General features: G+C 37.1%; 2 protein-coding genes across 4 annotated transcripts; both read right to left on the reverse strand.

Annotated features, from left to right (window-relative positions):
• Positions 1-10,506: 10,506 nt before the first annotated feature.
• Positions 10,507-16,042, reverse strand: LOC129281255 (uncharacterized). 3 transcript variants are annotated; one of them, XM_054917196.2, is made up of 4 exons: positions 15,638-16,029; positions 15,039-15,140; positions 13,354-13,544; positions 10,507-12,772 (listed from the first exon to the last, which is right to left on the reverse strand). In XM_054917196.2, exons 2-4 carry the CDS (start codon positions 15,135-15,137, stop codon positions 12,088-12,090), a joined length of 975 nt encoding a protein of 324 aa, XP_054773171.2. In that variant the 5' UTR covers positions 15,138-15,140; positions 15,638-16,029; the 3' UTR covers positions 10,507-12,087. The 3 variants fall into 3 exon arrangements, with proteins under 3 accessions (XP_054773171.2, XP_063969230.1, XP_063969229.1); XM_064113160.1 differs by having other exon boundaries at positions 10,664-12,772; positions 15,761-16,042; XM_064113159.1 differs by lacking the exon at positions 15,638-16,029 and having other exon boundaries at positions 10,664-12,772; positions 15,039-15,338.
• Positions 16,043-19,950: 3,908 nt separating this feature from the next.
• LOC129281623 (A disintegrin and metalloproteinase with thrombospondin motifs 3-like) lies at positions 19,951-55,575 on the reverse strand. Its single transcript, XM_064113418.1, has 24 exons — positions 55,498-55,575; positions 55,242-55,281; positions 52,182-52,481; positions 51,517-51,644; positions 47,509-47,877; positions 46,156-46,239; positions 43,513-43,666; positions 40,195-40,300; positions 36,471-36,623; positions 35,728-35,857; positions 35,005-35,115; positions 34,172-34,305; positions 33,610-33,670; positions 32,908-33,004; positions 31,654-31,787; positions 30,770-30,896; positions 29,968-30,048; positions 29,114-29,277; positions 27,980-28,202; positions 26,948-27,095; positions 24,645-24,732; positions 23,699-23,824; positions 22,404-22,542; positions 19,951-21,635 (listed from the first exon to the last, which is right to left on the reverse strand). Exons 1-24 carry the CDS (start codon positions 55,573-55,575, stop codon positions 21,508-21,510), a joined length of 3,303 nt encoding a protein of 1,100 aa, XP_063969488.1. The 3' UTR covers positions 19,951-21,507.
• Positions 55,576-72,089: the final 16,514 nt, after the last annotated feature.

Here is a 72,089-nt window from a genome sequence, read left to right on the forward strand (position 1 = left end):
ACCCTCTGATTACAAGGCGAGAGTCAGAACCGCTACACCATGACGCTTCCACATGTAGCTCTAAAGAAAATCTACAATCTGCTCTGCTATACTTCCCAGGTGGTAGGATTCTTGCCAATTTGAGGACTGTCGAGCATATTCGCTAATAGAGCTCTTATTTTCTTCACTTTTCTCATGCCTTTTCCTTTTTTTCTCTCTCTCTTCCAGTTCGTCCTTTTCTCATTTTTTTTTAAAATCACTAATACTAGGTAGGGCATGGCAATTTCTTGAGTCTCAACCCCCCCCCCCCCTCCCGCCTCTTCCTGCTCCTGATATGCCTCAAGTTGTGGCAGTTCTACTGTCATGAGAGGCTAGTGCCAGAGAATGGTATTCTGAGATCCATTTTATCTCAGATGAAATAAAATATTCTATATCCACTAAAATCAACAAGATGAACTATAATTTCTCCGAAATGGTATTCTGAGAACCATTTTGTCCGCATTTAATCTGTGTAATGCACATCTATTTATGAAGCAATGTCTTTTTTTACAGTCAATATCACTTCACGCATCATTCAAACAATATCAGTTGTCAAAATAATACTAATAGCATTATTACCATCGATGATTACATCGGTTTCCTTTATTCCTAATATTTGAAGCAAATTCAATCTAAAATATCACTGAAATTGGCAATGGAGAGACATAATAGCCCCCACCCTATTTTAAAGGTTTAAGGTTTATCTTTAAAAAATTTGTGGTAACGACCTCAAAATGAGTTCGAACGGAATCCAATCAAATGACCATCGAAGCGAAATTGCTGAGAAATTAGCAAAATAAGCATGGAATTCCATCAAATGTCAGGTAATTTCCCATGCAATATTAATACACTGTCCCACATGTTAGTGATCATCAGATTCATCGGTTTTGAGCTAAGATCTCATGATTTCACAAAGAAACTTACATTAATGAACCAGATCTAGATATATAATGATAACCCAGGGAGCTCACCGTGCAATTACTCATACTCACGGGACTAGGGTAGATTGTGGTCACAAAAACTTGGAAAGAAAATTGTGAAAACAGAAATTATGCACTTACCACGATTATATGGATGAAGGTCTATCGTGTGGCAGTATCCTGACATCGAGGCACAGACTGGAACCTCAAAAAAAATGAAAAGTTCTGTCGCGATACCTCTCCTAATTCTTTCAAAATTCATAACAAAATGGCCGATCGAGACTGGGGTAGAAGGAGAGAACTTTTCGTTTTTTTGAGGTTCCAGTCTGTGCCTCGATGTCAGGATACTGCCACACGATAGACCTTCATCCATATAATCGTGGTAAGTGCATAATTTCTGTTTTCACAATTTTATTTCCAAGTTATTGTGACCACAATCTACCCTAGTCCCGTGAGTATGAGTAAATGCACGGTGAGCTCCTGGGCTCTCACCCGCAAAGCGGGCGGGAGCTCCCTGGGTTAGGTGACAACTAACTTTGATTTTAACATGTTTAAAGACTTTCTCATAACTTACAGTAATTGTTTACTGCAACTACATTCTTTTACCTCTAAGTAGTTTATCTTCAAACATTGACGCAGACATCTACATTGCAATGGTAAGATAAGCGATAGATACACTTCTCCATGGCATGGGCACTGCTCTACAACCTCTGCGTATTATACATTGGATAAACACTGGCTTACCTTAAGAATCCCATATCATGTGATATAATGTAGCCTATCGTGTGTGTGATGCCTCGATCTAACAACACTACAATTAGTTTCCATGCACTCAATATCGATTATGAGTATGACATTGGATTGTAAAGTTACTCCTAAAAGTAAACTTAACCTGTGTCTGTGAATGTGAGCCCCAAATTCAACCATTCAAAGAACAAGGACAGATTATCAATATCATTTTAAAAATAAATTATCAATTTCATTTCAAAAAATAAAAAATAAGAATAAAATGGATCTCTGAATAACACCCCTGGTGTACAGTGCCCCCACTGGAGCTGGCACTGCTATTTTAGAGTGCGAACCTTTTAATAGTGTGAGTGGAACTGCAACATCAACAGGTAATGCATTACATCCGGCGATTTAGCTCCTGTGTAATTCGAGTTACTGTACCACAGATTCCTGATAACCCTATTCGACATGTGTGCGTACGGATCGCATGCACCGCTACCGGTGCCTCTTGACTTGTGTTGCAGGTCCATTCATTCATTCATTGATGTACATGCAATATATTCTTGGAATGTGAGTCATACTTACTCCTTCGCATTCTGAAGCAGGCGAGTCGCTTAAAATGTCACATATCACCGGGGGGAATCCAGTGCCCCTACCTCCCATCAATGAAAACCCAAAGCCGCCTGACAGGGCCCGCTGGAGGTGCAGAATTTTCGGGGTAACCCCTCCGCTGCCTCCTCCTCCTCCGTCCATCGCGAAATAGCCTCAGGATGATAATTCGCTGGTGCACTCAGAGATCGCCCTTATCGTCTGTGTCATCCGTAAAGGAAATGCGGTGCAGCGAAATCATAGCTAGTGTTTACATTTTGAGCTCGATTGTTGTTTGTTTTGTTCTTTTCTAGGTTTCTTTTTTTCAGATCAGATTTGATATTGATAGAATATAAGATGATTAATGAGAAACGACCCAGGCCTACAATAGAAGACGGATAAACGTAATAGCTATAATAAACATGACAAAAAGCATGCCAAAAGGGCATATTTTGATATCATGAAAGATATTTTTTAAGGGCACAAAAATGCCCAAGGTCAGAGAAGGAACACTGAGGCCAATCCATACTTCAAAAAGGCCATGGCCTCGGACGGCTTTCGTTAAAAAATCGATCATTGCATATAAGCCCTCAAGTTCAATTAAGGGCCACATACATTTATTTTAAATTGGGGTAGGGGAGGGGCTAACTCAATTGACCTGCAAACAAATCCCAATCGAGGATCAACTCCCAGAAGTAGCCAAGTTTAAAAACATAAGTACCCACTACCAAAATTTTCAATGGTTCAACTGGAGTTGCAGATGAAAGTAGCTATAGTTTAAGTGGGACGGTGGGGGAGGGGTCTTTGCATGCATCCGACCCCCCCCCCCCCCCCCATTTTTGCTATGTTTTTGTAAAATGTATTTTTATACTTTCATCCTCAGTCCAACACTATCTGAGGCCAGGGTCCCGTAACAGAAAGCTTAGCAATGATCGTAAAACATTTTTCTACGATTGATTCCATTGGCTACAATGTACAATCAATGGTAGGAATCAAGAGTACGATTAATCGCTAACCTTTGTGTTACGGGACCCTGGTCTTTTCTGATAAAGTGACAATCCCGCAAACAGACAGCGAGACAGACAGACAGACAAAGAGACTTAATGAAAATGTGTTTTTATCGTTTCATATTGTGCCCAACGTCTTTTATTTGGTAATTGTGTTATAAGTTATTATTAACGTGGGCATGGGTGGCGGGAGCAAAGGATTACCCTTCACTCTAAAATAATAAAACGTCAAAGCAACATTTGTTAGGTTGGATGAGAGAAAACCTTTTCCAGATGTTATATATCCAACCTTGTGTAAAGCTGAATCCAATATTTTAAGTGTTGGGTCAAACCATAAAATGCAACATTGAGAAAAAGGTTGTCACTCCCTCCAACCTTTCAAATGTTGATTCAACAATTACTTTTTGAGTGTTTGTTCAAGGGAGGGGGCATCTATTGCTGTCCCCCCCCCAAAAAAAAAAAAAAAAACCAGAAGATAATCATCTGCTCCACCGTAGTAGTTCTTTGATGAAAAACGTTACACTGAAATTGTAACATTTTGTCCACATATTTGATAGATTACTACATATATGTATTAATCTATCAAATATGTGGACAAAATGTTATAGTTTCAGTTTTATGTTTTTCAACAAAGAACTACGAGAAATGTTAAAGTTGAACCAGGGAATATAGGCCTTCGTTCCCGGGGGCCTTCCCTGGTTGAGCGAAGACAAGATAGGCATGCACCTTCTCATTAAAGTCACACAACCGTTTCTGTGAGAGGATTGGGCAATATCTTAAGAACAATCCCTGTTGATGTGTTCATTATTTTGCCGAAAAAAAATAAAAATGGGCGTGGCATTTTCATCGCAGTATTTCTTGTCGTTCACTCGAGCTCGGATTTCGTTCAGCATGATTGCTCAACGGGTCAACTACGACTTACGGGTATATTCTGGAGTAGCGCCATCTTTCGGTCGAAATTGTGAATACTATATAAAAATTAGCTCATAATGAATCTGATGTACTATTCAGAGCATGGAGTCCATGTTCAAATCGACGTAAATAATGACGGTTATGACCGGGTCCGCAAAAGAAGAACCAAATCACTTTATATAGGTTATACAATGAGTACTGGTGTGTAGATTGGGGGGGGGGGCGGGGGCTTGGGTACCCAAGATAAACAAATCATATATAATTACGAATCGAATGTATACAAAGAAGACCAACAAAATACGGCTGATATAGCCCATATTATGTAGCAGCAACTTGTTGCGGCTGGTCTTCCAACATTGTAGGACATAAATGCTGACGTTATTTGATTTTGATTTATTTATTTGTCTTCTACATAACAATATAATTTAACATAAAGATAACAAATAAATTTTGACAATAAATCAGACATTATCACTGAACATAAAATCAGTTGCAGAAGATGGATTGCCATTGTAAGCAGAAATGTTTGAAAATATGACAAATAAGGCCAGGGTCCTGTTGCATAATGTTACTATTACACTCTAAAAGCTGAAATGTTAGATCAACATTTTGAAAGGCTGAATGAATGACAACCTTTTCTAAATGTTGCACTTACTACGTTTACTTGTAATGCGACCCAACACTTAAAAATGTTGGATTTGGCTTTATGCAACGTTGGATATAACGATTTTGGAAAAGGTTATGGTCACTCATAATGTTGATTTAACATTTTGATTTTTAGACTATAGGGTATGGTATCTTTAACATCCAATGGTAACTACCATGGTAACAATGCTTAACAATCAAGTATTTCAAGGAAACTGTACTGTTTCCAGAAGAGGACTACGATTGGATTGCCGAGTTACCAATTACATTTTTATCATGTTTATTGCAATTTTCAAGCAAATGCAGGTAAAGGCTATGTGCACCAAATTGTTTGCGTTAGGTTACTTCGATCCAAAGAATCAAAAGTATTTTATAATGACTTTATGTGGTCATCATTGTAAAGGGGAAGTATTACTAATCAGATATATAACTTCACTTTTCAAAATAGTGATCAGAGATTGCAGAAATCAGCTCTCAAAAATGATTTATTTTCATGCCATATTTCTGCCTTCCACCGGTCCTCTTGCGAGCTCCAGCTGAGTGACGTCACACAATGAGCAGTGAGCAGCTGAGCTGACAGCAGCCCATTGGAGACGATATTTCCAATCAGCGTTTTTTGCTCTTAGAATTGTTTATTCCTCTTAAGATTGGTGTTGTTATATAGATAAAAGTTTGAATTTACTGAACAGTGAAAAAAAGTGCACATTTAACGTATTTTGGTAACCGATATTTAGCTTAGAATTTTTTTTTTTCAAGAAATATATGTGAATAAACAAAGCATATTTTCACGTAGAAATCACACTTGCGTCACATTAATATTATAATCAATATAAAGCATAGACATTCTTCTTTATGACTGAACAAAAATTATGAAATTTCATTAAGTAGCAAAGTCAGGAACCACAAAAAAAACACGGCAATATCCATCGCGAAATGACTGAAATTGCAGTTGAATTGCCGAAGCATTATTAGGAAACAGCGGCGAGCGGACTTTCTTTCATATATCTTAAAAATGCCTTCCCATTCGGGCGATGGTCTGTGGCCAAATGCGTTGGCCATTGTTTTGTCATGTGCGAGGACCCTGGCTCGAAACTCGGATTTTTTTTTTCTGGGTATTTTTTTTTTATTCCTTCCCCGTCCCTACCCATCTTTTTTTTCTCTTTTTATTTTCTTGTGAAATTCTATTCAGACCTGTATTTATCAAATCTTGCTTCTTAATTGCTGCTTTTGATTTTCAAGTTCTTGATTAGATTATTTCTACTCTTATTTGGGATGGGAGGGGTAGAGTTAAAAGTCAAGTCCACATCAACTAAAAATTATTTGAATAGAGTAATTTCCCTTGTTGTTTTTACTCAAAACAGTCATATACACAAAACAATGATATGCAAATTAGAGTTGTCACTCACATCACATTCGTTTCTATTTTTTGTGGCATTTTGTTTTTTATTCTTTGCAGATTTGACGATAGTAAACTCTTCATCTGATCACAATAGGTTATATTTACGGAACTGTTAAAATAGTAATTATATAAATTTGAATCAAAGTTTTTATGAAATTTCCTGCAATATCTTGTTATTTTTCTTTAAATTCAAATGAATTTTTGATTGCGTGGACTTCTCCTTTACTCTTAATGTAGGGAATGCATAGCAAAATTTATCCAGAAACAAAATTGTCTTAGAATATGCAAATCAGTAATTGGACACATGTTCACTTTTCTTTCATCCAGGCCACTTCCTCACATCCACCAGGCTTTCAGTCTTATAACAAAAATGATGAACCATCACACAACATTCACAGTGCTTCACAATAAATATTTCACTTCTGTTCATACATGCAATAAATATTGTGGAAAACAAATAAAAGGCGTACCCATATTCAAATACCGTTTGAAAGGACAAATATATTATACCTTTCGAGAAAAATCAGCACGTTAAATATCTGATAACAAAACATAATTATGGGGCACTGCAAGAAACTTATGTTCAATTGCAAATCAAGCGTAAGTCTTAAATTCAAATTCAAGCGTAATAAGGTCGAGTTGCAATCGCAATTCAACTACATGTTTAATCAAAGGACTTACCCTTGATTTGGGACGTGTGATTGAGTATAACATTTCTCGCAAAATGCCCTAGTAACATTAAAATTGTTGTTTCGTTTAAATTGTGTGTTATTATTTTTGACAAGCTGTATTCCTGTCCAAGTCAAATTTCTTAGTTCTCTCCAAAACTGTGCTCAAAGTTGTTTCCAAGATTGATAAAGAAAAATTTTCTTTTGTATCATTATCAGTCCACAACTTGCAAACCGTAGGTCCTGGAAAGAGTGAAGAAAAAAATGGCTATACCCAAATCATAGTAAAAGGACATGATGGAATCTCCCAGATTGAGGTAGCAAGCAGAGACCAGAAGTCACCAGAGTCAGCAAGTGTGCAGATCTGTGTGTAGAAGAGAGAAAAAAAGAAATAGTTTAAATAATCAAATCAAAGTATGAATTTAATTATCGTGATGATTGATGACGTGCGGTGGCATGTAATTCCCGGTCAACAACAAATGATAGTAGCCCAGAAGGAAAAACCAGTAAGACCAGTAATTTTTTTTACTGGTTTCCAGTAGATTTTTACTGGTTTCCAGTATATTTTTACTGGGCCAGTTGATTTTTAACTGGACCAGTAAAAATCAACTGGAAACCAGTTCCAACAACTGCATTTCAGTTGAAGCAATTAGTAATACCAGTTAAATTGTTTTTCATCAAACTGATGCTACTGGTCCAATTAATGGTTTCCAGTAGATTTTTACTGGTTTCCAGCATATGTTTACTGGACCAGTTGATTTTTAACTGGACCAGTAAAAATCAACTGGAGACCAGTTCAAACAAAGTATTAATACCAGTTAAATTGTTTTTCATCAAACTGGTGTTGTACTGGTCCAATAAATAATGACTTTATTTCAAGTCAGATCATATGACGAATTATGGAAAATGAATCTTGTAATTCAGAGAAAGTTATTACCGTTATTATTTATCATTCTTATCATCTTTCTTTTTATAATTATCATAATTATTATGATTATTATGATCATTGTTGTTATCATTCTTATTACTGTTATCATTGTTATTGATATTGTAATTATTATTATTAATATCATCATAATTATCAAGTATTAACATTATCATTAAAATAATTATTTCCTTTTTTAAAAGATTAAGATCAAAGCAAGATATATTCCTCTGATAGAGTCAACTGTTCTAAAGTAATTCATTGTTTGAAATTGAACTGGTCAAGACCAGTAATACCAGTAATTCTGATGATGCTGATCACGTGGTTTACCTCATTTGCATATTTCCTGTTTTTAAACGAAACATCAGGATTTAAAATGGTATATCCTTGCATTGGCACTCATTGTTGTTTAAAAACTTTCTAAATAAGTGTGTGAACTAATTCACAATGAAAATGTGTAATTTCATACATCACATTTAAAATAACAGCAGAAAGATTAATTTACTAACCATCTTTTCCATCACATTTCACTGACCATGGTATATAACAAACCAAATGCATGCAATAAATTGATCCAGTAAGACCAGTACGAGGAACAGTTCGACCAGCTCGAGGACCAGTCAGACCAGTAGAGAATACCAGTAAAGACCAGCTGAAATTGGATACCAGTATGACGACCAGTGAGACCAGTATGAAATTCCAGTAATTCAAGACCAATTTAATTTTTAACTGGACCAGTAAAATTTTAACTGGACCAGTATGACCAGTTAGACCAGTACACCGATGTTCCAATTTCCAGAGTTACCAGTTAAAATTATACTGGTCTAACTGGTCCAGTGGAACTGGTTTTTCCTTCTGGGAGGTTTAGACACCTGAAAAGTTCCACTCAGAACACTGGTGTTCTACCTCAAGTGATGTTTGTGTAGGCCCCACTCCACTTCACTACCGCTACACTACCGTACATGTACGCCACACCTACCCGGGTAGGTGTGTAGCGTAGTGTAGGCTGTAGCAGTACTCCAGTAGTGAAGTGGAGACTACACGAACATCACTTGAGGTACGGTGCTCTCTGAGTCTCTGTGTCATTACAAAGATTGCATTTATCTTCATTGTTGAAGGCATTACGCATACATATATGCAGCAACACTCTAATCAGAAAGAAACACCAGACTCTAATTTTGGCCCACCCAAGGGTTCATTACATGCCGCCGCGCACAGAAAATTCAAGCCATAGAAGTCGTGGACCCAAGAAGTGAGATCCCAGCACGCGCGACCCACTAGTTAGAAATCCACTGCCAAACGCGGTTCGTGGTTAGTATACTAATACTAACCTCGCAATACGTACTAGTAGTATACTAATACTAACCTCGCAATACGTGTGAGTGAATTTGGCCAGGAATCAGGGTAATATCACTGCTGAAAATTTGTCTGGCTTCATGACATCGGCATCATGGTGATATAATTCTGTGTATAATAAAAACTTAAACATTCCTCTGAAACAGCAGATTTTCAGCCATGGTCCATACCACTCAGTGCTCCTAAATAATTTAATCGCCTGCCTGAGTCCTGACCAGTTTTAGAAATCTGAAGAAAAAATCTGCTGGAATTGTGCCACTCACACGTATTAAGTATACTAACCTCGCACCACGAACCGCGTTTGGCAGTGGATTTCTAACTAGTGGGTCGCGCGTGCTTAGCCTGGAGGCGTCTGGGATCTCACTTCTTGGGTCCACAACACACGACTTCTATGGCTTGATTTTTCTGTGCGTGGCGGCATGTAATGAACCCTTGGGTGGAATTGTGCAAAAACATTATTTCTAAAATAAAAACTTTTTAATTTTAATAGTAGTTATGCCAAAATGCATGATTCTAAACTTATATCAGATCTGTATCAGTCATCTGACCTGAATGCATCGTCAGAACAAGTACAGTTTCCAAACATGCTTACCTTGACTTTTGACTGGATCAAACAGCGTAGCCTGCAACATGCATCGGGAGCAAGTGAATGGGACCGTGCAGCTTGGAGTTTTTCAATAGTTAGTAGAGCAACACAACGAAGACTGTCGAGTGGACAAAATCGATCTTTCCAGTTCACAATTCAATAAAAAACGGGCAAAATAACACAGTTCTGGTTCCCTTATAGTCTGAAGTTGTCGAATACAGAATTCGGATGTCACATTACATGAAGAAAACGGTAAATTCGGAAGATATTGAAGAGGTCAGTAAGGTGATTCAGTGTATTATGCACAGAGGGATGATGAGCTCGATGATTGTGTGACGTCATTATTCTCGACTGTTTTCACTGCGTGAACTGTCGGTCTGGGGGCGGCTGGGGGGCTTAGAATGGTCTCTAATAATTTCATTTCTTGCATTTCCACGACATCAATAAGACTTTTTAGTGACACATTTCTGTATAAAAAGACAAGACCTTTCCATTCATATATAATTTGTCTATAATCATCACTTTCGTGAATTTTCTTTGGATGTATACTTTAATCAAGTTTCCAAACATTTTATGTATTTTGCCCGATCTAATAGGCCTAAGATCTTTTTTCTCTCCCTCTCTCTCTCTTTCCCTCTCGCTCATCCCCTCAGTCCTTCACTATATTTAACACACGCGTTTACACACACACCCACGTATTCTCACGCACACACACCCGATAAAAATAATTGGGCAACACCACTATTATCTATTCAATAATAATCTGTTGGCGTTGTGTGCTACTCGCTGTTTAATAATTCTTTGTCATCACTGGAAAAATCTTAGCTAAACGTTTATATGAGGATAAAATCCAACTCATCCTCTTATTTTCTTTCACTTCCTGGAAAAAAAAACATAGGGACGGTTTTTTCCTGCCCTGCGTCAGTGGCACTGCCCCTTCCTTTTTAATACATTTCTGCATTTTTTTTCATAACGAATAAATAAAATAATAGACGTTACATTAATTATTCAACACGATACATTAACAACTCGATGAGCTTTACAAGTTCCTAGTATAGGCCTGCTATACTATGAAAGGTCTCAGTGAATGGAGGAATTAAGATCATACACATCAATTATACATTGTATTACGTAATCCAATGTCAGGTTGTTCCTTAACCAGTTCTAAACGGTTTATTTCCAATTCGTCTAATGCCAATTCGTCCAATTGCCAACTCATCTCCTACCACTTGGTCTACCATCAGTTCGTTTACTCACCACATGGTCTACTTTCATTTAGTCTAATGCCATTCCATGTAATAACAAGTTGGTCCAATAGCCATTTAGTCCATATACCATTTGGTGGTCTAATTAGACTTAATGTAAGTGTTAATTGTGCAAAATGAATGAAAACAAAATGGGAATTAGACCAACTGGTTATTAGACAAAATGGTAATAGACGAAATGGTGATTAGACGAAGTGATGATTGGACCAAATGGTTATTGGACCAAATGGTTGTTAGACGAAATGTTGATGGACGGAATGGCATTAGACTAAATGAAGGTAGACCATGTGGTGAGTGGACGAGTTGGCAGTAGACGAATTGGCAATTTACCGTCCTAAACTACGACTACCTCACAACTTTAAGGTGTAGTCTTGTAAATTACTATACTTCAATGGTGCTTAATTTCCTGTTAATCTTTACAGTATTCATACCACAATATTTGCGAAGAAATGAAATGATTCAGTGTGCTATCATGGCATACATGATTTCCAATAGAGATCAACATATTATTTCCGATTGAATGGCTCAATGCAATGTGGTCATTTCGAATAAAGCAAGGAAAAATGAAATGATTTAGTTTTTTTCCGGTGATGATTTTGGTCAGTTTTACATTTATTTTGTTCACTTAAAGGTGGAATTTCAGGAAATAAATGGGACATATTGGGCTCGTGTATAAGCAAAACCATCCCATGTTTAACTCAATTTAGCCAAGAGATGGACTTTGGTCGTTCTCATATCACGGGCCTACCATATTATAGTACGCCCGTATTTTGAAGTTGGGTCTGATCTATAATAGTTGTGGATTAATTATACATGTAGATAGCCAGTTGTGACATAAATCTCGAACAGTACATGTTTGCATCTGCCCAATCTATTATAAATCCCGGCAATAAGTGAGATATAATTGACATTGTAGGCTTTACATTATTTTTCAGCACAACGTTAGACCATGGTCTACCTTAAATCCGACTTCAGAATACTGGCCCACATTATATCAATTATGTCTTGATATAGTATAGGGAAGAATTCACTGTCTGACTTCAATTCCCCTAAAATCAAACAAAGTCAATCAACTGATTTTATATCTCGCCATTTCCTTGTAATATGGCATCGTCTCGTCAACACACTTCATCACATCCGAAGAAGCTTCGAGATAAGTCTCAGACTGCTTCTGGTTTTCCCTTCTTTCAAAACATGAGCTAAAGATGGCTTTTGAGTGCGTTCGATAAATAAAATCACCCGGTCTGGCATTTGCTAAAGGAATAAAGCATCTCCACTTCGAGATCGCATCAGCGCTCGCATCCCAGCTCAGTGATTTCGCGCCTCTGAATGGCATATTCGTTGCGTCAGTAAACTTCGATAGTAACGATAACGGATCGGATAAAATGTCGTCTGCGTCCACGACGATGGGATTTGGGTCGTAATTTTCCTTGATGTGTCTCCATAAATCGTACTGGCACTTGTAGGAATACCCTTGCATCATGTACGGGACGTCGGACGTCATGTCGAACGCGGTTTCGTCGAAGATTTGTCCCGAATTTGTCGATTTATCGTCGCTGGTGAGCTGGGCGATGATGAGTCGGCGCCAAGCCGGGAGTACCTTCTTCGGATTCCGGATGAGGAAGGTGTGTCGATACCCGGATGTCTTTGAAGGTAGAAGGTCAAGGAAGTTTGTGATACCGTACGCCATGTCTTTGACGAAGACTGATTTATCATCGGGTATGGTGTCCAGTTGTCTCTTCACGCTGTCACGCCTGAATGAGTATTCAAAATTCAAATACAAATGAAATCATTAGGTGATCATTCATGACGATAATTATAACACGAAAGATAATTTCAAATAAATAAATAATGATAATAAAAATAACAAAATTGGAATGGATGGTCATGGGCATAATGGGTTCTGACACATCGATCGCTCTCCAGTCTTAAAGACCCCACCCGAAGCGAAACGTGAAATTTACATATTCTTTCACTTTGGGGGAACTAATTTGATTTGTTTTCATGAATAAATGTAAGTAGACTCATGCCTTGTAAATACTTCGTCACACTTTTCAACTTGTTTGATATTAAGTTATGCAGTGGCCTAATGAGCCAAAAGTGTTGAGGGGCTAGATATGGCGTATCGGGTAAAATACATTAAAAAAAAGCTGCCATGCAGCAAGCGAACTTGAGCGAGCAAAAATGTCAACATTTTTATTTAAAAAAAAATCAAATTTCGTGATTGATTTTGAAATGATATTCAGAAAATAATATAATATTTCGCCCTTCTCTACTTTCTTTTCACCCTCCCCCCCATCTGTACGCCAGTAAAGTTATGATTGTTTATACTTACACAATGAGAGTTTCGTCTACAGTTGGCAAATCAAATATGTGTTGAAGAGAAGTCCCTTGAGCGTGATACCGTTTCTGCCTCATGAATTCTCCAGAGTCGAAGTCATCGGCAGAACGAGGGAGATTACTCCCAGTTCTCTGTATATATTGAAAGTCTTGAAAGAAGGCAATAGTATATGGCTCAAACCATATCTACAAAAGAGAAAGGAGAAAAAAGAGAAGGGGCTAGTCTGCAGGCACAGGCCCTGATTGAAACTTTGATCAACAAGTGTGTCTCCACGCAAAGACTAGCACAAACAAAACTTGAGCGAGAGGGCCTTCAGTATACACAAGGCATGAGTAGGCTGCAATTCAGACCCTTTACTCGAGTGAAGGGTTTGCACAGCAGACTAAGAAGGGGCCGAGAAAGAGGTAAAGACGGTAAAATGTTTGTTTCTTTTTCTTGAAATGTAATAGGCTTAAATGTTTACAAAGTTGCCATTTTGACGATGTATTTCGATACCTAGCCTATATTTGGTTCAATCACTGTCAAAAATCAACTGTTTTTTATAGGTGGACTTGACCTTTTATCGTTAAAGGAGAATGAAACCCTTGAAACCAGCTGAATCAATATCAAAGAGAAAAATCAAAGAAACATATTGTTGAAAGTTTGAGGAAGATTGAATGAATGATAAGAAAGTTATGAGCATTTGAATATTGAGATCACTAGTGCCATGTAGATCCTCCCATCGGCAATGCGACCAAGATCTGTGATGTCACACACGTACAACTCCCTCATTACTTTAGTACTTATTTCACTTATATTCTCACTTTTATAGAGTCTATCACAAGGTGAGGTGTTCTTAATTATGAGATGACAATTAAGTACAGAGGTTTCACAACATTATATCATTGATGAATTATTTGTCATATGATTAGAATGAGCAAAAAGAGATGTTTTGGGGTATATTTTCAGTGTCCAAATGGGAGAGTTGTACGTGTGTGACATCACAGATCTTGGTCGCATTGCCAATAGGAGGATCTCCATAGCATTAGTGATCTCGACATTCAAATGCTCATAACTCTTTTATTGCTAGTCCTATTTTACTCAAACTTTTGTTGATCTTATTCTTTGATTTTTCTGCTTTCACAAAAGCTAACTTGCTCCAAGAGTTTCATTCTCCTTTAAGAGGCCTACTTAATCTCATCTTATTTAAAATATGAAAATTTACCCGATGGCTAAATACGAATAAAATAATATGATAAAATTAAATTACATTGGGGAGTTTGACAGAAAGAACCAACAATGTTGAATTTCCGTTTCGTCTATACACACTTAAAATGTTGGGCAACATACTGTCCACTGTGTTGGGTATAATGTAAAAATATATACATGTATATTTATATTTTCTGGCCAATTATTATCCATTTGAGCATTATTAGTTTTTATTACCCAATATGGGCAGATTTTAATCAATCGTTGTGTGGACAGTACGTTGCCCATGCAGAGTTGGATAAAAGTTTGACATTTTCCCCCAACTATTTTAAGAGTGTACGCCCGATCACTATACAGTAAATACAGGAACTTGAATTTACATTATAATCAATTAATTCAAATTAAATATATATATAATTCAAATAATGCATATAATCAACATTTTTTATCTTTTGAAAAGGTCTATTTGATTGCATGAATGTATGCCAAACCTGGGTATTTTCGATGAAACTAAAGCATTTGGTGAGAACAGTTGAGGCAGATCGAGGCACACACCACAAGATAACACGGAAGGGTTTTGTATCAGCCATATTCTGAAAATTAATGAACAAATGAATGAATAAATGAAAGAATGGATACACGAGTGAGTGAATTAACAAACAGCGCAACGTATTTGGTATCAACCCGGATTCTATCACCATATTTATTTGTTATTTTCGCAAAAATTTTGAAATATGATTAGGCATAGTTATTTTAAATTGTTTGTAGTAGTAGCATTGGATTTATTCAGTTAAAAAAACATTATAACGAAATGATACAACGAAGAATATAAAAAAGATGAATAAACTCATAATTATACACATAATTCATAGAATATCCAACTTTATAGTCTCAAGTATCACTAAAAAAGTGGGAAATTTTCAACCGATAATCGGTTACTAAGTAGCTGAATTTATCAAAATCTTTGGTATGGTAATCACCAAAATAATGTCTGGCCAATTTATGAGAAACACTCGTTTTTATCACAAATTACCCTTTTTTCGGGAAGGGATGTATCATTTCATTTATTATAAACAATTCAAATACTTACCTGCCTGCCTGCCTGCTGATCCAGTGTGCTTGCCTTGTCGATGGCTATATTCCTATATAAAACAGTTGAATGTTCACTCTGAAAGTATATATTGCAGGAGTAGTGTGTATTGAAATAAATGGCCCATTCGATAAATGTGTCCAGGATGTTTATTGCGGGTCGTGTGATCTAGAGGTTAGAGCATTGGACTCATGATCGTGAGGTTGTGAGTTCGAATCTGCCATTGCCTCCACTTTGATAAAAGGACCAGAGAGTAAATTCTGACGGTCGTCAGTCACTATGCCTGATTATCTTAAAATATTTCCTATATGAAATTGGTTATACCAGCTTGGCGTTGCACCAGCAGAAAGTTGTCCTTCCGTGTTCTTATACGGGAGTTACCATAACAGAAACAGGATCCAACTAGATGAACAGGTCGCCTAACATCATGGTTCTGCTCGTAAGACCTTGAACATCTTGACCTTTTTTATGTTAAACAAATGTTCCAAATGTAAACACTGCTTAGTTAAAGGTCAAGTCCACCCCAGAAAAATGTTGATTTGAATCAATAGAGAAGAATCAGACAAGCTTAAAGCTTAAATTTCATCAAAATCAGATGTAAAATAAGAAAGTTATGACATTTCAAAGTTTCGCTTATTTTTCACAAAATAGTTACATGCATAATTTAGTCCCGTGAAAATGAAAGAATCGATGATGTCACTCACTCACTATTTCTTTTGTTTTTTATTGTTTTAATTATACAATATTTCACTTTTTACAGATTTGACAATAAGGACCAACTTGACTGAACCATAAAATGTTAAACAATGGTAATTCCACATGATGCAGGTAGAAATAAAACTTTGTTTCACAGGATAAGAAGGAGAAAATTAGAATATTTCCTATTTCATATAATAAAATACAAAAGAAATAGTGAGTGAGCGATGTCATCAGTTCCCTCATTTGCATACCAACCGGGATGTGAATATAACTGTTATGTAAAATTAAGCGAAATTTTAAAATGTCATAACTTCCTTATTCTACATCCGATTTTGATGAAATTTTCAGGGTTATGCTTGTTGTATTTTTCTCTTTTTATTAAAAACAACATTTTGTTGGAGTGGACTTGTCCTTTAATGACAATAATCGTCTATGTGTTACATAATAAAATGAATAATTACGTAATGAGATATAACGGAAGAAGCAATCTTCTTCACTCTGATGAGTGTGGTTTGATTTGGCGTGGTTATATTTATACCTCAGTCACATTTGCTCTACGGTGGCCGTATACGGCGAGTCGGAAACAGCCGTTTTGACATTTTATTGTATCAGCTAGTTGGTTTGAATAAAAATGAATAAAACGACTGTTTTCGACTCGCCGTACGGCCGCCGTAGAGCAAATGTGACTGAGGTATTACCGTATAAAAATAAAAATACAGAAAATGAACCATAAAACATAATACTTAAAACGAGTATGGATCACTCGATTCTGAACCACTGGTGCAAGGGCTCTGTTCTTCCTGTATGTCCAATAAGAACCCCTTGCCCCTTTTCACCAGAAATTGAGGGCGACAAACATGATGGGAGAACATTTCGAAAAAGTCGCAATCGAGCTAAAATTTGAATACGAAAAGCTAATTTTGTTTTAAATTTTGACAATATATTAATGAAACGATACGATATTGCACCATTTTCATTTACCCCTTTTGGGGGATTTGGAACCTTCTATTTTATTATTTTCTGGGGCGATGGCCCCAAAGACCCCCCTTCTAAACGCCAGAGCCATCACGCTTTGATAAATGCCGTTTTTATCTTAAATCCTGCCTGTTTCCCCTATGACATCTGCTTTCCTTTTCACCAAGGCTAATCCTATCCTTTTTCCTTTTCTGAATGGAAATAACATATTAAAATTAAATATTGTCCAACGTTGCAGGGAAATACACAAATCGATCATTCCGTTGACTATTTAATGTCAGCGGTGTATTCAATTAATTGAATATATCAAATAATGAATCAATTAACAATAGAAATATGTAATTAGAAGGGGGATCAATCAATCTAGTACCAGTGAATAGATGAATAAATTAATGAATTATCAAAGTTACCAACTATACTGTACATGTATAAAAATTACTCTTTCAACTTGATTACCCATCGTTTATTTTTCACTAAAACAAAATTCATTCAATGTTACTTGTTGTCGGCGGTGAAGTGGACCAATAAATCAACCATTCATTCAATCAATCAGTCATCACGTAATGTAACAATCAATAATTCATTCATCTTCCACCAATCACCATATTGATAAACCAATCAATCAATCAATCAATCAATCAATCAATCAATCAATCAATCAATCAATCATTCATTCATTCATTATTTTATTCAATTAATCAATCAACCAAACAATCAATCATTCATTCATTAATTTATTCAATCAATCAATCAATTGATCAATGAGTAAATGGGTGAAAGTACCAAGTAATCAGTTCATCGATCAATCAGTCAATCACCAACTAGCAAATTGATCAAACAATCGAAACATGAATAAAACAATCAATAAACAACACAACCAATCAAAAGAATATGCAATCAAAGAATCGATAAAAAATATCGAACACACAATCAATCAAACGATCAATAAATCAACAAACCTATTAATAAACCAATCAATCAAACAAAGCTACTAATAAAAGAAACATTATGAAATCGACCTTATGCAACCCCTCTTCAATTATGGCTCAACTACTCTCTACTACACGTGCATTGCACCCACTTGATGAATAAAGAAATACATTTATGTACCGTTTTTAGGAGGCCGCCATTATTATTAAGCTTAATCGCTCACGATGGCGGTCTCCTGCATTCCTTGAAATTATCATTTTGTTAAATGAATAATACATTTTGTTGATATTTATTTTTATTGCTTAAATAACAACGATTGTATCTTGTTTTGTTAGAAATCATATTAACATGTTATGTTGTATACTCATCTCTGATGTAAGTACAGAAAAAAAAAATCAAACCACGACCAGCCAATAAATCAATTAATGAGTTAATTACCAAAAAAATTCAATCAATTAACCAATCAACACATCAACCAGTTGACCAGCCAATCACTGAAAAAAAAACCCTAAATGAATGAATAAATCAATGATTCAATCAATTAATCATTCAACCAACAACCAAACATTTACACAATCAATCAATCAATGTTAATAAATTAATCAAACAAGCAATAAAAAGATATATTCATCAATAACCCAGTCAACTACTTAAACAAGCAATTATCAACTCAAGCAATAAATCAATAAACCAAAGAATCAATCAACCAATCATCCAAATCAGGCAATCAACTCTTTTAATGCAAATGAGCGCTCATCACGACCCTAATTACACTCCTCTCAGAGTGAGACCAATCCTGATGGAATGAGGTTTCAATCTTTCAAGAGTGATTTTTTAAATACCTTTTTTGGAGTGAAAGTATGCATCTTTTACACTTTCACTCCAAAAAAGGGTAAAAGTTCACTCTTGAAAGATTGAAATCTAATTCCACTAGGACTGGTCCCACATCTCACTCTGAGAGGAGTGCGATTAGGGACCAGATTTGCCCCTTTGCATTCAGAGATAATCAATTACTAGTAACCAAGGAATGTGAACTATCTAAATTAATCCATCAATCAATCAATCAATCAATCAATGGACAAACGAATGAATGAACATAATGATTCAACCAATACAACGAACTTGCCATTTGCCCATTCAACCAATAAACAATAAAGTCAAACAGTCGATAAATCAATAAACCAATCTATCACCCAATAAATTATAAAATAAGTCAATCAATCGATCTGTTAAGTTATCAATCAAGCAACCATCTAACAAATTGGTGACACGAAATTTGCTCCTGCACATTTGCTTCAGTCTTCATATCACAGAGGGCTAGAGGCAGGAGTGTAAAATACTTTTTTTGGTTCAGAATAATGTAAAGATCAGGATTAGGGTTTATTAAGTTTTGGAGGTTAGGTTTTATGTTTGGTTAACGTGCAGATTTTACATCGGAGCAACCGTCGCCGGAGCAAATGTCATGGAACCAACAAATTTACCAATTAATAAAAAAATCGATGAACTAATCAATCTGTCAAGTTTTCCACATTTTCAGCACGTCATTTTGACTGACATTCTGCATGAATATGTCTGCATTCGTTAATCAAGAATTGCCTACTTGTCAATTACTAATATTCACTTCTCTAGATTTTGATACTCTATTTGACAATAAACACTCACTCTCCTTATCGACAAGGTATTAAGAAATCACAAGACAAGCTAAAGACTTAAACGTTTATGATTTTAATTTATAAAATAAGTACAAAATGTTGAAATTTAATTCATTTATTTACTGAAGGCAGCGAAAATGATCCAACGTTTCAAAGATTTACACTAACGATATTTTAGTTGGTATATATATTATTGTCAACATTATCAACATTCCATAGGAATAAGTATATCAAACTGATCGGTCAGTATTAAGAGGAATTCTCGCGATATCAGCATCACTGTTATTTCGTCTTGAGAAAAAAGGATTTTCTACAATACATCCAAAGTACAAAACAACAAGTGCTAACTAAACAGAGTTCCAAATTCTTTCCTTCTGCAGTTTATAAAGCAAGATGTATTTGTTATTAGAAGAAATAAAAAAAGAAGAGTATTCTTGTACTGTCAGAAGAACGTGGTATCAGAATTTAATTCAGTTGTGCTCTAGTTTTGCACTATTACTTACATTATCTTTCACCTCAATCCATCTTTAAGAATTCGTTACCATGTTAGAATGGTATACCTCAGCATTGTTTTTGTCTGAGACAAAATCTGTAAAAAAGTATTGTGTATTATTAGGTTGTTCAGTGTTTTGTATGCATATACAAATTTTGGCATATGATTATTAATTGCTTCGTAACATTAATTATACCTTGATGTAAAATAATCATATTTCATAAAGAAAAGGAAGATTAATCATTCTATATAGTCAAGGCTTCTTTAATTGAATCCATACTAATCAACAACTAAAAACACGAAAGCTTGTTTTACAAAAAGAAAATTAGAGAAACATTCATAATAATACTTTGTTGTAGTTAACAAATGTTGATGTTATCTAATGTCATCACAATTGGAGCTGATAATAATTATAAATTGATTTGGTATTACATCGACGTTGATCCTTGTTTAACTCTAAAACAAACATTTTCAACTTAGATTAAAAAAAATTCACTTAGTATCAGTCTATCGTGCAAAAGGTAGATAGGATTTTGCATCAAATAAAATCAGAGTTAACACAAAGTTAAACCATTAGACATATCTTAGAAAAAAAAACATACGCGATGATTTCTACTAATGCATTATGGTGCATTGCTGACTTTTGGGTTTAAAGGGGAAGCGGACCGACTAATACTTTGTGTGGACTCTTTGTGTTTTAAATAACTAGTCTTGAAAATCATCTTTAATACAGAAAATGAATTAGCCTATAATTTTATTTATAAAGAGAAACTAAAATGTTTTATGACAGGAAAGTACTTATTTTGCTACTTGGTAACATGATTAGTGTGGTATGAATGTATTGAGTGGTGAATTAGTGCGTTATCTTTCAAGTGGGCCTAAATTACAAGACTACTTAGTTCAGAATGTTGCATTATGTTGGCCTGAGTAGTTGCAGACTTGAGATGGCGCTATTAAGACTGCTGACCATGGTGATTTTCTTCTTTAACCAAAGATGTTTAAAATATTGAAAAGGAGCATCCTGTCAAACAAGTACTTCGAGTGAATTCTTCTTTCATCTACACAGCCTTTACGCTTGTAAAACACTGTTCCATATTCTTGTTTATGGATGACGGACGAATCTATGGATTTTCGGCTCTTAACTGTTCGCACGTTTTACAACAAATCTGCACGTATCCCGGCATTCCGCAGAACATTTCGAACTTGGATAGATCACACAATACGCTGTCAGCAAGTTCACAGGCAGTTACTGTAAGGGGGGAATTCAATACAATATTCTTGAGCAATTTGACAGTAATAACCGGCAAGAAAATTGAACGTTATATTTGAACAAAAAGTCAATTTAATATCATTAAAAATGTGTAAAAGCGATTTATAAACATTTTGAACCTAGTATAATGCAGTGGTAGGGGCACATAGCATCCGGTGCACACCCCCCCCCCCCCTTTGAGAGGCAAAAAGAAAAACATTTTAAAGGGGAATATGTCCTGCATTCGCAATTGAGAACCCTTTTTTTTTTTGCTTTTGCTCTTGTTAACAATGTGCAGTTGAGTATATACATATCAAAATTGTGCAATATAAATTAATGTAAAATTATGATTGTTATTATTATCATCATTGTCAATTTTTTCGGAACAAAATGTGGTAGTAAAAACATTTTTTCATCTCTTTTTTCCATTTTTTTTCTGGAACAAAATGATCTATATTTGGTAGTGAGAACCTACTTCTTCACGTCCCAGATCGGACGTGAAACTGTTCTCTCCGTTTCAAACAGTAAGTCCAGATGATCAGAATTATTTCTAATCGTTATTCTTCTTTTTGCTTGTCAAAGTTCTCCTGTACAAAAATACCCCCCCCCCGGGAAAATCATGGATCCGTCCCTGCACAGTTACACTGGCAAAACCAACTTCAGATCGATCAAAGCTATCTCCAATGATAGACCATTGTTCAGTTTGGAATCCATTTTGTTGGTGAGACTGTCCATGGCAAAAGTGTGTACGTAATATCTTTTTCTTACCGTCACAAGCGTCAAGTTCACATTTCTTGGCGCTGGGCGGTTCCATTCCGGCACATAAATAGTCATCCTCGAGCGCCCCCGTCGGTACCTCGCAGACAACATCTCGTCGCTTGACACCGGGTCCACAACTTGCAGAACACTAAATAAAAGATACGTTGAAGGAGAACCTTCTGATCAAGCGATTTTCAAAAAATGAAAACAAAACTACCGAATATAAAGGCAAAGTATAGCTCCATCACTAGGAACTTTTTCTTTGCGCATCCAATTTTCAATGAAAAGGGGTATATGGATATCATGTTAAAGTAACTGATTTTTGCGTGTGTGCTGATTGGTTGTCCATGATTTGAAAATCCCTTTATTACTATGTTGATTTGATTTATTAATTTCCGTTTCACAGTTGTACATAGGAAAAATGATAAAGATAACATAAAGCAAAAATATTACTAGACATAATACCATGTAGAGTTCCTTGGTTTATCACTAATTGTGTAATATTCTGTTCAGTTACATTATGTATAACAACCTTTATATTCATACCATTTTTAAACATCAAAAGGATACATTTCTTAAAATCTCACACAGTAAATATTTACCTTGCATTGACTAAAATTCATAGAAATGTTCAAATAGGTAAATAGAGTATTTACGCAATTACTACACAGATGCTTTCTACAACGCACCAATTCCTTTCAAAAGGCAAGTCAAATCACAATTGACAGATTAAAGGTCATTGTCGAAAGTTGGTGGACCGGGGCAGCAGATCGTCCGAAGATTCGAACCAGACAAAAAATAGCAAATATGTCGTTTGTCCAGAGTCCAGGGCCCCGTCTTACAAAGAGTTACGATTGATCTAAGCAATCGTAACTCTATGGAAATCCATCAATGTCATAATTTTTAAACGAAAAATTTGCACAATGTCCTTTGTATGCAAAGAAAAGCACAGTGAATTTTCAAGAAAACAATGAATGCATGTATATACATTATAGCTAGAAAATATTTTGAACAAACATGCATAAAGATGTTGACATTGCTGGCCGTCCATTTAGTTACGATTGATCAGATCAATCGTAACTCTTTGTAAGACGGGGCCCTGATCGTCCAAAGATTCGAACTGGACGAACAATATTGCAAATTTGTCGTTTGCCAAGAGTCCAGGACGAAACTGCTGTTTTGATTCACCGATTTTTGACAAAGGCTGTATTGTCATCGAAAGTCATTTGACAAAAGATTATCTGTGTTATAGAAAGCGTCTGCTTAGTGACTGCAAGAATGTCCTCATAAAATGAATAATCTACCTCCGACCATGTTCCTTTTACCCATCTACTCGGACATGGCTCCAAACCACATGGTTGTGCGTCAAGCGGACGACTTGCTATCCCACATGCTTCCTCGTCGTGAAGTGTCTGCTCATCATTTCTAATCTATAAAAAAAGAGAAATATTTTCACAAAAAATGTTTGGTTGATCTAACGGAATAATGATGCATTCGAACTTAATTTGATAAACTGCATAAAAACTATCTGAAGTATCTAAGTTTGCTTTAACAGTGGTGGATCCAAAATTCATGATTTCTTATTTGCATCTTTTTTTATTTGTGCATTAATTCCTTATTTTGTCTTTTGTTTATTTCCATAGCCATATAGGTGCTTTATTTGTTTTCACAATCGTATTTTGTGTCATTATCTTTATTTCTACATTATAATTATGTTTATTCATGAATTTAATTATTTTCAAGATTAATGATTTTGGCTCTTACGGCCACCAACATAGAAAAGGGATTGCATGAATACGACGCATAATAATATTGTAAAGTGAAACTGCCAATAAAATGAAACATTTAGATTTATTTATTTTCCACAATCTGACAATCAGGTACAATAGCATAAAAATACATTCAAACACAAATACAAAAGGGTACATTATAAATAGAGTAAATAACAGAAAGTGGTGGGATTAATAATAGGCCTCAAGACCTTTCAAATGTCAATCCCTATAACAAGAAAGATCTACCAAAACGAAGACCAAGGGGTGGGGCGGATAAGGTTAAATAGATAGTGACTAAGCCTAAATAGATTTTTAAAACAAATACTAAATAAGCCTAAATAGATATGAAAAGAATATTTTGTATTTGATGGATTTTTATGGAGGGGGGTGGGGAGAATAGTATTCTTTGATACAGTTAATGGAAGGAATGAACTATTTGTTAATGATTTGTTTTATTTATAATATGTGTACTGCTTACCTGAAAACATTGTACTTCTCTCGTTTTGTATGCACTTCCCCCACACGTGGCGCTGCATTCACTCCATTCTGTAACATGCCAATCATATCTATAGCACAAAATGAAAATTGAACTGTCAGACTCATCTTAGTTTGAAACTATATCAGGGCCCCATTGCATAAAAGTTACTATTGTGGTAACTTTGCCATCCAATGGTAACTACCATGGTAACGTTGATCAACAGCCAATCAGAATAATTGATTTCATGCAAGTTACCAATGGACGGCAAAGCTACCATAATGGTGACTTTTTTTGCAACGGGGACCAGTTTTTTTTCCAAAAATATTTAATTTCAAAAGCATTTGATTCAAAAATAGAATTCAGGATTCATTTTAAATATTTTTCAAAATAACTAGTTGTCCTTTTCTTCAGTTAAAGTTGAATTAAGAAGACGATTCCAAATATTGAGATATTTACATTAATAGCAACCTTACAACCCCCCAAACACTAATAGGTGATTCGACCCCCCATTTTCTTTTTTCAAAATAGTGAATTTGAACGATTTATCCCTACCCATTTTCCCTGAGTTCGCTCCTGCAATGCCTACCGAGACGGGTGTTCTTTGAGTGTGACGTCACCGGGGGGTATTCGGTCCCGGTTTAGTAAACAAGACAGTGCCGTTTTGTGTACTACTATGGAATAACTGCAGTTGAAGTTGTATCTGCGAGCGATAGAACTTGCAAAGAGGAAATGATTAAAATATTTGTGGCCGTACTATTATTCCAAATATGTGAATTCCCTCAGAATGATACCATAGACCCTAAAGGAATAATTTCAAGGTGAATAATATGAAATTTGATCGAGATCTTCTCACCAGTCGATAACGTAGCAGACGTGTTATTATGACATATTTATCCGCGTGTGACGCGGCTCTTGGAAAAAAACACAGTTGGTTGCGGAATTGCTTTGTGCCGACCGGCCGCCCGCTCCGGCGCAGCTAGCTGTCGAGCTACCGTACCGTTCTTGTTGTCTTCAACCATAGAGATGTATACTAATTACTATATATCTTTCTGTCTTCAACTCACTTCCGAATTGCGTTTGTATGTGTGACGGTGACCCCTAGCGTAATTAAATATAGAAAACAACTCAGAAGGCCGAGAAAGAATACTTTACGTTTGGTTCAAGATTGTTCTGTGGAATGAGCTATGAGTGGAAATGATCCAGAGGATATAAAAGTGGGGTCAAAGACAAAAGAAAAGAAGAAAAAACGCCAGGGGATCGCTGCACGGCCATGAACTAAGTCGACATACCAGACCATAACAGTACACTCAATGCCTGGGTGTTGTGTGTACTAGTATTAAGCGTTCAGCGCGCGCTGAGCTAGCCGCCGGAATTACTTTCCAGCTACTCACTTGATTGAACATCGTGATAAAATAAATGAGAAATAGTGAAAATATCATTCAATAACTCACTGTTTGCTATCTTACATCATGATTGAAGAGTTCATGGTGGTTATTCATACTGTTTTTTATACAGGGAAAGTAAAGATTTGTACATATCAGTCCTATTTGTTTGATTTGAGTTGCTTTGAAAAAAAATTGTAAAATATCTTTCTCTCTCTGCATAGCATTTCTGTATGACATTCATGCACCTCTTATACTAAATTCCCCCCGGTGACGTCACACTCCGAGTGACTTTTCTGTACACTCGTCTCTCGGGCTCTGACAGGTGGCTAATTTCATAGACTTTCAAAGCAAAATATCGAGAAGACAGAGGATTATTGTGACATGCTATGTGTTTGAACAACTTATATATACTATATATTGTATGTAGAACCTATATTTATGGAAACTCACCCCCTTCTTAATTCAACTTTAAAAAAAGTTGAAAAATTTATATCAGCTCAGCATTCGTCTATTTTGAAATGATAAGCATCATTACTATATATATATACACTTTTCAAAATCACCGTTTTGTTCACTTCCAAAGTTTTCACAATTTCCTTTAGGTCATAAGCATCCGTCTAGTTTAAGTTTACCATTCATGTCCCAGTCACACAAACGGAACCGACTCCAAACCGACCGACAGTATCCAGTTGAAAATATCGTAATAGTTTTGATCGGTCTGAATTGGTTTCGTGAATGTGACCGCCACATCAGCACCGAAAATGCGCAGCGCCATTGATAGTATTAAAGCGAGCTTGCGATTGGACAGTCCCGTACGGTCACGTGACATCCGATCGCCTCATTATATGGCGCGATCGCTGAGAGTGTGGACGTGATCAGCACATGATCTCCCCTGATTGGCTGGTATGAGTTACTCACGTGACTCTGACCGGTTCTGTAGGGCATGGATCCTCGTTGCATGTCACTCTCTCGGCTTTCGGGTCGTAATCTCTCTGACCGCAGAACTTGTATTTCACTTTCTTACCGTCTCTCACTCGAGTACACTTAAATCGATGGAAAGAGTAACCTGAAAATGAAGGAAGTGGGGTTGAATAAGAATGCAAATACATGAAGTATATTTCAAGATGGCTATAGGGAGCACTAGATTTTAGGACCTCTCCCTTTGCTCCAGTGTCGCTATATAAATAGATTTAGTTTCTTCCCAGCTAGTTGACATTCTATTTTAACTTCTTTCTGCTAATCTAATTCACAATCGACCAGTGAAATTATTCATAATTATAAGTCATCTATCAACCGATCGATTAATTATTCTAATCAATCCAAATAACATTTTTATAATCAACCAGATGAAACAATCAATAAAATAAAAAATAATTTTATCATGTCGATCAATATAAATTCATTAATCAAACCCTCAATCAACCCCACACTCCTGTCTTTCAAACGTAAATATAACATTTCCCTTCTGACTCCTTAAGGTATTTTTAAATTTGCCCCCCTCCCCTTTATTAGTCTTTTACTGTCTTTTGCTTTGTCTTGGTTTTTGAGGTCAAGTATTTTTTTTTTCTCATATGTAATTTATGTATTCCATTTTTTAATTATTTTTTTTTCATTGGGAATTGACCTTGATAGATCAATATGGCCTTTGTCAATCCACTCCATATTTTTATTTTCTATGTCTTTTTTGTAATATATTGTTACTATTCATACTTGTATTGTAATTATCTATTAATGTATTTGCTTGTACTGATATTGCATGTCTTTTACTCAATATATGGAAATAAATTGAATTGAATTGAACAATTGATTAATCAACTCAATTCAATTTTCAATTTTCTTTTTTACCCAAAAAATTTAATTGAAAAAAGTGCGTCAAAATTGCACAAAATCAATTCATAATTCCATCAACCAAGCAATAAACAAATAAGACAATGACAATCCTTAAATCACCTCCTCCGCAATCCTTTGAACAATCCGTCCATCCAACATCTTCCCATAGATATTCATTTGATGGGGTGAATGGGGGCTCCTCTGCCACTTGTTCTTCTACCGCCTCCTCCTGTCCTTCCGGTGCGATGACCTCACCCTCAAGAACTTCCGGTCCACCGTCTCCAAAGTCTTCGTACATCTCAATCTGGTAACTTATCGGTCGAGAATCGCCCGATGCGAAAGCCTTGGTTGGGAATTGAGATTAGGATTGGTTTAATAGTCATGGACAATGGAGTTTACATTAATTAAAATGTTTTATATTTTTCAATGATAATGTAGTTAACATGGTTACAGTCACGCAACAAGAATGGAATAAAAAGAGGAAGGGGAAATCATGGCGATAAATACATTTTTTTGGAGGAGAAGATAACATTCCCACATATAATTAGTTTAGATTACAAATAAAGAACATCACTTCTTTTACAATAAGTAAGGTTGTCCACTAATCCCATTTTTATCTTATACTACTACTCACACCAATTCACAAATTATATAGTAGGCCTATCCAATTTCGATTGTTAAAATTTTGATCTTTTATCGTTCGTTTATTCAAAATTGGTAATTATTTTGTAACCTGCATTATTCTGCTTAAGAGTTAAATGATATCTGAACAAAACATGAACTACTTTGGCCCGTTTCATGCATGAACTTATGAAGACCGACAACTATGGTAACTTTGTCATCATAATACCATGGCAACCTTGATTGTTATTGGCTGATTGCTAACCTATGTTACAATGGCACTTGCAATAATGGTTACCAAGGTAACCATAGTTCTAACTCCTTATGAAACGGACCCCTGGGCCCCATCTTACAAAGAGTAACGATTGATCCAATCAATCGTGACTCTATGGAAATCAATCAGTGTCATAATTTTTTCTACTAGAAATTTGCAAAACGTCCTTTGTAAACAAAAAAGAACACACCATATTGTCAAGAAATCGATGAATTTATGGATAAACATTCACATCTATAATGTTTTTTTAACAAACATGCATTTCATATGTTGACTTTGCTGGCTTTCCACAGTTACGATTGATCGGATCAATCGCAACTCTTTGGAAGACGGACCCCTGGTCATTTTTTCGTACTAACCATGAGATGAGTGACAGTCGGGACGGGTCCTTTCATAAGCAATGTTTCTCCTTCGCCATTGGCACTATACACAAACCGAACACCGGATTCAATGAAGGCATGTGAATGAGACTGTTGTTTGCCACGATTCAGTACATACCTCCCACTGTCCTCGATCTTTAATGCTAAAAAGGAGAGGACAAATTCAAAATCATGATCATACAGAATACTACTTTCGAAATTTCTTATAGTCTGTTTAACAACCGTAAGTTTGTTATAAATTTAGTATATGTAGTCTTATAGACTTTTAGCAACTGCTCATTTTAAAAATTCCCCTATCGTTTTCCATGCATTTTCTTTAAAGAAAAAAAAAAGGGGGGGGCATTGTTTTTAGAAGCAGTGGCGGATCCACAGTGTTTTCTTTTTTTTTGCTTGTCAAATTTTATTGTTCCTGGAACAAAATGACCTCGATTGGTAAAATGCCCACCCCCTGCAAATTCATGGCACTTAAGATTGATTCTAAGTCACAATTAACTCTTTGTGAAACTCCTAGGATGTTTTGATGGGGGGGGGGTAGGTCAATACACTGTAAAATTGTTCCTTAGCCATTGAATAGCATGCAGTGTTAATAAAAAGTTGATAAAAAATTGTGGTAAAAAGTGGAAGAAAAGAAATGCTTATTAGAATTGAAATTGAAATAGTTACAAAAGTTACCAAAATCTCCCCCTTTAATATGCTCTTCTTTCTTCGTACTTCCCTTTTGTTTGTTTCTACTCTTTTTAATTTATTTCTTCCAAAACTTGAAAAAAGCATAGGGGCAACCGCCCCCTAGCCCCCTTACGATCCTCAAATGCTCAAACACAATAAAAACATACCAAGAAAGTGGGTTGACGCTGCCGTTTTCGTCACTCGCATGTCCCACATACCCGGAGTAAGTGTAAATAATTTTTGGTATTCTGAAAAAAAGACAACAGCACCAAGCAATTAAGCATGAATTACAAAAAAAAAATAGAGAAAACCAAGTGAATGATACATGGTTTACAATTTAAAACGGCCTTTGCCCAGTATCATTCAAATTCGTCTTAAAATTCAAGTTTATCAATTTCCAACAAAAATATATATAAAAACAAACTCACGAGTTGACATACGCGGTACCTGTGTAGTTCACATTCGGTGACATAACTTAGAACAGATATACCACGTGTGAAAAAAAAATAGATTTTTTGTTTTGTATTATTAACAATGATTCCTACCCAGTGTAAAGAAATCGACATTCTAAAGAGATATAATGCCCATAAACTCATTGAAATGGAACTAAAACAAAACATAGTTTGATGTTCGAAAAATATCAAGGCTTCCCTTGAAAATGAGAAAAATAGAATTATTCTATAAAAAAAAAACAGGCGGGATATTGTACCGACGATATCTTGAAAGACTTAAATATATAACACAACTACTAGTATACTCTTTTTTATACTAAATATAATGTAAAAATGACTTTCGCTAAGTTTAAAATGTGATGGTGTCTCTATTAAACATGATGACCCCCCCCCCAAATGAAGAAAAAAAAGAGAGAGAAAGAAATGATTAATGATTAGATTAAAAATGAAATAAAGTAAAAACACAAACAAATAAAGTAGTAAAATATATATAGATACAATAAAAATAACAACTTACTGTTTGATTTTGGAGACTCATCAACAACATCTGTAACGACTTCAACGCATGTTTCATTTCGTCCATCACAAACTCCGCACTTGTCCCAGAATTTCGTCGACCCCATTTCAGCATCACACCCAATGCTCTGCACAAATATGAAGATATCTTATGTTTAACATAGAAGAACCATTTCATACAACGTGAAATTCTGGGTTTGTTCGTAGATACTATGTGTGGGTAAGTGACATACACACAAAATTAGTGGTATTGCTTGTCTTTATATAGAATAGCTAGATATGGATCCTTATATTTCGATTAATCACACTTTTCTCAAAACCAAGTACGAGTCAGTCACAATACTTCATTTATTACCGGTCATTCGGTCATATAAGTTTCCAAAAATTGCATATTAGGCAAAGTAATTTTGGTCACGTGTGCGGACTCAAATCAGTTATTTGATTAGGGTCTGCGTCATTCGTCTTATATTAGGGAGTTGTAGAATTTACATTAATGACGAGGAATGTTCCGATTTGTAGGAGAATTTCTTATTACGCATGCGCGATGTAGTCCAACCTACGTCGGCGATCATTTCACGACTGTTCTCTCGCAATTTAACGTTTTCGTCGAATTCGCGGTGTGTTAGTTGGGTGGCACTTTTCCACTTTCAGTGCTCCGTCAAGTTGTGTCACGTCGCAACATGTAAAATCTGTAGCAATATTAATCACCGCGCGGATTAATGTGGAGGTCGCATCAGCGTTAGATAAGAGAAGGTTCCGCTTCAGGGGCTAGGTTGTGAAATCTATAGGCCCTTATTGGTTTGTTGTAAAGCGTTGCATTCCGCTGTAAATCAATATACGTAAATTGATTAGAATGTACGACAAACGTTTTTAACAAAAAATTACCTTCGGTTGCCCCTCGATGCATATGATTTCGGGAAATGTGTAAGAAACTGGGGTCCCATCTGTTACGAAACTGTTGGAAACCCATATCTCTCCCGTTTCTTCTGCTACACAAGATAACTTGCATGTCATGCTAGCTGAAAGAGAACCAAAGAATATGTTTCTTTTTAAAAACTCGAAATATACATCATTTCATTAATATAGTCAGTCAGTGCTGGATTTATATTGTAGGACATTATTAACCCTTTTTAGTGTGTCAGAAACTGTCCGTTTTAGATCTTGGCGCCTTTTCAGATTGAGGGCACGAATATATGATTTCCAATTATGATTATTCCTACGACTATTAGGCTAACTCAGTTTTATTTTTAATAAGATATGTGGTAATGTTTGGAATATGTTTTAATTCAGAATAAAGTGAGGGTTTTGCTAAAAAGTTAGGACTAGGCAGGCGCAGATACAGAGTGGCAGTATCCCGAGATGTGAAGTGCTCCCTAAATGTTAGGGGAAAAAACAGGTCCCGTTTGGAGTGAAGTACTTTTGGGGTGTTTGTTTGTCAAATGAGAGTATGTGTGTGTGTTGTTGTGTTTTTTGCTTGTTTGTTTGGTTTTTTTTTGCTTGTGAGGTTATTGAAGAAAAATTGTGACCGAATTTTGTATCGAAAGCCCGTTTTTTTCATCATCGAAGTTTTTGCTTATTGTTTTCTTTCCAACAAAATGGAATAATTTTCTTAGCTCCCAAGTATGAAAACTTGGATTTGATGTTTGATTTATTTTATTTAAACACGGTAAAAAGCCTTCGATCAGCCTGGCTGGTTTTCAGAGAGGCCGTGCAATATACAAACAATACAAAGAATAACAAATCAAAACAAAGTAAAACAAAAACCTATATACAAAACCAAAGAGGGGGATGAAATAAACAGAAATAAAATCAAAACAGAAAAACAAAAACACAATTGTAACAAAAAAGTTTGGTAAAAAAAGGATAATCAAGATTTCAGGACTTTTCAATTTCAGATTAAAAAAATTCATATTTGGTAGAGTTCGAATACGTTCTGCCAATGAATTAAAATCAAGTATGGCAATATATAGGCTCCTATTTCATGCAAAGTCTGTTTTGGGTGTTTTTAAGTTTATTATCTTGTTTGGGTTACGGAGTTTTTCCTTCGGAGCGCTTGTCGTGAAATCAATAAAATTGGATACCGTCCTACGTATAGAAAACGTTTTATCTCTACTACCAAATAACTGTGTGCTGACTTACGGTCAGGATTCTGGTATGCTTTCAGAGTTAAATCCAATCTCCTCCCGTACTTCTGACACTGATCCAGCTGCTTGTCTGCGATGCCATCGGGGCAGACCTGTACACAAATGTGAAATAGATAGATAAATAAATGAATAAATAAATAAATAAATAAATGAATGAATAAATAAATAAATAAATATATAAATAAATAAATATATAAATAAATGAATGAATATATAAATAAAAAGTAAAAATAAAGGGCGACAGCACGGCGTTTCGGCAAGAGGACGCAAGATCCACCTCAAGGTAATTTTTTTTCGTTTTTTTTTTACGAAAAATAGGAGCATTGTATTTAGTTCCACGCCCCTGACGTGGATCCAGGGGTGCGATTGGACCAAGCCCACCTCCCCCCCTCGTGTTCATACGTACATACTTACGTTTTTGAATTGTGATTTTTTTTTTTGTGCAATTTTTTTGTGTTTAGACAGTGCCCCCCCCCCCTCTCCCTGGTTAATTCCAATTCAGGATCCACCTCTCCAACGACCCAGCTCTTTTTATTGCTTATTCCACTTTATTGCATTTTCTCCGCTTTAATCTATCTGTATTTAAAAAAATCATAAGGGGGAATAGATTTAGTTGCCCCCAAAGAGGTTGTATATACTTATATTTAATTAAAAAACTAACTTTCATCTCTAGAACATCAAACAGTAATAACTATACCTGGAGATTACACAGTCGATATTCTACTGAATCACCGGAGCAATCTGCACCACGATCGGGACTGGAAATTCGAACATAAAAAGGTAAAAATATAATACAATTATTGCTGAATTCCTTGAATAATTCGTGAGTTTTGTGCAATGACCAACAGTCGGTAAAATATTTTAGAAATATGTAAATATCGTAAATACATTTATATAATTGTAAATATAGTGAATACAGTTTTACATACATATATATATATATATATATATATATATATATATATATGTATATTTTTCAGAACAATCATGACAGTGTTTTCTTTTAAAAGGTTAGTTTCACAATCTCGATTTTCCATGTACAGACGTGTTTTCATGACTTTTTCAGAAACTGATTTTGAAGTCTCCTTTTTTTGTCACACCATGGGCACTGAGAAGGAGTGTGACTTTGCCTTTCATTTCGACAGCTATGGTCCTTTAAGCATCCATGATTTATTTTTTACGGCATACTACTACTATATACTAAATATATATGACTACTACTACTTCTAGCAATACGGGGATAATGAAATGATACTCACGGTGGATTGTTGCAGTATCTTCTACGGCTTTGAACCCCGAGTCCACAGGAATAGGAGCAAGAGGTCCAGGGCTTCCAGGCACCCCACCCTCCATCTACAGGCTTAGCCGATACACACACCTCTTGAACGCATTCCTATAGGAAAAATAGAAGAAAAAAATACGTGAATTGTTTTTACACCATGATCACTAACCACCCCCCCCCCCCCCACCTTCAGCTCTTGACCCATATACCATGGTAAATCATTTCTGACATGTTTTGATTAAAATAATGGCCCGAAATTATATGGCATTAACATTGTGTCAAAACTTTTATTTACACCGGAAATCAATTAATGTTGATTGTATTATTCCTTTTCAGGTTTCTTTGGTGAATATTTGCCAGAAAATCAACATTCTGTTTTCGTGGTTAAAGCATCAATAGTACTGATAACTTGGATATCAAATGTAAAATATAAGTCTTACATTTGTCTTTCACATTTTGTCTGTCAATAGTAAAGACACGGGTTTAGACCACGAGTGTACGAGCCGTTACACCTGGTAAGGAGCAACGCCTGGGGATACCCCCTCCCCGCCCCAATTGGAGATTGTTATTGCTCTTTTATGAGAAGCTTGTTTTATTAATGCCTTTAAGAAATCGAAGATATATATCATATTGATAAAGATTAATGACTCATATTCAGAGAAAATATACGGTAAAGTTCATCCCTGTATGACACTGATTAATACGATTATTTTAATAATAGATAATATTTTTTTAGGTTTTCAGTGAGGGGACAAGACTAACAAAATCGAAACGAAAATCAAAGGACAAAAGACGTATTGTTGACTGTACCCTATCTACTCCGCACGAAGTTCCATCCATCGGTGGCCCTTTCATATAACAGCCCCCGTCCAGCTCGGGGGCGGTGCAGAAGAGTTCAACGCAGTAATCTACATCGGTGTGCTGTCAAAAGAAAATAAATGTAAGTATTGTTTATTCTATATAATCTAGATTGATTTATTCTTTGAGCATAATTATGATGCTATATGGGTTTTAAGTATCTGTATTATGTAATATGTTTATGTTGAATTTAAAATATTATTGGTTTATATAACTAAAGAATTGAATAATTTTTAAAAGTCAGCTATGAAATGTGGGTTTTCTTTAATTTAAGGCATTTCCGATACTCACCTGTCTGCATGAATGTGACTGCCAATCATACTACACTACTACCATGACTACTGCTACTATTTCTACTGCTACTATTTATACTACTAATACTACTACTACTACTACTACTACTACTACTACTATTACTACTACCACTACTACTTCTTATTCTACTATATTACTACTACTACTACTACTGCTACTACTACTACTACTACTACTACTACTACTGCTACTACTACAAATGATAATAATAATACTTATACGGATGGCACTACTAATATTACTATTACTTCTACTACGACGACTTACAATACTATTAATACTACTAGTAGTATTACTACTACGAATGCTACTACTGCTATAAGCAATCTAATAAAAAATTCACACAAAAAATTGGCCTACATGGCATTTCTGATAAGCGTCGCCAAACTGGAATCTGCACTGTTGATCCATGGTGTAGTTCCGCCCAGGCCGGTCGTTCCCAATGGCTCGAGCACCACCAGAGGGGGTATCCCATAGGCATGTCCATTGTCTAATGAGGCAAAATAAAAAGAATAGCAACGGTGGTCTAAAACTCTAAATCATTTACAAACGCTTTTCAAAATCAGTTATTAACACTTTTCTTGAAGAGAAAAGCATTACTAGACATTTTCTTTAAAAAAGCTACATACTATATAAGAGCGCCCTTTTTGTATAAACGCTTTAGAAATACCTTCTAACGGGCCTTTACGAACACTCATCTGAACCCCTTTCTATATGATTTTCTGAACCATTATCGGCACCTTTCTTCTACTCTTTAAATACACAAAAGTTTTCTGAACTTTTCTGATAAACAACTTTCTCAAACCTCTTGTAACACATTCCTGAAAATCCCTTTATAAACACATCTCTAAACGCATCTCTAAAACCCCCATGAAAACTTATTTGGAAACCTAAAAATTAACACGTTTCCCATTACCTGTAGTAAATATTTTCGAAAAACGCCTTAAAACCTTTTATAAACGGTGTAACCCTTTGTAAAAGCTTCTCGAATGCGTTTAATAAAATCTTTGTTAAACCTTAATTAACACGCTTTCTAAAATCCTTTATAAATTATTTATCAAAACCTTACGATTCAGATTTTAAAAGTAACAAATTTTACTTACGCTAAATAGGAATGAAGTTCATGTTTGCTGCATTCCGACCAGTAATGATCCTTAGGGGTGGATTTGACGGTGGGTGCCATGATAGCAAACCCGTCAGCTTCCCCGACACACTCGTTACCCATGGGTGCTGATCCATCGTGTTCCATGCCCAATCTTTTAAAAGCAATTGATTAAAAATAATTGTGATAAAAAACAACAAGTTGATGAAAACTGGAATGAAAAGAAAAAAAATGCGCGAGCGCACTCTCATTCCGACTCTCATTGATATTGTTCCTTTTCAACTTTTTTCTTTATTCTGAATTCTGAAAACATTTTGCAACATTTTTTGCGACTCTGCCTTAAGCCCCTTTCACAATTGACGTACGACCTGTTTACGACCACCTGCAACAGCTTTTTCTTGTTGTTGCACGATCGATCTCTTGGTGTCTTGCGAGCACTCGCAGTGGTTGTAGACGAACGCACGAATTTGAGGTGGTCGGAGGTGGTCGTGACTGGTCGCATCTGAATTTGAACATGTTCAAAATCCAAACGCGATCAAATACGATTGATTTACTCGCATCAGGTCGTACCATCGGTCGGGCGATCATCGTGTGAGTGTTGTTCAACGTTGTACGACTTGGTGCGAGAGGTGACACAACTACGTATAGTCGCATTTAGTCGACTGGAGGTCGTACAACACTTGCACATGCGCTAGATACCTACAGAGACCAGTCTTGCGACTGGTTGCGATAATATAAGACTGTTGCAAGACCGATCGAAATTACGGCTTACAACATTCCACTACCGTTGCATTCGCATGGATGCGACCGTACAGCCCCTTTCACAATTGACATCCGACCAGTTTACGACCGCCTGCAACAGTTTTTTCCTGCTGTTGTACGATCGATCTCTTGGTGACTTGCGAGCACTCGCAGTCGTTGTAGACGGTCGCACGAACTCGAGGTGGTCGTGACTGGTCACATCTGAACTTTGAACATGTTCAAAATCCGAACGCGATCAAATACGACCGATTCACTCGCATCAGCTCGTATCCGGGGTCGTACCATCGGTCGGGCGATCATCGTGGGAGTGTTGTTCAACGTTGCACGACTTGGTGCGAGAGGTGGCACAACTAAGTAGTCGCATTTACTCGACTGGAGGTCGTACAACACTTGCACATGTGCTAGCGACCTACATGTACAGAGACCTGTCTTGCGACTGGGTGCGATAATATGATGGCGATAAGACTGTTGCAAGACCGATCGCAACGGCTTACAACATTGCACTACCGTTGTGTGCGACCGTTCCCCTCGCAATCCCTCGTGCAACACTCGCATGTGATCGCACGAGCACAATAGGATCATAAGCGACTTACTCGTGCAACGGGTTTTACTGGTTGTTTTTGTTGTACGACAGCTGTTGCAACTGTGAAAGCCTCTGTGCGATATTATGAGATGACTGGCGATTGATGCCTGTTGCAGCCTGTCGCACGACCAAAAGGTCGCAAGTGGTCGTACGTCAATTGTGAAAGGGGCTTTAGTCGTATCTCTTGGGATCGCAATAATCCGTTTAACCTAGGCAAAATTCGACTAAGAGGATGTCGATGACACACATTTTTACATATTCTGGTCTGAAATAATGTTTCTAGTTAGGCGATTATTCGACTTAATACGGAAAAATCGACTTACGCAGAGTATACTAGTTGTTTCTTGACATTGAAACGAAAAACACAACAACAAAAAAACACAACAACAAAACAAAGCAAAAGCAAAACACACATACAAATAGGTTTTGTAAAACAAAACTTTTGTGGCAATGTAAGCCCATCCCATTGGTCCCTGTAACAGATCTTCGTCCTCTTTCCCATGGCGGTCCTACTAACCATATTCAGAATAAATATGGTTTAACAATCGATACGTCCAATGAAGATTTGTAATGGAGAGTTCAGTTTAATTGGTTCTCTGTCCCTTTGGTACACATTCAAGTGGTCTTGTGCTCCACCAATTCTATGTCACATTGGCCTTGCGTTCCACCGATCCTATGTCACATTGGTCTTGAGTTCCACCGATTCTATGTCACATTGGTCTTGTGCTCCACCAATTCTATGTCACATTGGCCTTGCGTTCCACCGATCCTATGTCACATTGGTCTTGAGTTCCACCGATCCTATGTCACATTGGCCTTGCGTTCCACCGATCCTATGTCACATTGGTCTTGAGTTCCACCGATCCTATGTCACATTGGTCTTGCGTTCCACCGATCCTATGTCACATTGGTCTTGCGTTCCACCGATCCTATGTCCCATTGGTCTTGCGTTCCACCGATCCTATGTCCCTTGGTCTTGCGTTCCATCGATCCTATGTCCCATTGGTCTTGCATTCAGCCGATCATTTGTCCCATTGGTCTTGAGTTCCACTGATCCTATGTCACATTGGTCTTCCGTTCCACTGATCCTATGTCCCATTGGTCCCGTGTTCCACCGATCCTAGGTCACATTTGTCTTCCGTTCCACCGATCTTATGTCCCATTGGTCCCGTGTTCCACCGATCCTAGGTCACATTGGTCTTCCTTTCCACCGATCCTATGTCACATTGGACTTGAGTTCCACCGATCCTATGTCACATTGGTCTTCCGTTCCACCGATCTTATGTCACATTGGTCTTCCGTTCCACCGATCCTATGTCACATTGGTCTTGAGTTCCACCGATCCTATGTCACATTGGTCTTGCGTTCCACCAACCTACGTCACATTGGTCTTGACTTCCACCGATTCTATGTCACATTGGTCCTGCATTCCACCGATCCTAGGTCACATTGGTCTTGCGTTCCACTGATCTTGTGTTACATTGGTCTTGCACTCTATCGACCCTGTGTCCCGTTGGTCTTGCATTCAACCGATCATTTGTCCCATTGGTCTTGAGTTCCACAGATCCTATGTCCCAATGCTTCACATGCACATGGCCTTGGGTTCCACCGATCCTATGTCCAATTGGTTGACATTCAAGTGACCTAGCTTCGTTCTACAGATTCCATGTCCCATTTATGCACATTCAAGTTGCCTAGTGTTCCATCGATCCTATATCACATTGATTCACATTCAAGTGGCCTTGCGTTCCACCAATCATATTTCCCATGATGTTCTTACATTCTCATCGAACCTATGCGCCATTAGAGCTCCCACCTATTTGGAATGGCGCTGGAACGTTCTGGTCAAGGAGAGCTTTGCTTTGATCTACCTTGCACGTTACTCCACTGCCTATAATCATGTGTTGTATCCTACACCATCAGCCTGTCTCATCACAGCTATTTAATCCAACGTCTCACATTAGAATGTCTCAAACCTTATGTCCTACCGTGTTCCAATAATGCTTATATTTCAGAGAAGATTCGAGAGACACTAACTTAAACAAAAGGGCTTGTTTCATTTACCCATCACACATTTTCTTTCTACGTACCTAATCGCGATTGCCCTGAATCCAATGTCTCACATGCACGACAATGTCGCATAGTGTCGCATTGGTTCTTATACTTGAATTGTTTCACATATGAAGTATTTGATGACGCCTAATTGCAATATTGCTTCGTATCACCCTCGGAAGTAAGATAATGGACCATATTAGATAAATACATCCCTTTGAGTGAGACAGAGGGCACGGTATACGAGAAACAGAGTTCAGGAACATGTTAGATTGAGTGCCATGGAATTTCAGAAGCAACTGTTTCCAAACCCATTACAATTACTTACACATGGCCCACTTCGTGGGCAAGGACAAACGCAGATCCCAGCCCATCATCCTTCGTGAGAGAGCAACTGAAGTAGACATAGCACATAAGTCCCATTGGGGCAATTCCTAAAGGAAGATATGACATTGATGCGTACAGGGAAGGGGTTGCATAATGATGCTACCGTCACAAAAAGAAACCGACTCCAGACCGATCAAAGACGATAGTTCTTTTGAATGGCATATCGGATCACGGGTCGGTTTGGAGCCGGCTTCGTTGGTGTGACTGGACCACCTGGGAAGCGTTTCACAAAAGGATTTGATCCGACAAGTCCTGTTTTATCCGACAGTTACCGTAGTAACAAGGCTTCTAAGCCAATCAGAATCAAGGAAAGTTGTCAGAGTTGTCGGATCAACATGTTGATAAAAACGCTCCCCAGGAACAAACACGGATGAACACGTCACATGGGGTTAAGACACATATGATTTGAGGTACTTACATATGACCTGTTTCGTGGGCTACTACGAAAGAGGTTTGGAGACCGTCGTCCTTTATCAGAGAGCAGCTATGAGAGACATGGCACACATACCCAACTGGTGCGTAGCCTATGTAGTGGTTAATTTTGACGCGGGGTGGAATGAATGAATGTGTGATGATGAAGGATTGAAGGAATGCAGAAGAGAAGTTAGAAGAAGGAAAAGGAGATTGAGTAAATAGAAAGCAGAAAGAAGCGACGCAAATGAAGATGGTTTTGACCATTAACATGATGGAGGAACAGGGACAAAACGGTAATGTTTAGCGAGTTTGCACAAACAATTGCGAGGGCAATGATGGGGATGTAAAGAGAAAGCAGGAAGAAGCGACGCAAATGAAGATGGTTTTGACCATTAACATGATGGAGGAACAGGGACAAAACGGTAATGTTTAGCGAGTTTGCACAAACAATTGCGAGGGCAATGATGGGGATGTAAAGAGAAAGCAGGAAGAAGCGACGCAAATGAAGATGGTTTTGACCATTAACATGATGGAGGAACAGGGACAAAACGGTTATGTTTAGCGAGTTTGCACAAACAATTGCGAGGGCAATGATGGGGATGGAAAGAAGTCGAAGGTTTTGCAACAAGGGGACGATACGTTTTAATTATAACATGAGAATACAAACAAGGGGGTGGAAAGCGATATGGGGTAAAAGAAGAATGGTGAGAAAATAAGAAAATCCCAAGAGGAATAGGGCATTAAGGGAAAATCGAGGAGAAATAATGGGGGAAATTAGAAAGGGAAATGGGAGTAGCAACATCAACCAGAAAAGGGGCAAAGAAGTTGACGATTTGTAATGGAGGGGTAAGGACAAAACGAGAGGGAGATAGAGAATGAAAGAGAGAGAGAAAAGGGGGGATAAAAATAGAGCTCATGAAAATATATTTTGTCATGCTTTCACGGTGCAGGCTACTAAAAAACTAATAGAAAACTAACTAACAGTAACCAAGTGGCATTCATCAGGCATTCATTTCATGATGCAATAAGTTGAACATACCATGACGTCATAGATAGAATGGTGCAAAAACACAATTTTTTTAAGGGATGGTCCGGGCTGAAAATATTAATATCCAAATAAATAGAGCAAAATTCATTAAGCAAACTGCTGAAAATTTAATCAAAATCGGATAACAAATAACGAAGTTATTGAATTTTAAAGTTTATCAATATTTTGTGTAAACATGCAGTTATATACACATCATCATGAATATTCATTAAGTGGGCTGATGATGTCATATCCCCACTTTCCATTTTCTTATGTTATTACATGGAATCATAATTGATTCACTTTTTCATACATGTGTAAATGATGTGTCTCCATTGTGATTAAATAAGTTGCGGCAATAAATAACTAAATGCACTTAATCAGTTGTCAATCCAATTGTTTTAGTTCTTGGTAGAAAATGTTTGAATAAACCTAATTTCATATAATAAAATACAAAAGAACAAGTGGGGATATGACATCATCAGCCCACCTAATGAATTTTCATGAAGACATGCCTAGAACTGTTTCACCGGAATAATGCAAATCTTTAACATTCAATAACTGTGTTATTTGTTATCCGATTTTGATCAAATTTTCATCATTTTGCTCTGTGAATTTTACTCTATTGAGATATAAATATTTCCAGCCTGGACCATCCCTTTAAAGAGAGAAAATGGCATACCATGAAGAAGAAAGAAAACTAAATACTACTTCATGAAAATCATGAGAAATTGAATGAAATGAATCAAGAAAAATAGATGAACTTTATGAAACTCTACGAAACGATATAGCCTTTTTTTTATTTGGCGTATAAAATAAGAACTCTACATGGGTAATTTTATATAGCATTATGCAAACATGCATCTTTTCTAACATGCTCATATAAAAACCATTTATGAAATATTTGGAGCTGGGAACTTTTTTTTCTTTCATCTCTCTAATATTATAATAGCGATGTAATGAAACTTATGTTTAATGTCAGACCAGGGAATTGTTTGTCACTTATAATTTCCCGGTCAGACTATTGGAAATACCGACGATGCAAAATGTTTCGTGAAATTTTCAAAGTTAATTTGTACCCATTAATTAATTTCACTTAGATCATCACCATGGAATCTGGTTTCGCAGTGGTAAAGCGCCCGTCTTGTAAACTCGAAGTCTACGGTTCGAGGCTGGCCTAGTCGTGACAAGGTTGAAGAAGATAAGACATCAAGCCTTTGAACTATAGACGCTTATCATTTAGATTGGAAAGGGGTATTTAAGTTGAATTCGCCTGAGAAGAATCTCGTTAGACATGTTAGACGATAGGAATCTGTTCGGATTCTGAAGACCTATAATCTCTCTTTCTCTTATTTCCTTTTCTATTTTAATTTCCCCTATTTCCTTTTAATTTAACTGGTTCATGCTCAAGTTGTTATTTTGATTTTATATGCTATGCAACTACAAGAATATTTATTAGGATGCTGCACTCTACAAGCTCCGCTTTTTAGCAGCCTCCTCCATTTCCAACCTGATATGTTATAATCTTGAATATAATTTTTGTACAGGGATACTTGAAATATGTTTTGTTATTTATATGTCAAAATATACAAAACAAACTGTAATTGTTGAAAATGGAAATAAACGAAATGAAATGAAATTATTGTAACTACCGTGGAAACCTTAATTGTGATTGAGCCCTGAGCCATGTTGTCATGGTAATATACCATAACAAGTCCTCTATGAAAGGCCCATGTCGGGGAACATTTCTTAATACATTATCTCACGTATTGGGCGTTAGAATAACATGTATACTATATGCACTATATCTCCTTTTACCTGCCGGCCCAAAGGTTGTCCGAGTTAAGAAGATGGAGTGATCGAAATACTTTTCCGAACCATCGTCGTCGATGACTTTCCGTTGAGCTCTTGCAAAGCGACAAGTGTTCGAGAGACTCCTGGCAGAGTTGTTGACTGCCACTAATTGATTGGACTGAAGAAAAGAAAATAGGATATGAATTAAGTTTAACCCTTCCTTTATATATAACAAAAATATCTTTATGAATGTCGACATTAATACCGTGTCATTAAATGGTTCTAAAGATTTTTACAAAATAGATTAGGCCATTCTAGGCCATGACCGTATATCACACTTTTCAAACTTTTTTATTGAAAAAAAAAACCCTACTAAACGTTGCCCTAAACTATAAGTTAATCCCTACACTCTCTTGTGTTTTAACATTCGCTTTTTTATCCCTAGGTTAAAAATATAAAATGATAAATAGCAATGTTTTATACGATATAGTTTTGTTTTCAACGAAATTATCAATAGGATGCGTGCATTACAGTTTTGAAAGCACTTATGGTATGATGAACAACACTCATTATAGAGAGATTTCACTATATTTCTTGAAATTAGTAAGCAACTCTTCAACTAAATTGGTCTCAATGTTCAGTGGCGTACCGTGGGTCACGGCATTGGGGGGGCACCAGCAAAAATTTTGAGTCACTTAGTGAGCGCGCGAAGCGCGCTAAGTTGACAGGTATACTGGCCTAATAGAGACATTTTAAGGACAGTGTCATTAAACGGATATGTATCTCACTGATCAAATAATGCAAGCGCGAGCTGAACATTTTTGATATTCAGACCTAAAAAGGGACATTATAATCAAATTTTTGTAATCATGATACGTACCTCTCTCACTAAACAATGCGAGTGCGAAGCGCGAGCTGAAATTTTTGTATATTGACCTCAAACAGGGAGATTTTTAAGGACTATAATTTAGGAATCCATTAAGAGTATACATATCTCACCATAGTCATCTAATGCAAGTGCCAAGCTCTTGCTGATTTTGTTAGAATTACATCTAAACGCATTAAGCACTTGGAGTAATTGTAATAATCATTATACGCATCTCACTAATCAAATATTGCGAGCGCGAAGCGCGAGCTTAAAATTTAGGAAATTCAGTCCTGAAGAGGGGCATTCTAAGGCTTGTTTGTAGGAATTCACTAAGACCATACGTATTTCACTAACCAAATGATGCGAGCGCGAAGCGCGAGCTGAAATTTTTTGATATTCAGATCAGAAAAAGGGACATTTTAAGGACTGATTCTAGGAATTCATGGAGAGCAGACATATCTCACCAATCCACTAATGCGAACATTAGCACGGACAGGAAATGTTTTATATTAAGACCTTAAAATGGGGCAGTCATGAAAAAGAAGCATACTCTTGTACATAAAACAATAATATCTCGAAGTGCGAGGAAATAAATTTGGTGTATATTGACTTGAAAACGGGAGGTTTCAGTACAACAGGATTATATATCTCGTTAAACAGTCAATGCGAGCACCAGGAACAATGAAGATCTACATAGGTCCTGAGTGAATTATGTTTCATAAAGTTATGAAAAAAATATTTATTATGTAATGTAATGTAATATAACAACATAATTATAATTTAATATAACATCATAATGAACAATAATTTCTTCTTACCCCAGTACGTTTCTCTTCCTTTCTCCCTCTTTTTCTCCTTTCCCCGTTTTTTTTTTTTTTTTTTTTTTTTTTTTTTTTGGTCAGCCGATTGGGGGGGCACGTGACCCCCCATGCCCCCCCGTAGTTACGCCACTGTCAATGTTCCTAGATTAAATTCTATATTTTTTGAAAACATGTTTTTCCTTCCCTTAATTTGAGCCTTTACGATTGCTTTACACCATCACGTCTAATTTAAATTAACACGTTATATATATAATATAGGTACTTGATAAATTCTATTAAAATAATGACAGGAGGAAAAATACAATACTCGTCAAGCGTGGGTAGTTGTGGGCGTTGGGGTGACGGTGTACGTGTGAGGGAGTGTTTGGATGTGCCTGTCTATATTTGAACTACCATATTTGAAGTTAAATTTAATTTGTAAATATGTTTTTTATCAATATAATTCTTGCTATAATATTACATATAACTTACTTTGTTTTGGTATGATGGTTATGTTCCTTTTGATTACGGGGTCCCTCTCGCAAGCTCTGTTTCTATGGGGTCCCAAATCTATAATTTTATATATTTCTTTTTGTTAAACTTTTGCAATATCTCGCTTGATTGAAAGCTCGAATGAACTAAAAATTGAAACTTGATTTTTAGTCGAATGTTGTCTTGTATTTTATCAATATAGATCCTTTAACTCTTCCTCTGACAAGGAAACTATATTCGAAATAAGTAGATTGTCTGAGAGTTCAAGATTCTTTTCTTTCTTTCAAAATAATCTACTCATATTCAAAGTATCAGTTTAAAAGTCTTACGTGCTGTTCGAGTTTTATCCAGATTATACGACCCTTTATATCAATAAATATTTCGTATTTGAATTTAATATTGCTATGTGCTATCTATGTCATTTCTAAGTTTGTATTTGATACATTCGTATTTTCCGTACTATGTTTATTTATCTGTTTAAAAAAAGAATTTGATTCAAATACCTACCAGCTCTTCGTTGAGAAGGTTGAATCTTGTGATAACGAATTCAATCTTAGCTTCCAATGATGGATGAGCGTAGACCATGTTCACCTGCAATGAATCGAAAAACAAATTATTTCATTATTATTTAACATTTCATCTTCTTTTTCATCTTCCTTTTGTATAGATTATAGTTATAATTGTTTGATTGTGCTTCCATTTGTCTATTTCATTTATCCTGTATTCTTTATCTACGATAAGTTGCAGTCTTGATTTACACTTATGTTACTATGTATTTTTAGTCTTATAAATGCAAATTTTATGCACTGGCGGATCCAGGGGGGGGGGGGGCACAGCCGGACATGCCCCCCCCCCCCCCTTTGAGAGGCACAATTAGAATGTGTAATGTTTGTAATATAAAAATGCCGTTAAAACAGAACTGTGCCCCCTTTCGAAAGTGAAGACCCTTTTTCTTTTTTTTTTTGCTTGTCAAATTTTTTCGTGGACGAAATCCCCTTATTTTGGGTTGAAACCCCCTCCTTTTTTGTGTGCTTTTTTCCTCGTAAAAATGTGTCCCCTTTCTAGATCCGCCCCTTATTTTATGTATACATGTTATGTCTTTTTATACAGGACCAAGATAAAAAACAGTGTCCTGGGGCCCGCAACACTAATTTTGAAAGAGCGATTCTGATTGGTTCCCAGTCAGTCTACTGAGCAAAATGCGCGTGCAACGATGATCGTGATAGGCCATTACATTTGTGTTACGGGTCCCTGGGATCTTGTTATCCTGAAATATATTTGAATAAAATAAGATAGAAACAAAATTATTATTCAATATTTTCATGCAGTTCTGTTAAAACGCGACGGAACACCTGAAGTGGAATGACACTTCTTATTGTTTTTATGTCTCCTTTTCATGACTTATACTTTGTCTTAGGCCCAATAGATGTCTCGACTTATAGGAAAGAATGAAAGAAAGTAAGAAACAAAGAGACAAAAAAAGAATGAAAGAAAGAAAAAATACTAAGCGAGGCACTACACATTATTTTGTTTCAGAACAGCCTAGCCGGCAATCACATTTGATTTATCAACAAGAAAGTTTCAATTACAATATGTCGACACAAGGTCGACTTGCAATATTGAATACATGGCGTAGGCAATATGGTTGTGCGAAGCACGGCAAAACTAGTCCTCAGTATAAATAAAGAAGTGTGAGGTATGATTGAATCACTACACCATAATTATGAATCATGCATGATTCACAATTATGGAACTGTTAACACACAAAAGTCGACACATTGGGTCGACACAACAAAATAATCGGTGTAACAACTTGTCGACTGCAACGGAAATTCTTTTGATGAATATATTAATACTTACGATGTTCATAATTGTGAGTACGTATACAGCACTGGCATCTTCTCCATGGAAACTATGAACGCTGAGATCAAGGGTTACCATGGTTTCCACGTAGTGTTGCCTGGTGACGAGTCGAGGTGCCCGCTTTGATCGTCTGCGAGTTGCGCGTCCCGCCTGTTTGGCGGTTTGGCGCCGGAGCTGAGCGCCGGAAAACATGACGTCATTGTGCAAGTCAAAATCGCCCGTTCCATCTATCCTGTGCGCGTCTTTGCTGCGATACATGACGTGGATGAGCCCGGTATCAGTGTAGTTGTATGTTTCGGATTGCGTACCCACCAGCTCTAGAGGTTCTATGAAGTATTCCTCATCAAAAGCCTTGATCAATCCACTCTGTTTGACACAAAATGAATAGAAATAATCATTATTATTTCTGTAGCAAAAACCCATACTTTTCATGATTAATAGGTGAATAGAATGTCCCGTTTTCAGTTCTAAGCCTCAAAATAACTCGCGGTTCGATTTGCAATAATCTTTTGTTGGATATATATCTTGTTCTTAATTAAAAACGTCCATTAAACTCAATTTTTTTCTGATCAAAATATCAAAATTTTCAGCTCGCGCTTCGCGCTCGCATATATTGTTTTTTAGATACCCATCTTAATCATTGGTACCAAAAATGCATAGAATATCAAGCTTACAGGTCAGAATATAAAGAAATTTCACCTCCGGCTCTCGGCACTCGCATTATCTGTGTAGTGAGATATGTATCCTCATGACAAACAGTCCTAAACAGGCACCTTTTTCCTGTTATCAGATCAGTATACAAAAAAAATTCAGCTCGCGCTTCGCGCTTGCATTAATTTGTTGGTGAGATATGTGTCTCTATCTCATGAGTCATATACATATTTATATATATATATATGTGTGTGTGTGTGTGTGTGTGTATATAGATATATATATAGGCATATAAGGGTGTGTGTGTGTGTGTGGGTGAGTTTGTTTGTTTTGTGTGATCGAGCGCCTTTGGAAAGTTGATTCATGATTTTGCCCCCCCCCCCCCCCAATCTGAAAAATTGATCGACGCCCCTGCAAGCACCTAAAGACGAGCTATTCTAGTCACCCGCATTTTAATGATGAGGCCCAGCGTTTTTCGAATCTATTCGACATAAATTTAGTGTTGCAATGTCAGGCAATTCCTAAGAATTTCATGAGAGTGTGTTTTAGATTCAAGGTAAAAATTCCCTTAATCTTCACGTGCTCAGGTTTTATTTCCGATTTGGCCTATTTGCTCATGCTCCTTTGATCTTTGGCGATTTCAATTTGTAATTTTGTATCTTTCAATTCAAACACGGAGTCCACCTCGGCCTACAGATCCTTCCGAATAGCAGAGTCATGTCGTTATGAATGGTAATAAATGAATTGAAGTGTTGAGAAGTATAGTGTTTTCATGGCCGTACGCAGACATTGTGAAAACTTATATTTCTCAATTAAAATTTTCACATAATTCACCAAAAGTGTGCACGAAATCATTAAATCTCTCTTTAGAAAATGTGCAAAAGCATCAAAATGACAATCTAGGCCGCTTCGCTCCCTCGCTTTCGAAGTTCTCCGAAAAAAATGTATGCGGATCTGCGTACGGCCATCAGTATCTTGTGATTTCCTTTAGTATCAATGACACGGGGATCTTTTGCCAACACCATGAGTCTTTTCAGATCATTGCTCACCCCCCCCCCTCCCCCCCCCCCCCGCCTCTCCCTCCTTCCTATGGGCCTGGCATGATTTCAATAGCCACTTAAACTACCAAAACAATGTTTACATATACTCCTAGTAGTTTTTGACATTGAAAACATACAACAGGATATTGATCCCGCTGTAGGCGGAACTTCCCATCAGTTTGTTATCAAGGTTTCCCCGTCCATCCCTGTCTACGGGCGGGTCTATACATTTTTTTTCATGTTTTTTAATTCATAAAGTCTAGGAAGATAGACCAAGTTTAAACAAATTCGAGTTGAATTGAATGAATAGAGGAGAATCAAAATATTTATATTTTGTCGATTTGATGGTTAATCACTTTTGAATGAATCACGATAACTCTTTACATTTCCAAGGAGGAGTCAAGCCATTTTTTACATTAATAGAAGAAAAATATCGATTCCATATTTCATACGTAATCGACTCTCTCATACAAGTCTATATATTCAAGCGAAAATTTAAGATGCCGTAACTTTCTTATTTCACGTCCGACTTTGATCAAATGTTCAGCGTTTATGTTGGCAACAATACAACAAGGTTAGAGTAAATCACTGATCATGCATAACAGTTTGTTGTCACTTTAAGACATAATATCAAATGCACATTATTTTCAAATCATTAATAATCGTAATTTTTATAAGATGTTAAAATCTAGTAAAGGCAAACAATACATTTGTAATGTTACTTCAATCTGTATCCAAACATGTTCAGTTAAACCATGGACACTTATCTTTATGAAAATGTTCAATTAATATTGTAGGCAAACTGAAATGGGTACTACTTTTGCAGTGTTGTTTGTTTCACAAACTCATTTCATTTCCAATTTTGATTTGAAAAAAAAAGAAAACTCGGCATGGATACATTGCACTACAACCCACGCAACATGGACGAAAGCCAGTAGCATCGGAAGTGAGAAGGTCGCAATCATTATTTTGTAAGCGATTTTACAAAATGAGGTCAAAAGCATGGGCAAAGGCATGTCAAATTCAAATGTAGAAGACATATTACTGAATATGATTTGCAAAATCATATTAATATCATAGATGGGTGCAAATTCATATGACCATGTTTATGGTAAGTTAGATAGTGAGATACAGAAATAAAAATTAAAATGCTTCTGCCCACATGTGTGGCAACAAGATATTTCGATAGGAGAAAAGCCGACGGTCATATTGGTGACGTCATTTTATCTTAAATTCATTTAAAAAAATTAAATTCTTCATTTCATTTCCATTCAATTATAGTAAAAAGTATTAAAAATATTATACAAATTAATGGATTAGCATCACTGGCGTACCTAGGATTTTCCAGGATTTTCGTCAGGGGGGGGCAAAAAGGTCTTTCAAGCTCGTCAGGGGGCAGGGATACATGCATGGGTGGTGGCTTTGCATGGGTGGTGGCTCGTCAGGGGGGGGGGCAGACTGCCCCTCTGCCCCCCCCGAAGGTACGCTAGTGATTAGCATATATATTCAATTATAGAGTCCAAAGACCCAAAACTGTTTTTATTTTCTTTCTTCCATTTTCTTATTTTTTCCTATGATTTTTTCACCTCTTAAAACAACCGTTGGGGCAGTCCTCTCCCTGCCCCCCCCCCATGTGGAGCCACAATTGCCCAACCATACAAGACTAACAAAAAGCCTATATGAAGTGTAAAAGGTCAAGTCCACCCCAGAAAAATGTTGGTTTGAATAGATAGAGATAAATCAAACTAGGACAACGCTGAAAAATTCATAGAAATCGTATGTGAAATAAGAAAGTTATGACAATTCAAAGTTTCGCTTAATTTTCTCAAACCAGTGTTATGCACAACTCAGTGACATGCACATGAGAGTCGATGATGTCCCTCACTCAATATTTCTTTTGTTGTTTATTGTTTTAATTAAATAATATTTCACTTTTTACAGATTTGACAATAAGGACCAACTTGACTGACGCATATAGTATTAAACGATGGTAATTCCACATGTTCAGGGAGGAATCAGTCGTTGTTTCATTTGGCAATGAGGAGAAAATGAGAACATTTCATATTTCATACAATAAAATACAAAAGAAATAGTGAGTGGATGATGTCATCAGTCTCCTCATTTGCATACAGACCAGGATGTGCATATAACTGTTTTGTGAAATTAAGCGAAACTTTAAAATATTATAATTTTTTTATTTTACATCCGATTTTGATGAAATTTTCAGTGTTATGCTTGTTGGATTTTTCTCTTTTTATTCAAATCAACTTTTTATTGGGTGGACTTGTCCTTTAAATTAGAGAAATTTAGATACCATTCCACGACAGTTGCTGACTGCTACTGAAGGAGATGATGGGTCCGATCCGATCACATTACCGCGATAGAAACAGTTCATGTTTGGTTTCTCGATCACAACTGATCCGTTCGACAGGTATCGATAAACTGGCAATGTAAGATAGAGCAAATGATATTGCAATGTGTTATACGTAAAAAATAAGTATAATTTAAAAAATAAGATACATCGTTTCACAAGAACATTAGGCCTCTTTGGCAACTTGAAAAAGGTGAACAATGCGCAATGCAAATATACGTTTAAAAAAAGCATCGGAAGCACTATGAAACCATTAAACTTGGCATAAAAGTGCAAAAGTGTCAATTTTTTATCGGAGGAATTTGCACGCATTCGGTATTATATTTTGGACTTTGTTTTTACTTTTGCCCCCCCCCCTCCATTCGAAACATGGATCGATGCCCCTGTGCACAGGCTGTATAACTCTTGAGGCCAATACGACCGCACGTGTGGATCTTTCTTCTTTGTGGCTTTATAGCTCGTGGATTATGTATGTTACTCGTGACTCCCAACTCTCAATGCTCGTGAGACGACCTCGTAGCAGAATGCTTGTCATAAAGAAGACAGAGGGGAGGGGGAGTAGAAGGAAAAGGAAAGGGAGGAGCAAATGAGGATGCAAAAAAAATCACCTTCAAAATTTGGCGACACGAGCTCCCTGTCCCTCGTCACATTGATGGTGAACCTCGTACCAAACGCTTCCATCGTAAAATGAAACACTTTCTGCTCGAGCGTTCCCTCGTCTTCCAAATAATTTTCCCCGAAGACTGCTCTTCGCTTTCGGCGTCTCTCGGCATGCCTTCGGATCTGATGAAAGTCGAAGGCGTCATCTTCGTATGCTGTCGAGAGATCGTGACTCAGGAAATCTCCATCTGGCGTCGATCTGTACGGCCTGACCAGATGATATTTGTCGGGTTTGGAAAGAATATGTTCTGCAGGTGAAAAATAAATAAAAATGCACAATGACCATCATTTTAACTTTTCACACATTCGTACATTTCATAAGGGGGAGGGATAGGTAGGGAAAAATATTACTTTAGTTACAATATTTCCCTGGGGGCAGCGCCATGCATGGCATATTAATAGGGGCATCCTTTTCCCCACTTGAATAACAGGGGTATTATAGAGATGCAAGCTCCAGACCGCTCTCAATGTTCTTATTTCTTCTCCCTTCTCCATTTCTTTTTTTTTTCGCGTCTATTTTTACTACTAAAAAAATCAAAGAGTTATTAACCTATGTGATAACATCATGTTACCACAATATTAAAAGTTTGTTGAGTTTGACATCTTTTAGGATTTGGGCGATATTTCACCTTCAAATTGGCTGCTTATCCTATTTCAGGATTAAGCTTCATAACATCGACATAATAAACGGAAAAAGGGACTCTATACCCGACGGTTTAACGTATGATTTCGCGCCTTACCCTTCAGTTTAATAATGTTTAGTTAATGATTGCAATTTTTTACAGAATTTGATAATATTCGTGGATGAATCGAAATTGACATCCGTCTTAAAATGTGTAATAAATTAGTTTCATCCTTTTTTCACTCCTGCCAAAACAAAAAATATTGCAGCTTCAATTGATTTACACACAGTCTGATATGCACCAAATACAAATGTAGTGAAGATCGTTATTCTATCAATACGATATTAGTGAGAGTAAAACAGAAATGACTTCTTCCTTTCATGATTGGCGCACTATCAAAGTAAAATATAAATAAATTGAAATGCAAAGTTGCAAACATCGTGTCATGTCATCAATCATTCGAAAAACAACATGATTGTTCTGTCGACTGATTGATTAATGTCCCGCAAATGTTTAGTCCTGACGCGGTAAACATGACGGGTAGGACCATGGGCCTGTTTCATGAAGGACTTACAACTGTTGTAACTTTGCCATATGATCATGGTAACTACCATGGTAACAGGGCTCAGCAGCCAATCACAATCAAGGTTTCCATGAAGTTAACATTAATGGCAAAATTACCATTGACTTTAAGAATGACTGGTGATCATTCATTGTGGTAAATGATATTCACCATTATGTTCATTGGCGATTATGTAGAGCGTAAGAAAGGTTCACCAGACCAGCTTTATGAAACACTCACATGCAGGGACTCGTTTCATAGAACTTGTTATAATAGCAAATTTGCAGTTAAAAGCTACCGAAATCCTTCAATCTGATTGGCTGATAGTTAAATTTGTTATAGAATTAGTCCATTTGTTATTATAACAAGTCTTTATGACAAGGGAACCTGGTTTACAAAATTGATATAGATCCGTTCAATCATCATAACCATAGAAAACCGGAGTCACCATCATCCAAAATGGCTGTGACCAGTTGAAAGTATTTTTGATCGTTCATATTAACCAATTCCAGCGCAAATGATGAACATTTTGTGCCTGAGAAATTGTGTGTGTGTGTGCGTGTGTGTTCTTTTTTTAAATTACCAATCAGTTCACACATTTTCGCGCAGAGCGCATAATTGCCTTGAAGAATAGGACATCGAAAATATTTTTATGGTTGAAATAAATAGGATTAATCATTGCTTTAAACTGAATGGAGTATATAAGGTCATATTCATTTGTTCACCAGGGGCCGTTTCAGAACGCTGTTCGTAAGTTAAGAGAGACTTTAAGAACGACTGGTGATCCTTCCATGTGGTAAATGAATTCACCATTAAACGTTCATTGGCGATCATGTAGAGCGTAAGAAAGGTTCACCGGTCGTTCTTAAAGTCGCTCTTAACTTATGAACAGCTTTATGAAACACCCACCTGGGACTCGCTTATAGAACTCGTTATAATAACAAATAACAGTAACAGTTAAAAGCTACCAAAATCCTTCAATCTGATTGGCTGATAGTTAAATTTGTTATAGCATTAGTCCATTTGTTATTATAACAAGTCTTTATGACACCGGACCGGCGTCACCATCATCCAAACTGGCTGTGACCAGTTGAAAATATTCGCTATTTTGATCGTTCAGATTAACCAATTCCAGCGAAAATGATGAACATTTTGTGCATGAGAAATTGTGGGTGTGTGTGTTTTTTACCATCAGTTCACACATTTTCGCGCAGAGCGCATAATTTCCTTGAAGGAAATATGACATCGAAAGGATGTCTATGTTTGAAATAAATATGATTAATCAATCCTTTAAAATGAATGGAGTATCTACGGTCATATTCAGTCGTTCAACGACAGAACCTTTGTCGGTCATTCAATAAGGAGATAGAATACGGGCTATGTTCAGATCGGGTGACACGACATTTTCTACGGCGACATTTGCTCCGGCGACAATTGATATAGATATAGGGTTAAGGTTAGGGTTAAAATCAGGTTTTATGTTAGGTTTAATGTTAAGTTGGTCATTCCATTAATGTGTGGAATCTACAGCGGAACAATTGTTGCCGGGGCTAATGTAACGAAACCTCAGATCGGCATGGTCATACGTTAAACAAGGGCAGGGGGTGGGGGTAAACTTGGTTGGGGGCATATATTTGTTTTAAACCGGCATGATGTATCTGAAGAAAAAAAATCTGGATTTTCGACCCTTCGCCTTTGTAGATCATTTCTAATGATAACTGCCTCACAATTTAAACGTGTACGATTTTATCATAATACTGATCTAGTAAATCAAAAGTTTTTATGATTTAAAAAAAATAGTTTCAAAGTAATTTCTAACTTACCATGCTTTTTGCCCAATACACTCTTTTGAAATTCGTCAGCCTGTAAAAGAAAGAAAAAAAATGAAAAGTGGTAATATTTGGAGGTATTTACATTGTACGCCATATGGAATCAAAAATGCATTTGCATAAAAAATTGTAAAGAATATTTAGTAATAAATTCAGATCCGTTCTGCATGCTTCATCTCAGTGAAATTTGGGTGTGTGTGTGAGCTATTAAGATTTTGAAGACGTGTAGCAATCAAATAAGATTATTTACGTATAGGATCGACCTTTTAACATCATCATTCGAAAGGGCGCGAACCTCAAACCTCTGCATAAATTCGTCATCCCCCATATTACAGACGCGCGCCACAACGCCCAGCTACATTTTGTTACCAATACCGCCCCATATTTTTTTTAAATAAGGGTTGAAATTTTACTCAAGGGAATCAATGACCCTTTTATTTCTGCGAATCTCGCTTTAAAAGAATTCCGTTTGTTTGAGGGAAGTCATCTTTGATATCTAAGTCAATTTTGTGACATCCTTGGCTTTGGTGGCCTGCATCTGTTCTCTCCATCCGCGATGGAGAATGTTAATTCGTCTCATTATTCTTTGGAGTCATTCTAAGTGTTCCCGACTTTTCTTCGGTCGCCTGATTTAAGCCTCCACATGCGGTCACTCTTGAACTTAAAGGTATGCCCATAAAATATGATCAGTACTGGATTAAACTTCAAGACACAACGATTTCTTTCGAAACACAAGGGTTGAACTGTCTAAAAAAATCAGTCAAGTCATTTTTACAGGGGGAATATTGATAAAACAACCCCTCACTTTTATATATTCAGCGTCTTTTGTGTCACATTTCAATGATAATAAATATAAATTACACGAATAATGACAACAGAGTTTTGCAATTAATTAAAATTCTTTGGCATATCAATTTTTATAATACCATTCAAACTGCACTTCCAGTTACGAATATGGAATGTTATAAATATGATTCAAGTATCGTCCGATTAAGATACATGTTGTCATGTTAATGGTTATACTATCATGTTTAAATACGATGCATCTGGCTTCTTCATCTTCATTACAGAAAGCATAAATTTTTGGCTGGCTCTCCCATCCGTGGTTTTGGCCGAGAGCCTGGGGTACGAGCGCTGTGGTCTGGGTCAATGTCTTATTGGCTTCCTCGCAGGCGGTCTCACATCGCAACTGCGCGCCAAATCTTTTAAAATGTTTTGTAACTTTTTAACCCGGGAGAAGACACAAGTTTGGACGCTTGAATGTATACAAAACACCGAATAACTACGAAAAGAGTATATATTCCTTGTCCTCATTTATTTGTTTGTCGAGTGTTTCTTTCTTTCATTCTTAGATTTTTTGCTTCTTTTTATTTTTTGTTCTCTTCTGTTCCTTCTTTTTCTTCTTTCTTTCTTTCTTTCTTTCTTTCTCTCTCTCTCTCTCTCTCTCTCCCTCTCGCTCTATCCTTTTCCTTATGCCTTAGACTGTTTCGCCAGCCTTCTCTCTTCGTCCTTTTTAAAATTTGCTTTTCCCCTTTAGTTTTATTACTTCCTTTTCCTTCTTCTTCATTGTCATCTACTTTTTTTCTTTCACTTCTGCTTCTTTATCTCAAACTCCTTGTTCTCTGTCTTTCACCTTTGTTTCCTTCTTTCTCCGCAATTTCACCCCAGTGGTAGTATGCAGCCGGGGGAGGGGGGCAGTTGCCCCCTTCGAAATTTTCAACGCTTACTTTCTACTGAAAATTTTCACAAAATTCATCAAAAGTGTGCACGAAATCCTTCGATTTTCACTTTTAAAAATGCAAAACCGCCCACATGATATGCTCAATCGCTTCACTCACTCGCTTTCGAGTTTCTTCCGAAAATGTGTATGTGTCTTGCCCCTGACCCCGGAAAAGGTCTGCGTACGGCCATGTTCATCCCTATTAACATGATTAACTTGACAAGATTCCATCCTCTCCATTAAGTTAGATTCTTGGAAACGCGTAACAGATGCGATAATACTGGACAAACAGGGGGTAATGATTTGCCAATAAGATGTCAGGAGGGGAGCATAGGATTGACCCCTTGACCACAATGCAGCTCTTCCTCTCGGAGTTTCTTATGTTGAAAGACGTCCATTTCGTTAATTTTGGATTTTGTTCAAAATTAAAGTTTTGGTTGAATGATAAATCGCGGCCATCCTTCTTTTTGCAAATATGAACAGTCATCGCTTTGAAACTGAATGTTGTAATCATCATTATCATCATCATTATCACAATCGTCGTCATCATCAGCATCATCGTCATCATTATCATCATCGTCATCATCATCATAACCATCATCATCATCACGAGCATCACCACCACGGCCACCACAGTCATCATCCTTATCATGATTATCATCATCATCATCACCATCATCATTACCATCGTCATCCTTTTCAGAATTTTCATCAACATCATCATCGTCAACATCATCACCATCATCATCATCACCATCATCATTAATGTGAATCGCTATTTTCGTCGCCCTCGCCATCATCATCAGCAGCAATTTCATAGAATTTTTTTAACGTAATTAATCAGGATCGTAAGGGCATAATCTCGTATCGTGCCACATTATCACCTGTGAAACTGTTTCCATACCAATAAAATCTATTACGTTATTTACAATGACGTAAGTTCGGTCGGCCTGGAGTCGGTTTCGTTGTTGTGTCTTTAGCATTGTCAATGGCATCGCTTTTTTTCATTTGTATATCATGGACATGAATAATTATAAATAATTACTTTGTACCATGATTCGATTTACTTTGTAATTTTGTTGAAAATTAGAAAGGAAAATAAATTTGTTATTAACCAATCAATCAATGATATCAATCAATAAATCAATCATTCTCAAAATCATCACAAATAAATATCATATTTCATGTTCATGATTTTGTTGATTATGGTTTGAAAATGGAATCATCCTAAGAAAATACTGTTGAATATCCTTCATGTTGTGGATAGCTTTGATTTTTGGGGGAAACATGAATAAGTTAGAGGACTCAAATTAAGTTCAGTTTGTGTGTACCCTACCAGTCAGCTTTCTTCAACTCACTATTACTTGTAAAAACAAGAGAATAATAGATTTAGTGGACCGATTGATTGTAATCATTTCTATATTTCAAAGAAAAGCAGTATACAAATGAACAAAGTGAAACAATGAAAAAGAAACAAGCAAAACCAGGTCCATGAACCTATACTAGTTTAAGGCAGGTTGAAATGTACATAAAAAGTGAAATCACAAAGACATAAAACATTGATTGCAAACAAAAAGCAATCATACAATAAAGCAATGAGTTTTTACAAGTAAGGGACGCACCATTAGATATCCAGGGGCTGAAAGTTCCCCCCCCCCCAAAAAAAAATGACTTGCTATATGAGCACACAAAAAAATTTGACTCACCAGCAGATCAGAGTAAAAAAAACTTGGTCCACTGACAAATCATCTGAAAGGTGCAACCTCCCCCCCCCAAAAAAAAATGTCTCAATGGAGTAAGGAAAAAAAATTGCTCAAAGAAAGGGGGAAAAATTGCATCAACCCAAACTTCCAGCCCCCCCCCCCCCCCACTGGGTATCTAATGGTGCGTCCCTAATATGTTTTTACAAGTAATGGTGAGTTAAAGATAGCTAACTGGTAGTTTTTTTTATCTAGAACACGAAGGAGGCGGAATACTTCTTCGTCTCTTCGAAATGTTACTGTCAAATCATCTTGTCATTTACAAGCAATATTCAACATGTTCAATCTTCTCGGACAGGTGATGTTTTAGCTTGGATCCGGTGACATCATAACTTTCTCCAGGGGTGGCGCTGCAGGGGTCTCCAGAGGGGGGGGGGCAGCCGCCTCGATAGTTTCTTCGAGATATCAAAATTATGACGAAAAGTAGAGGGGAAGAAGAAGAAGAGGAGGAAGAAGAAGAAGATAGATAGATAGATAGATAGATATATAGATAGATAGATAGATAGATAGATAGATAGATATATAGATAGATAGATAGATAGATAGATAGATAGATAGATAGATAGATAGATAGATAGATAGAAAGATAGATATATAGAAATAAAGAAAGAAAGAAGGAAAGAATGTTATTGTGATGAGTATTCGGTGGTCGCGAACTTCATTTTTTCTTTTTCTTAGACTCCCCTCCCCAGTTTTGCGGCGAATCGGGGGGGGGGGGGATCTTAGAGGGAGAAAAGGGGAAGTCATCTTTGGATCTCCTTGGCATCCTCCTCCCCTCCCCCCCCCCCACCCTTGATTTGCTCAGTCAAGTCAAACTCTGTTTGAGTTTGATCACACTGAACTGCCTGATGTTATTCATAAAGCGAATGAGGAGTAAACAAAGAATTTTATGACTTTGATCATGAAACTCTGACGCTCGTTCAAGGAATACTACATGACGTATGGAAGAGCATGTTTTTATCCCCGGCCAAGTACAAATTCAAAGGTATACGAACAGTTGCAATTCCCGGAAGAATCAGAAATCGCTCCCTGAGAATTTCTGAAATTTGCTGACAAATAATAATAAGTGCACAGTAAACTGCATCAATAATAGTGAGTTTTTGCATCGCAACGGCGACGGATTGTACAACATAGAAAATCTATTGGCAATGGCCCTTCATGACAAAGCAGTCTTTGTCGAAAATCGGTGAATAAAAAAACCAGCAGTTTCATCTTGGACTCTGGACAACCGACATTAATTCATTTGCAATTATTCGTCAGCTCCGAATCTTACGACTTCAGCTGTCCGGTTTCACAAATTTCGACAAAGACCTCTCAGCTAGTCATTAGTCAAAATCAATAGCCTTTCTTTGTTGTATAATCAATTCAATTTATTTATTCAACCATCATCAGGGGAGTGTTTCATCAACATTTTCATCTGACAAGTTGTCAGATCTGACATCTTTCTCTGATGTTGATTGGCTGAGAGGTACTGTTACTATGGTAACTGTCGGATAAAATGGGACTTGTCGGATAAAACGTCCGACAAGTCCTTTCATGAAACGCTCCCTAGGTACAATACAATCGCACTGATACATACCAAAATTAATTATCATTAAGCAAATTGGATATGAATACAAATACAAAGAGAATGCACCAGCAAAAAAGCAGAATGATGGTTTGGTGACCCCGGAGAAAGCAGAGCTTATAATATAAAAAGGGGCCACCGAGATAAAATGCACACTGAAAATATACAATAAATAATGATAATTACACTAAGTACACTGATGCAACATAAAAAAGGAAGGGAGGGTCTTTCAATGAGAGAAAACAAATAAATGACTGAAGGTTTTTTAAACACAGGTTAATAATTTTCTGATAAGTCTCTTGAATCGAGAGAGAGTTGACTGTTGATTCGTCCTCGTCGCGATTGCGAAAAATATCATAACGAGTACATAACTAATTTCAGCTTTTCAGTTACATCATTCTTGATGATACCTTAAACAATCATATTGACAGCAAGGTTAGTGAGAGTTTCCACGCCGCAATATCCGCCGGCGTTTCCAATGATAAAGTAATTGTCTGTTGTTCTAACTAAACTGGCACTGATTAATGAATATAATGAGATAATCGACTGAGTTGGTACAGAGGTGAACGATGCCCTCATAAATTGAACTTGTTTTAAATCATGAGCTTACATAATGATTGTGTAATTCTTAGAGTCACAAAAGTACAGAGCCCTTTAAAATAAATCTTAAACTGATCGATCGCGAGGCTGAGGTTTAATAATAATGATTATGACTATATTGTTTATATTATGGATTATTTTGTATTTTGCATAATTATGTAAACACATTTGATATCGTATTATTTTGAACGCAGTAATAAAAGAAAACAAATAAACAATGATAATAATGATGATAACGTCATACACAACCAAGGGTAGCCACTTCAGTTCCGAAAACTGTTTTACCAGCGGGCCCTGCGTAACTCGATAATGTTTAGCACGGCTACCTTGATCGGACGCTCTATTTAGAGGAATTTCTTGCCACCTGGCACCCACTCACCCCACCTGGGTTGCATGCAGCACAATGTGGGTAAATTTCTTGCAGACGGAAAACACCCCCATGGCTTGGAATCGAACCCACGTCCCTCCGATATCAAGACGAGAGTCATAACCACTAGACCACTCGCCCCCTATCAATCAATGTCATCAGCAAGAGAACTCAGCCCCATGATCAGTTGCTAAGTTTTGTTTAACCGGGACAGGAACTGACCATACCAAAACAAAACAGACATCTTTGATGTAACAAAATAAATGTTTGTATTTGTTTTGAGTCATAGCTTCCTAATTACTTCCTAAATGTAAACGTGGTAAACGAGGAGTTAGTTCCAACGAATTCATTGTACAGACATCGAATCCATGGCCTTGCCTAAGGTACGCCCGAATGGCATACAGGAGAGGGAAAGGGGTAAATTAAAAAAAAAGTCAGAGAACGAATTTCAAAATGTTGCCAGTGGTCGACAATAAAGACATAACAACAATGATGTTCTATCCATTTCCGTTACAGTTGACATAAAACGTATTGTGTGGCAAAAAAAAAATCATTGCTATTTCATATGCCATGCAGTCGAATACAAATAAAGTAGGTGACATGAAAAACAATCACCTGACTAATTTTTGGCGCTGTGGTATGTGCTTGCAACCCAAGCTACATGGAGAAGTTAGGAATTGGTGCAGAGATTCGAGCTTCGAGCCCTGGTCACGTCTTTCGGATGGTTACAGTAAAGGAAGATGGTAACATCCAGCACGTAAAAAAAATCATTGTCTGATTGATTAATGTTTGCAAAATCTTACTACACACACACACACACACCCACACACACAAACATGGACATACTTGTTCGCTGTTGCTAGGTTAGGTAAACAATGCCAATTTTGAATATGAAATAAGGTTGTTAACTCTTCCTGCTGCGGTCTGATACACAGGCGAGACGCTTGCTCAAGCGTCGTCATAATTTCATATTTTGAAGTACAGACAAATGGGGTAGAATAGTTGCATCTTGTAACAAATCGGAAACATGACCCATAAAAAGTGAACTGTGAAATCAAATCACGCTGTGAACTTGTTAAGAAATGCTGATTGATGAAATATGAGGCATTTTTCTTGACAACACACATGCGCAAACCGACCTCAATCTCTCTTCTGGTCATTCCTCTTCATCTGTCTCTGCGTCCGTCTGTATGTTTCGTTGTCCATCTAATTGTCCGTTTGTTTGAGTGTCTATCACCCCCTTCTCTATCTTCTAAAGCTGATCTTCTTTATTTGTCTCTCCGAGTGCATGTGCGTCTTTTAATTAATTTACCACCAATTTCAGTTTCGCTATGGTGCGGGCGTCGTGGTCTAGTGGTTAAGACTCTCGTCTTCCAATCTGAGGGACGTGGGTTCGGTTCCCAGCCACGGCATGATTTTCCTCAGCAAGAAATTTACCCACATTGTGCTGCACTCAACCCAGATAAGGTAAATGGGTACCGGCAAGAAGTAATTCCTAAAAAAAAACAAGCTTAGATGGGGTAACATACATGACATAGGAGCGCCTTGAGCATGTTGAGCACCTAACAAGGTGGATACGTGCGCTGTATATAATTCTTCTTTATTTATTGGACTGTGAGATGAGGGAAGTCTCCCCTGCCCCCCACCCCCAAATCAAGAGCGTCGACGTCAGAGCTTTGTTTTTATCATGTGAACCAAACACAACTCTATACATGATGTCAGCAGATATTTAATAATTTCATAATATCAAACATTAATAGCTGATATCATCTTCGCTGCCTTTAGTCACAAGCATTTTGGGATGCGATGAAATGCCTTGATACAGACCTAATGCTTGCAACAGTTGGGGGGGGGGTAGGGCCTGGGGGTAGTTTGCTGTACGTGTAAACCCTTCCCTCGAGGAACTCGGTCTGAATATGCAGCCTAAGGTCCCTGGTATCGAATTGTGTACAAAAGGCACAAGTTTTTTGTGCTAGTCTCGTGTGGAGACCAACTTTTTGATAAAAGTTTCAATCGGGGTCTTTGCATACAGACCAGGCATGGCAGGGGAAAAGTCGGGAAGATCCCAGCGGGAATCCTTGACAAGCTCTTAACCTAAATAACGACGTCATCACAAGGCCAAGGTCAAGGCATTACAAGGCGTTCAGTCCCGATTCCTTGTATCTCTTTATGATGATTTGTTGATACAGATGCAGTGTAGACTCTTCGTGGGAGTTTCATCGAAAAAATAAGACGTCTCTCGTCACCGCTTTCTTTTCCTCTTTATTTTGTTTTCTTACTGTCTGTCATCGAAGTTTTGTTTGTACTCTACCAATCTTTCTACAAAAATAACGATTTACCCGTTCTATAGTGTAATCTCATTCACAATGACGCACATACATTAATTCTGTATTTCAGCCTAAAAAGCCTAGTGGCCGGAATTTCATCTCACAAATGTTGCTTACCTTATGCATCATCGTCCTCAACTTCAACTTCAAGATTATGTTTCTGGTCCTATTCCACTTCCCCCAAATTTGCAACTCCACCCATTTTTGTAATAATGATACTTGTCTTTCGGTCTACCTGTTTCTTCTTCCTACCCGTTAATAAATCTCATGCGAGCTGTCTGTCTTTTCTTTTGCGCGTGAGTGCATCTGACTATTTTTCCGGTCTTTCAGCATCCCACCCAAAACCTGGGGAGTGTTTCATCAACATTTTCATCCGACAAGTTGTCAGATCTGACATCTTTCTCTGATGTTGATTGGCTGAGAGGTACTGTTACTATGGTAACTGTCGGATAAAATGGGACTTGTCGGATAAAACGTCCGACAAGTCCTTTCATGAAACGCCCCCCCCCCCCCGGTCATATCAACCTTTTACCCTTTTTTCACACTTGCGTACAAATGGGGGGGGGGGGTGCTTGAGGGCTTTGCTCCTTCCCTCAACCACAGGTTCAACGACCAAGGAGAAAAGGAAGGATAAAACGAAAGACAAGGAAAGGATATAGGGAGAAATACGATATCATTTGTTGAACATTATGGCCAAAGCTATCACAAACCAATAGCCTGAATTTTCGCTCGCTCGCGACTTCTCAGATATTTTTTTCTTCTGTTTCTGTTTCTGGTGACTCCCGTAGGAACTTGGCAGAACAGCGTTTTAATGGTAAACGACAAACTGGCATATAACCAATTACCTATAGGAAACATTTTACGTCTAGGTTAATCCCAGTGGCTGACCTTATAGACGACAGATATTACTCTCCGGCCCTTTTTTTTAATCAAAGTGGAGACAATGGCTGAGTGGGGATTCGAACTCACCACCTTGCGATTATGAGTCCAATGCTCTAACCACTGGACCACACGACCCCACTATCATATACCTCTATCATCGCTCTCCACCCTCTCTTTCTTTCACTACCTCTCTCGCCCTCTTCTGTTCATATTTCCATGTTCTTCTTTCCCCCCTCATCAGTCTCCCTTTCCAGTATCTTTCTACGGAAGCTTTAATGTGCATGTGTATTTGACGAGATGGCGACATAGTTTACATTGTAATGTCGACGTGATAAAGCCATCAAGTCGACATGGCGAAATACCATTTCTCACCAATCACATCGACTTAGAAAATATATGTCGTCACAGCGAGATACGTAATAGATAATGTAACTCGTCATGACGTCATTAAGCTATTTATAATATGTCGACTTGGTGACGAACGTATCTCACAATATTGACATGATCAATAACGCTATGAAGTCGACATTGTATGACGTCATCGCGTCATCTCGCCAAAAAGATGGCACTTTAAAGCATCCGTGTCATCCTTGCCCTCAATCACGACGGCAATTGAGAGAGAGAAAGTGAGAGGAAGAGAGAGGGGGAGGGAGGAAGGGGGGGGGGGGGGAGAATGTAGAGCGATCAACCGTGTTCTCTTAAAGATTACAATTCTCGAATACAATGCATTTCAAGGAATCACTGACCTGAATTCCAGAGGATGTTTAGACCTTTCTATACCATCCATCAAAACAAATACCCTTCAACGTTCAAAATCATTTAACCCTTTTGCTCCGTCAGTTTTATGTAACGCAATGCCATTTTAGTAGATCCATGGCCAAGTATTGGTGTTTGGGGAGAAGCGACCAACTGGCGAACTCATGGTATGGTATGGGGGAGGGGCAATTTACCCCCCCCCCTCCCCCCAAAAAAAAAATGAATGATAGGAAAACTTGGTGTATATGCTTTATGGTAAAAGCATTTTTTGTGTGTTTGGAGAGGGGTTTGGGGAGGTTGGATGATGACTTTAACAAAACAATTTTTCTAATGGAAAATCTTCTAAAGAGTGTGGACATTTCCCCTCGAAAAACAAAATAAATCTCATAAAGTATATCAGTGGATTCAGGTGGGGGCATTTCTGGCCTGTGCCCCACTTCCCTTTTTAGAGCTATGAAAATATCTTTAGTGGGAAATGTGGTGCATTCATTAAGTGACCCCCCTACCTTTTTTTTTTGCTTGTCAAAGCTTTTCTGAATCTCCTGGATCTGCCTCAGAAGTACGGAATTACATCCATGGCCCCCATGGCCATACACAGCGGGGAGGCAGAGGGCAGTTCCCCCCCCCCCCGAAATTTTGAAAACTTACATTTTTTTTACTGAACAAAATTAACCAAATGTTTGCACGAAATCCTTCAATTTCACTTTACAAAAGGCAAAAGTGCCCCAATTACAAGCTTGGTCCCATCACTCCCTCGCTTTTGAGTTTTTTTTCTCGAAAAAGTGTACGTGTGCTGCCTCCTAGCAAAAAATTTCTGCGTACGGCTATGGTACATCTTCTGAAATAATGAGTGTTGATGATCATCATCACTGCCCAAATCATCTTAAAGGCAGATTTTACAAGCGAGCTCAGAATAAAATTAAAAAATGATATAGCTAGTGAGAACATCAAATTTTGGGGAATCGTGTCTAATCATGAAACGTTGAATCATGAATTACTTGAAACGGTGAATAAGATTTTAGGGCTAGAGCAAATTGGGCATGTTTGGTGAGGGGCGAAGCTAAGACCTTACCCCCGCGCCCTTTTTGTCTCATTAAAAAGTTGCCCAAAAATGCGAAATCAATGAACTACTACTATTACCATTTCAGCTGTCGTTGTTCTTATTAAGTTTAACTTCTACATCTACCACCAGTCAACCACTATCGCAACTTTCGTTCCTATGGTAATTAATTAATTGAGTATATATTCACAAATAATTGACAACAAAGGCTGTGTATATCGAATGGGTTATAGACAATATCGGTCAATAGTATAGTTATTGAGTTGATTGGCAACATGTTTTCGCTACCATGTCTACCGTCGCACCAAGGAAACCGACTCCCAAACCGACCGATGATGTGCCGTTCGAAACAACGTAACAGCTTTCATCGGTCTGGAGTCGGTTTAAAGGGTGTGACTAGGGCTTGAGGTGGTATGGTCATGGTTAAATCAATTTCGGGCAATGCCAAGAATCCGTGAACACGCACTGATCCAAGACATCTTTACTTAAGATGACATGACGGATATAACTACATCCGATCAACATCATTGGCATTTACTCACCTTCATCGTCTGACTCTTCATTCTTTCCTTCCTTCTTTCTTTCTGTTTCCTTTTTTCTTTCGTTCTTTCTTTGTTTCTTTCTGTGTTCTTTCTTTCTTTTTTTAGTTCGTTCTATCATTCTTTCTATCTTTCTATACCTATATTTATTGTTGTTATCATTTTCTTTCTTTCTTTCTTTCTTTCTTTCTTTCTTTCTTTCTTTCTTTCTTTCTTTCTTTCTTTCTTTCTTTCTTTCTTTCTTTCTTTCTTTCTTTCTTTCTTTCTTTCTTTCTTTCTTTCTTTCTTTCTTTCTCTCTTTCTCCCTTTCTTTCTTTCTTTCTGTTTTTTTTTCATTTAAATCTTTCTTTCTTCGTTTGTTTTTTCCTTTCTTACTTTTTCTTTGTCGTTTTCATTCTTTCCCCCTTATCTTTCTTTTCCTATCTCTCTCTCTATCTCTTTATTTCTCCATCATCCGTCATTTCCCCTTCCTTTCGTTTTTGTCTCACCTGCATAGGCGCCGCTTTTCCGACGGCGGCGGCGGCGGCGACGGCGGCGGCGACGGCGGCGGCGGCGTCAACACCAAATCTTAACCTGAGGTTAAGTTTTTGAAATGACAGCATAACTTAGAAAGTATATGGACCTAGTTCATGAAACTTGGCCATAAGGTTAATCAAGTATTACTGAACATCCTGCCTGAGTTTCATGTCACATGACCAAGGTCAAAGGTCATTTAGGGTCAATGAACTTAGACCATGTTGGGGGAATCAACATCAAAATCTTAACCTAAGGTTAAGTTTTTGAAATGTCATCATAACTTAGAAAATATATGGACCTAGTTCATGAAACTTATACATAAGGTTAATCAAGTATCACTGAACATCCTGCATGAGTTTCACATCACATGACCAAGGTCAAAGGTCATTTAGGGTCAATGAACTTTGGCCGAATTGGGGGTATCTGTTGAATTACCATCATAACTTTGAAAGTTTATGGATCTGATTCATGAAACTTGGACATAATAGTAATCAAGTATTACTGAACATCCTGTGCAAGTTTCAGGTCACATGATCAAGGTCAAAGGTCATTTAGGGTCAATGAACTTTGGCCAAATTGGGGTATTTGTTGAATTACAGCCATAAATTTGAAAGTGTGTTGGTCTAGTTCATAAAACTTGGACATAATAGTAATCAAGTATCACTGAACATCCTGTGCGAGTTTCAGGTCACATGATCAAGGTCAAAGGTCATGTAAGGTCAAAGAACTTTGGCCACGTTGGGGGTATTTGTTGAATTGCCATCATATCTCTATAAGTGTATTGGTCTAGTTCATAAAACGTGGAAATAAGAGTAACCAAGTATCACTGAACATCTTGTGCGAGTTATAGTAGTTTTCAAAATCAGCACTGCTGCTATATTGAATCGCGTGATGCAGGTGAGACGGCCAGAGGCATTCCACTTGTTTTTTATTCAGTTGCCCCTTTACTTTCTCTCTTTCATTTCCTTCTTATAATAGTCTCTGTTGAAAAATCTACATTTATTCCCCCCTAACAATCTCTAATTTACCTTCCTTCTTTCTCTTTTCTATGTTTCTTCGTTATTATTTTCTTTATTATTGGTTTTCTTTATTTTCTTTATTAATCGTGGATTTCCTTCTTTCTTATTTGATTCTTTCTATGTTTCTTCGTCCCCTTAGAAATTTCTTAAAAGCATTTCTTTCGGACTAATCCTTAGCGATCGAGGGTCGTTGTCGTTTCAAAGGAAATTTTATTCCACAACCACCTATTCACACTTGCACATTAGAATGAAGAAACTCGTATTTAAATCAAATCTATTGAACCTCTTTTAATCGTTCATCGTACTTATTCGCTAAAAGCATCAGACAGGTTTTCAAGGAGATAAATGACCTTTTAGACAATAACACGAACCAGCTGGAAGCGATTGCTCTAATTCAAGAGAGAAAAAGAGATCTATTGGGGTTACACCCTGTGTGAAAATGACAAAGTCCATCATATGCATTTTCTTCGGCAAAAAAAAAAGCGAAATCAAAAATTTGAACGCATAATTATATTCCTCATTTCTATAACGCAATTAATCATATTTTTTACTCGCTACCTGCACTCGTTAAATTCTAAAGAAAAGTATAAAGAGGGCAAAACTTTTTTTTTTCGTATTCATCCCTTACAGGCTGCATAGTTTTAGAGCATGCATTTAACGGTTCCATGATATTTGCTCCGGCGACAACTGCTCCGCAGCAAATTCCACACATTAATGGAATGACCAACTTCAACCCTGGATTTAACACTATACCCTATGCTAAACCTAACCCTATAACCCTATTGCAATAAACCATAACCCCAACTCTATTATCTTAGACGAAATAAAGCCCGGAGTAATTGTCGCCGGGGCAAGTGTCGTGTCACCGCATTTAACAGTCTGATAAAGGAAATATGTAAGCTTTTTAACATACTGAGTGAACTTAAAAAAAACCCAAAACCTTTCGTTCCATAAAAAAAATAACAAAGTATCTCAAAATTAGACCTTGATGAAGAAAATGAAAATAATGATGAAAACCCCTCTCTTAGATGAACTAATGCGGCCTATGCACAAAAGGAGTAAAGAGTACCAATGCATCGTGGTAAGTGAATACCTAAAACGATAATTTTGCCTACAAAATAATGTATCCCATTGTTCAAAATAATTGTCTGTTTTGCATTGGCTGCATGTAATAGAAAACCGAATGAATCTAAATCAGATATTATGCAAGAAAACAATTTCTTTCAACTTACCGTTGTTGAGTGAATGCCGATCAAAGAGATGAATACTAATATTGATTGCGCCCACATTTTCATCAAAAGTTAGTCCCGGCTTTCGAGATGAATTCGATGAGTAGGCCTAGACCAGGACCCACAATCACTGCTTCCTTCGCTGCCGGAAGAAAATAATGTGCGGGTTTTATTCCAAACTCATCCAGAAATTAGGAATAAAAATCCAGAATAGAAGTAGTTAATGATGCAATTCCAAAAACTTGCATAAATATAAATTTCCGTAAATCCAAGCTTGTCGCTTTGTGTCAAGTGCTGGGGTATAATCTGCTTAACTGATGAATACCAGAATGATATAAAAGATGGTCCTCGTCGCATCGACGCACGAACTTTAATCGAAATATATTGTCGTGACAAAACAAATGTGTATTCACAGGAGATAATTCGAAGAATTTCTGCTTTGGATTTTTTTTTCCTTTCCTAGGTTGCAATCAAGTGATTATGACGATAGCTCTTGTGAAACGTTCTGCTTTTTAAAAGAACTTCTTCTATTAAAGGTGTGAGTTTTCACTTTCCGTGTTTATTTGGTTGTTTACTGGTAGTAACGCAGTGTACCAACTATCACTTCCTCCCAGCTTCCAAGTATTACCCAACTGAGTGTGTACGTCTGGCTTTTACTCAAGGCGTTAAGAATTTTCGTCGTCCTTCAAAAAAATGTTCCTCAACCATCAGTGACACTGTTCTAAAATGTCTCTGCTCGATTCTCTCGATCTGACATAGACATTAGTTTATTGGCCTATTTTTTTTCTTTTTACGAAACATCGATGCATTTCCTCAGGGGAAAGTAATTGTACATGTTGGAATACTTAGAGAAGAGAAAGACAAATGTCTCGATTAAGAAGGTGAAAGTTTCAAGGTAATTCAAGCGAGAAAATTATGACGTATGGTAGAACCAGTCAGACGAAAATGGGATTAAAGTTCTTTGGAATCATGTGACGCGAACCGACTCGTTATGTCTACTTTCTTTTCGGGGGCGCTGTCGTATAGATTGGAGGGGTGCTTGGGGGCATTGGACCTGAATTCCCTCCTCGGGCTCCTCTCACCCCCCCCCCCCCCAAAAAAAAAAAAAAAAACGGGGAAGTACCAAGACCAAGAAAAAAAAGAGAAAGAGAGTGAGAAAAGGAAAATAGAGAAAAGGAAAGGGAAAGGATTAATATAAGCTTTATCATTTTCAGCATATTATGTGAAAAATGCCTCACAAAATTAGATTCTATTTTGAAAAGGTCAAAATTTTGCTCTCTCGGGACTTAAGAAAAGAAATTTGCCTCATACGCAAGTTGTAGACCTACCTCTGAAATGTTTGGCTCATTATGCCAATGGGGGGGGGGGGGTGCAGCATATTAATTTTGTATCTATCACTTTCTGGGATGAATTATTAAGAGTGATCGACAATCCGATCAACCACAACTATGGAAAGCCAGTAACATCAACATCTACACTACAAATTTGTTCAAAATATTTTCCAGATGAATTATGATGTATATTGATATATTCATTGTTTTTCTTGAAAATTCAGCGTGCTTCATTATGTTTACAAAGGACATTGTGCAAATTTCCTGTTATTAAAAATGATGACATTAATGATTTTCATATAGCTGAGGTTGATCGAATCAATCACAACTATGGAAAGCCAGCAATGTCAACATCTAAGACCCAAGTTTGTTCAAAATACTTTCTAGATATGATATATATTCATAAATTCGTCATTGTCTTGACAATTTGGTGTGTTCGGCTTTGATGGATTTCCATGAAGCCGAGGTTGATCGGATCAATCGTAACTCTTTGTGAGGCGGGTACCTGGTCAGTCAGAGCTATTACCTTATTTCCAATGACATAATATCGTCCGTTTGGAGTCTGTTTCGTTGGTGTGATTGTTATGCATTCACCAACATATGCGCTGCCAAGTGAATCACGTGGCAATAAAGTGCCCCTAAAGTTCATGTTTATACTTTTTTTGAGACGTGCGTGGACGCACAGGCCCTCAATAAAAAAAGCCTTACACACCCGGCTTACACCACTCCGACTTTCCATGAATATCTGTGAATCATATAGGGGGAGGAAAATTGTGAGCTGGTCTGTGATTTAAAATACCCAGGCAAATAACACCAAGAAGAAAAGAAAGCCCCTTTACTACTTATTCGGGAGGAGCCGGAGCTGTGAGTCATAGGCCCGTATTCTGAAGTCAGGTTTAACTTAGACCATGGTCTAACTCTGTGCTAAAATTATGGAAAGCCAAAAGTGTCAAAATTTTTTATTAAGTTGTATGTTTCTTATATTTACTGTGCTCTTTCCTGATTCTTCAATGGTGAAGACAATCATCTATTTATACTTCCTAGACAATTATGAATGATTTGAGAGTCGAATGAGCTGAAATATATCTTTACTGTTAGTGCTTTATGTAACAATTGGCTATCCATACTTAAACCACAACTTTACACCCGAGTTTAAGTTAAACCCGACT

Source organism: Lytechinus pictus, chromosome 18 (genome assembly GCF_037042905.1).
Source record: "Lytechinus pictus isolate F3 Inbred chromosome 18, Lp3.0, whole genome shotgun sequence".
NCBI classification, from domain to species: domain Eukaryota; kingdom Metazoa; phylum Echinodermata; class Echinoidea; order Temnopleuroida; family Toxopneustidae; genus Lytechinus; species Lytechinus pictus.

Coding starts and splice junctions, on each gene's coding strand:
- LOC129281255 (XM_064113159.1), bottom strand. CDS start 15,248: ATGGTGATAGAATCCGGGTTGATACCAAATACGTTGCGCTGTTTGTTA. Junction 13,545..15,038: donor GTTTCATCGAAAATACCCAG/GTTTGGCATACA, acceptor TCTCTTTTGTAG/ATATGGTTTGAGCCATATAC. Junction 12,773..13,353: donor GTAGACGAAACTCTCATTGT/GTAAGTATAAAC, acceptor ATACTCATTCAG/GCGTGACAGCGTGAAGAGAC.
- LOC129281623 (XM_064113418.1), bottom strand. CDS start 55,575: ATGGGGGATGACGAATTTATGCAGAGGTTTGAGGTTCGCGCCCTTTCG. Junction 35,116..35,727: donor ACGCTTATCAGAAATGCCAT/GTAGGCCAATTT, acceptor TTCTTTTGACAG/CACACCGATGTAGATTACTG. Junction 33,671..34,171: donor AGATACTGCAACAATCCACC/GTGAGTATCATT, acceptor TCGAATTTCCAG/TCCCGATCGTGGTGCAGATT.